At 36.8% G+C, this 72,089-nt stretch overlaps 1 protein-coding gene and 1 long non-coding RNA gene across 2 annotated transcripts in view; one reads left to right on the top strand and one right to left on the bottom strand.

Moving 5' to 3' along the window:
* Positions 1-23,070: 23,070 nt before the first annotated feature.
* On the bottom strand, positions 23,071-53,594 carry LOC145770283 (uncharacterized). The gene is made up of 25 exons (XM_082581884.1): positions 53,461-53,594; positions 52,904-53,146; positions 50,429-50,591; positions 47,640-47,727; positions 42,251-42,482; positions 41,874-42,043; positions 41,384-41,570; positions 40,850-40,979; positions 40,364-40,537; positions 39,850-40,054; positions 37,887-38,045; positions 37,551-37,666; positions 37,050-37,232; positions 36,295-36,527; positions 35,395-35,575; positions 31,952-32,048; positions 29,615-29,858; positions 29,312-29,399; positions 28,727-28,985; positions 28,241-28,330; positions 27,773-28,021; positions 27,174-27,447; positions 26,307-26,524; positions 25,402-25,601; positions 23,071-25,091 (listed from the first exon to the last, which is right to left on the bottom strand). Exons 1-25 carry the CDS (start codon positions 53,532-53,534, stop codon positions 23,829-23,831), a joined length of 5,520 nt encoding a protein of 1,839 aa, XP_082438010.1. The 5' UTR covers positions 53,535-53,594; the 3' UTR covers positions 23,071-23,828.
* An 18,271-nt stretch (positions 53,595-71,865) lies between these two features.
* The window catches only part of LOC145781352 (uncharacterized), an 871-nt gene continuing 647 nt past the window's right edge, over positions 71,866-72,089 (top strand). Inside the window, exon 1 of the long non-coding RNA XR_014290720.1 lies at positions 71,866-72,089. This exon is cut by the window's right edge and continues 166 nt beyond it. This is a non-coding gene — a long non-coding RNA (uncharacterized LOC145781352).

Below are 72,089 nucleotides of genomic sequence, written 5' to 3'. Positions count from 1 at the left end.
ACAATAAGACACAATCAGATTGTATAAATTGCTTTTCTAACCGCTTTATTTTACATAACTATGATTTATTTTCACAAAGATTCACCCGATTTTGCATCGTTGGTAAGCAACCCAGCAAAATTCCACGCTAAGTTATGAAATTACCAAGCTCGCATGAAGCATCAGCACTTCCTTTGAGTGATCTTTGGGCAGGGCAGGATGTACAGGTTTTACATGTGCTTTGGCAAAAAATCCCCATTGTTAAGCTGCCACAGTTCTGCTTCATTATTATACACATGGGCGTTCCGAGGATGTCTTGACAGCCATTTTCTGGAACAAAAGTTAGGCTTGAACGATTGCTTTATTTTGTTTTGGTTTATTTTGATAAAATAACAAAAAGCCACCAAACTGTATAATTTGAGCAGGTATTAGTTGCTAAATTAGACTGGACGTAAAAAAAAAAAAAAAAAAAAAAAAAAAAAACTAAACCAAAAACATACAATTTATTTTGCACCGTTTAAAAGTAATAAAATTTAACTTACGACAAGTGCTCTGAGAGTAAACTTTTTCATTGCAAGCAACAAAAATGGCGACTATTAACAGAGTTTTCATCGTTGCAAGAAGGTTTATTCTCGGTAGTACTTCAAGTCTTGTTCCGTTGGATTAATGTGAAGAAAAACGACAGATCAATTGGCTTATATAAGCATGGTCCGGATATAAACTTGTAATTTTTATATGGTTTTCTTTGTCCGTTCTTTTTTGTTACTTGATTAGGATAACATTAAAAATATCTTTTGAATGAACATATTACGTCGGTGGCACAAAATGTACTTTCATATCCTGCTCTTTTTGGACAGCAACTAACGAAGATGCGCATAAACGTGAGCAAGAGTTTTCGTTTGCTCAAAGTTTTAATTGTTGATAAAAAAACAATCTAGAACATGCACTTGATTTCGGTAGCTCACTGCAAAAGTAATAATGGATTTGCATTTATACAAAATCGATTATACTGTACTTTCTTCTTTCACTGCAGATGAAGAAAATAAATCTTTTTCAATCAAAACGCTAAACATAAATGTTGCCCACGGCGACGCCGAACAGCATCCTTCAACTGCAGCCTAAGCGTGTCATTCGAACATACAGTATTGGGAAAAAGTTGTTGCATGTGAGAGCTAAGTATATTTTGAAACCATTCGGGCATTTCAAACGTTACTAACATACTTTTACTTTGAAGCACAAACAAATGCAGATTAGGCTATTTTCACAGTTTTCTTTCATTTGAGCCTTTGAGAAGTAACATTTTATTATTGCAGGTTGGTCTGTATCTGCCAAAAGTGAACTGAGAGGTTACAAGAGTCACTAGCAATAAGGGTACAGGAAATAATTTTGGAACCGGGCCGAGATGATTTTAGGGGCCCGTAAGCTTTCTAGGGGAGCAGGAACTGAAAGGAACCACCACGTGTGATTCGAATACAGTAACCATTCATTAGAAGTGTCTTGATATGGGGCTCGAGGATCTCATTGGTACTGTGCCCAAATTATACTTTTAACAGTCCTGACAAGAGAGCTAAACTGTAGTTTCATTTATGGGTTGAATTTCTCTTCGGTGAGCTAGAAACGGTACAATGAATCAGCGTGAAAATGAATCGTGCTTATGCGTAAACCGTTTGAAACTGGCTAAACAGTAAAGTTTAAAAAGCATTGGTAGTCTACACGGTCTTGTTTGTTTCGGCTAATCGGCTTGGCACTTACAATATACCTATACAGGTCTTCATTCATCTACATTTTAGCGATACTTTTTGAAAAAGAAATCAAAACTTCTTGAAAAACAAGAAGGGTAGTAACCCACAACCATAGGTGGGCAAAGTTACTTTCAAAAGTAACTGAGTTACAGTTACAGTTACTTGGCCAAAATAGTAACTGAGTTACCGTTACAGTTACCGACTTTAAAAAGTAACTAGTTACCGTTACTAGTTACAGTTACTAGTTACTTTCAGTTACTCACAAATTTGAACATAATATTCTGCACCTGGCCTGCTCTGCATGCAAGTCCAGTTTAACCGCAATGTTTGATATATAGCCTATAGTGTTAGAGCCATCCATGCTAACATAACAGCACAAGTACAAAACCAACAAGGTTTTATTTAAAAAAAATACTCAGTGGCTTACATATTTATTTCCTTTGAGAAATACGAGCATTTCAAAGTGCTCCTCACTCAGTCCTGCCCTTTTGGGCTTTAAAATGTCCTTGCCCAATCGTCGTCGTCGTGTGAGCCTCTAGGGCCGAGAGTCTATCCTTTTACCTCCCCAGATTCACGATGTTCCCAGACTACACTGGAAGGCAGCCAGTCTTTAGTTTCATCATTCATGACACGTAGACCTTCCACTCCGTTAGGTGGCTTGAAGATGTTACACTTACAGTCATTGATGATGTCCGCCCCGATAGTTCAATTGGTTAGCGCGTCACTTCTGGAACGAAGAAGCTTCAAGATCAAGCGGCGCTGGTTCGACTCTCAGGGCATGCGCTTGAGCAACGCACGTTAAGGACTGCTTTCTATTTAGCGGCATCTAATAGATGGAGTAATTTCCAGGCAACAAGACTTCAACAATCGGAAACTTCACTCTGTCAATCTCGGTGACCGGGCCTGCGTCAGTGATTTAAAGTCTTTAGTCTACAAGTATGCGAAACTGCCAGGATTAAGTTCTGCAAGAAGCTTTCCCAGTCCGAGGATAAAGATTTAATCAATCAATGATGTGGTCTGCGGTCTGTTCCTCGGCACCACATTCAGGGGCGCCGGAACGATTTTTGACTGGGGGGGCAAGATTACGAAAAAAGGGCACTTTTGTTTACTAAAAGGCCAATTTTTTTTCAAGTTTTAAGATAAAATATAGCGATAATCCGGTATACAAAGAAGGGCGCCATGCTATGTTATAATGATGTAACCTACTGTCAAGCCTTAAAGCAGCTTGCGGCCATGGCCGCTAAGTAGTGCTTGAATAAACCGCCGGTGCTACCTCCTCAATCGGCCAAGCTTGGCCGCCGGTCTCTTCTAGCCAATTATTTAATTTTGCAATAGAATGATCGTGGATTAACTGAAGAGTGATGCAAAATTAGGTCAGCGAGTCATAATCGCCACTGTTGCATTGTGCGGGGAATACTTGTCATTGATGGAATATATCCAGCTGCGATCGCCAGCGCTGTAAGTCTTGTTTGTAATTCCCGACGTTTATTTTAACAAAGTCTTAATCCGAAGTGCTAATTTACATCGGCTGACAATAGTGTCGTTTTTATGGCGATTCGATGTTGTCGGACATTGAACCGTTGTTAAAAAGGAGAACTAACTTAGTTGACATCAATGGGGAAAACATTTTTTGATCATATTTTGCAAAAATTATGCTTCTTTTAGTAATGTCTTTTAGTAATGTACATCATTGAAATAGCTAAAACCTCAATTGCTAAGGCAACAGGGATCAGATGTCAGTAGATGTAACATAAAAAATATTTCGCACTTGCTAGTGCATCGTCAGTTCTGATAAAGGGCAGTTTAAGCACAGTTTAAGCCTACAAGTAATGTTTTAATCATTGAAATACTTATTTTATTACCTTGCCGTCATCGTCAACACAATCATGTCGAACGTTGTTTTTCGTTGCTAAAAAGAATTCTAGGGGAGTGGCGAACTTCTATAAAATCAGCCACATTGGAGACACTCGTGCGAGTGTCGTTTGAATAGTACTGGATTACAATCCCGATAAAGCAGTTATTGCGTGGTGCAACGATTCTATTGTAGGACGTCGCCCAGGCCCAGACTTCAACAACGCTAAGTGATCATTTTAGCATTGTTGCAAGTTTAATTCTATTTTCTTGTGCTATCGTTATTATCGTTATTTTTATTTTGTATTTTGGCCTCCAAGCACGCAGATTTGGCCGCCGAGAAGGAGCTCCCGGTAGGCCACGATGGCTGCCGAAAAAAAACGAGTTTTAAGGCCTGTAGGCTACTGTGTTGCAAAATTTTGTGTCGTAAATATTCTTTTGAGGCAAAAATGAAAGATTTTAATTAAGCTAAAAGCGAATAACAGAAATTATTATATTGCAAAATGTGCAGTAGCTTACATAACTTTAAAAGGGCTCCATTGCCCCCCCTGCCCCTCCATCTGCAGAAAATTTGAGGGCAGGGGGCGCATTCGCCCCCCCTGCCCCCCGCTTCCGGCGCCCCTGACCACATTCACAAGAAGAGGAAGAAGCCATTTCCGATTGGTGCATGGTTGAGCGGAAAAGCCCAACGCCCGTACGGAGACGGTTGAGGCGCACCCATGCCTGTCTTGGTAGTGTCAGGTAGATGGGGGCGTGTGTCGGCGTCGGGGATGAAGGAATAAAGTCTGGTGATGAACAAGTGCTGCAATGAAAACAATATTTCTACTGCAGCACTTGACGGAATGGGAGTGTTATGTTTTAAAAACAGTGTTTTCATCGGTCCGCTTGTGAATCTGGATCCGCTTAGCTTGGGCTCAGGGTCCGCTTCCAAATAGCCTACTCCTGTAACAGATTCAACGCGCATTGCTTTCTTTTCTTGGTTTTTGCGTAAAGTGGTGCAAAAAGTCCTCCGTGGCTCTACCTACCACCATCCACTTCAGTGTCGCTGCTACTCCCCTCTTCAGCAGAGCAGTTTGCTTCTTCAATTGCTTGAAGCATGTTCTGTTTTATTTTGGTCTTCAGTTCAACAGTGTCGCTTAATGATCAGGCATTAAACACAGATAAGTCTAAATTGTGGGTGGAATGCAGTCTCAAGCTGAAAGTCGCTGTCCTCGAACCAATGACCAAATCTGGTTTGTATTGCTTCCACAAGAACGTCCACCAACGGTAAGCAAACAGCAATGCTGTTGCTGGTTTTAATGTCAGACAATCTTCTTAGAGGCATTGCAAGCGTTACACTAAATGCAATAAATTTCAACTTCTTGAAGGTAACTAACTAACTGACTATAAGCATCAACAAATTGCTTTTAATCGCTGCGTGTTTCTTGATGCTTATAGTCAGTTATAGTTAGTTACGGTACCTTCCAGAAGTTGAAATTTAGTGCATTTTTATAAATATTTTCAGGTTCCAGATGAAGGCTTAAGTTAAACCGAAAACGTTTGACTGTTAAACTCATTTGTAAATATGTAAGTATTATAATGCTCAACCCTGTTGTATTGTTGTGTCTTGCCTGTCTTTGGTACATATTGATTAATCGCCAAAAACAATTAATTTAGCCAAATCAGTTATCAAAAATCGCCAAAAAAGAGCCAAATCATGAATATGAAGCTAAACGTCCTAAAAAATCGCCAGATTTCTGGACTTTGGCGATAAATTCGCCAATATGGCAACCCTTCTCCACCAGACCACAAAACAAAAGTAGACCCGCGCATGCGCCGATACTTCTGCGAGAAAAATGCATTATTGCGCAAAACGCAGCAACCTTGCATTAAGCAAGACACAAACACGTGCAGAGAAATAAACGGCAATTAAAAACTGAAATTTCAATACAAAAGTAACTTGTAACTGTAACTGTTGAAAAAGTGCTAAAATAGGAACTAGTTACCGCGTTTCGTTACTTTTGGAAAATAGTAACGAAGTTACCGTTACAGTTACTCAAAAAGTAACTAGTTACAGTAACTAGTTACTTTTGTAACTAGTTACTGCCCACCTCTGCCCACAACTGACGATAAGAATTACCAAATTCAGTCCACTTTTCGAATGTGTCATATTTTCCTCATATTGCATCACAGTAGGCCTATGCCGCTGCTGTCATTTTATTTGCATGCTAGTTTCAATGCTAATAACTTTGCAGCATTTTCAAGACGTCGGAAACTCCAAAAAATGAACAAATGCAACTTAAATTGCGATGCTCCATAGATATTGTAAACTGCATTCCAAATTAATTTCCGATAGTCTGTAGCAACTTACTTGAAATTGCCTTATTTGTATTTTAAAAGATCGGTATTACAGTACAATAGCCTTCAGTAGACTACACGAGTGGACTTTGTTGCAAAGCATGCTGTAGCTTATTTCATAATTCACATCATGTGGTAAGAAATTTTGGTAAAATTGGCTCCATACACAGGCTAACAAAAACTAAACGAAAGTCGAAACCTCGCTTAATGAGCTTGACTTTCGAACATGCTTGCTTGAAATAGCACATAAAGACGTCATGAATCAATTTGTTTTGTCTTGCTTTCTATGGCTTCACAATTCGTTGCGCTAGCGATCAAGTTCTCAGTTAAACTGCTTTCATCAGAAGCTGTTGTTTGTGTTGTAGTCGCATGCAAGACCGATTTTTCTGTTGATTTTATTCCTCTTTGACATAACTTTTCAAATAACAAGATATAATCGCGCAACCCGAGTTAAACAATATGCACGAAAGGAATATTGTTTTACCGATTGCACGATGGAAACTGCTATTTTTCTGTTATTGCTGTACAATGGTTTAACATGATTCAGAAACTTTTCGCCATAATGCGATCAGCCATCATTATTTGCATATAGCTCAAAGACGAAAATTAGTCCTTTAGTTTGGTAATTTATCCTCGTAATTAAGCTCAAGATTGTCTGTTCCCGAAATGGGCTTGATATCGGGGACAACTATTTCTCCATTGTCAATGGCTCATGAATACCCCACATAGAACAGACTGTCGTAGATAAATAGTAGGCTAACAGCCTTTCCATACAAACTGGCTTTCTATGGTATAGCGTATGTGTGTCTTTAATAGTCGATACTCTACACACATTTTTATTGGACTAAATTCCAATGGAACGGGTTAGTAAGGCCTATGTGACGGCAGCTTTAAACTTCCATGCCAAAGGGGAGTAAGAAAGCAGTTGAGAGCCACAGCATTTCTAAAAGCAATAATTGAGGACTAAAAATCTGAAATATTAACAAATGTCTTTCATTTGTAATTAATTATCACAGGTTAACAAAATTTGAAAAAAATTTTTAATCGAGAATGGGAGTAACTTTTCTTAGACCACAATTTGCTGCTGATTTCAAATCTGGCGCTAGTTTCGCTCTAGCACATCAGGTTTTAAAGTTATTGGTCTGAAAATTTTTGACCAGAAACGTCAATATTGCGTTCAAATAACGATTTTGTCGCTACAATTTTCAAATTTAGATTAGCTTCAGAGAGCAGAGTGTTTCAGATTTGTGCATTGCTTTCACAGATTCAACACTATTTAGTTGCATATGTATGCATACTGGACACTAGAGTGCAAAAAATGCCTCTTAAACCTTGTCTTAGGTACTAAATACTTGAGCTAGCACAATACTGAAGTGTCAGGTTTTTAAGCTCCCTGTATTATATTACAAAAACACAAGAAAAACGTTCAGCATGATACCAAAGATAGTGTTTAAAATGTTGCAATGACACTTAGACATTGCTGCATTAAAATCGCTGGGCATAGCGCATAGGTGTACATGTTGGATCATCGCGATGCAGCATCCAACAGTAATCACCCATCATCCTTTCGTTCCAGAACCCTTGATAGCGTGCTTTCATGCTTTGGATATCTTGGTAAAACCTTTCACCTTGTTCATCACTTACTGCACCAAGGTTCTCAGGGAAAAAGTCCAGGTGGGAATGAAGAAAATGAATCTTGAGGGACATGTGGCAGCCCATGTCATTGTAAGTTGAGAGCAACCTTTCAAGACCTTTTCTGAAGGAAGCAGCCTTGAAATTTCCCAAAAAGTTAAAGCATAACCATTTAAAGGATTGCCATGCTCGACATTCTGATGAAGTGAGTGATTTTTCAAAGTCAGTATCTTTTAAAACTTCTCGAATCTGTGGACCAACAAATATTCCTTCTTTAAGCTATGCATGACTTAGTTTTGGAAATTTCTTACAGAGGTACAGAAAACCGTTTGAATTTGATTTGCCCATTGCTTTCACAAAATTCTTCATCAAGCCGAGTTTGATATGTAACGGCGGCAAAAGAATTTTGTCAGGATTAACTAGCGGGACATTTTGGACACTTTCTCATCCAGGATTGTAGGAGCTTCTTGTTGGCCAATCCTTTTTCTGGTAGTGCTCAGTAGTAGCGCGACTATCCCACAGACACAAGAAACAACAGTACTTTGTAAATCCCCCTTGCATCCCCATTAAGATTCCAATCATTTTCAGGTCTCCACAAATACTCCACTCATAATCCCTGTAATTAATAGCATTGAGAAGAATTTCGATGTTTTCATAAGATTCCTTTAGGTGCACCGAGTGTGCTATGGGAATGGATGGATTTTCATTTCCGTTATGTAAAAGAACAGCTTTCAGGCTTCTTTTCGAGAAATCAATGAAAACTCGCCACTCATGAGGATTGTGAACTTCTCCCAATTTGTGAAAAAGTTCTTCAATATCATGACAAAAGCACAGGGGCCATCAACTTTAAACAAAGCAGCGAGGTCTTTGTTTTGTTTTCCGTAATGGCTCACTGCAACACCTTCCTCAACCAGATTTCGCTCTTTTAATCTTGACGCAAGGATTTCTGACTTTTGCTTTGAAAGGCCAAGGTCTCTAATCAAATCATTGAGGTGCTCCTGGGAAAATAACTGTGGCCTGCCTTCTTCTTCTTCTTGATACTCAGAACTTGTTGATGAGAGTTCGCTTAATGAAGCGACGTCATCACCATCATTTTCAATGGAATCTAGGCCTCCCTGTGGAGGTAAAGGTGGCGACATGGTTTCATCATGAGGAACCGGCCGGCGAGCAGATTCCAAGTTTGGATAAGTTATTTTGTCCCTTTGCTTGATTATGACGTATCATTGTTTTATTGTTTATATCATTGTTTTATTATGACGTCACACTTAATTTGCGAATAAAAAAACTGCTTTACTTGCCTGTAAATGTGGCATGTCTTCAAAATTTTAAAATTAGAATATCTAGAAAACATGATGTGCTAGGAAAAAAGTAAAGACATTTTTGAAATCAGCGCACAAAATGCTTCTAGAATCAATCAATCACGAGCTCGATTAAAATTTGCTGTTGACCAGTGTTATGTTATACTGTAAATAAAGTGACAAAAGATGACGTAATTGCTGAAGACTCGAAGTCAAAACGCCAAATTTAGGTTTTTAATAGACTTTAACAACTATGTAATTACAAGCTAAAACTTTTGTTAAAGAATCTGTTGCTGTAAAATCGCTGATTTACTAATTACAGTGTCGTGTGACAATACATCTCGTTCAGCCAGGCTAAATCAAACCACGTCAAATTTGTGTGCACCTTTGAAGTCGAAAAAAATTCAAATTGTTCTAAAGAGGCAATATAAATTATAACGTCATTACTATCAGTTTTGTCAGCAATAATAAAATACATACTTATTATATAATTATACGCTGAAGTATTAGAAGACCAATGACAACTTGGTTGTATAGGTGCGTCAGTAACATGCTATGCAAAATGGACTCTAATGTGGACTACTTACGTTTTCCTTTTCACATATGTTAAATTATGCTGTTTACAGCCTAGGTAGCTATTAAGTGACAAATATAAAATATAGCCTAATTATGTCATTAAATGAAACAGTTGACTTGACGATAGTCTCGGGATTTGTGGCTTCCAGTCTATTGTGACATTTGTTTGCTTTTTCTTTACAAGTCTTAAACAATACAATTATTCGCTTCGGTAATATTTTTTTGAAAACTTGCAAAACCAATTTCAGTGTTATTTGCTATGATTGGTATTGATTGTATTTAAAGCCATTGAATTTTTGAATTTCTGTAACTTTCACTTGCAAATATCGGCTTCTTGCTTTAGGTGGTTTCCTTGAAAAGATATGTTTTTAATTTTGTAAAATTGGTTCTGTAACTAAATATTTTCAGCGATGAAAACATTAAAATCAAAATTTCGTAATGGCCCAAGAAAATAAATTGCATTTTGCGTTTTCACAATTAGGCTACAACTTCTATTTTCGTAATTTTTCTTACTCCACTGACAATTAATTAATGAACTACCTTGATCGCAGGTAGGCTACCTTCTCATCAAATTTACGTTTAAAAAATGTATCTTTCAAAGTTTTTTAATAATTTCCTAAAAATATGTTTATCAATCTACAGTTAAAAGTCAAAACTATTTACATCCCGTGGCAATTACTGCAATACTACATTTTTTTTTTAAATATCGAAGAGAGCTGTACTCTTGGTGGTAGATCCAAATACCCACCGTGAGTATCATGCCGCAGTTGTCCTCCAAACTCACCTAATTTACTCAGTGCGACATCTTACAACCTCTGACATAACACATTTTAAATTGCTACCTCATAAACGCTACCAGTAAATGGTTTGTTTGGTTTTTGTCTTGTTTAGAGAGGATGGTTCGACCTGGCATCAACATAGGTCCACAAATACTAGCACAGACTTTCTGAGGTAGCTTAAAACACAAAAGTAGACAAAATTGAAATTTATCAGTGCACTATTACTCAAATTCTAACAGCATTGCTTTTGTTGCTGAGAAGATCAACTGGTATTAAATGAAGCAAAATTTGTAGCATGTTTCCTGTTATCCCAACCAGAGTTGAATCGATTAAATTAAACTGAAGTTAATTACAATTGTAATTGATTTTGTAGCTGTATAATTGTAGTTGTATATTCTATTTCAAGTGATGCATTGGTTTGACTACAGTCGGACAGTGGCACACTAATACGAAATATTGAGTCTGTTTTAAGAAAAATGGTCATAGAATTTTACTGTAATTTAAGATACTTTCAAATTTGCTTGGCTGTTTTTAAAATTTCCATACTTTCATCATCATTTTCAGCCTGTGGTAGCCTACTGTTGAGCGAAAGCCTTCCCGTTTTCTTGCCTTATTCTAGTAGCCTATATCAAATTTGTAATGGTTTTGCAATCTCGAAACAACACACCAGGACGTAGCGACATCCAATTTGGAAACTTCTGGAATTGATCAATTACACATGATCGTAAATTTGCCAGCCCGTTTTCACGTGATCTTCCACCTATTTAGGTGTAGACTGTAGAGCTAAGAAATGCCAACTGATAAAAAAAGGGCAATTCCAAGTCTCCATCACGATGAACAACTTCGCTCATCTGAAACGAATGAACGAAGTCATGTTCTAAAACCCCCTCCAACGTGTGCAGAATAATCACTCATTGTCCATTTGATGGCGTTTAATCTAAATGTTTTATTTGCTGATTTTATTTTTATTACTATGCCGTAAAATACTCCTTAAGAAGCAACACCTTTGCCTGAAAAAGATTGGAAAGCTGGTGAGATGTCGTTCTTATTTTGTCACTTGAAGAGAACTTCGAAAGCGAAAAAACTGCATTGATCACAAGCCGCAGTAAGCCTATAAGTTTTATTTTGAACTGCAGTAGCTGCATGAGTCATGCGATCATATTCTATAAAAACGACATTTTTCGGTTAGCGGTTTCTCACTATGATTGAGGTTCCCACAAACAACACTACTCGAAGTCACATCATTCCCAGTAACAAACATTCAAACGGCAGTGGTGTTGCCAAATGATCAGATTAATGGCTGAGTAATATTTCTATATATTTTTTTTTCATTTCTTAATCAAAGGCGGCGTTTGGGCATCTTCAGGTCAGAAGCTTTAATGCGTTTGTTCAAACTCCATATTTTTTACATTTAAGTTTCTTCTAATTGTCCGTTGAAAGAGCAACATTTTTAAATCTTTTTCGCCAGTTCAAGAGTCAAAGTCTTCCTTTTATCACTCTTCAGACAATGACAGGAAAGCATCAGGGCAATCAACGAGCAACTATTGTAGTTTGGTCATCCAACTCAAACCGGTTTGGGGCCAAGTTGATTGTCCATTTGATGTGGTATGAAGTATGTTTCTCTATGTTTAATGTCTGTTTTTATGTAATAGTTTTATGTAATAGTATGTTTCTCTAAGCATTGGAATCTTGTGAGGTTCTTCCACTTTATGTTTTATTGGTGGCGTTAAATTAGCCGCACAAATAGATTGATAGATTGATCTTTAGACCTTTTTTATCAGACGTTGTGAGGTTGATACAAATAGCTATCTCAGTTTGCATCCCCATCACAGTATTACTTATGATGCAAAAATAATTCGTTTTTCATATCATAATAAAAGCAACTTTTATAGTCCAACCTATTTTTCTTTTCAGTAAAATAGCAAAAAGGTTTTTGACGTAGGCCTACCAGCATTTTCTCAACCCTTTACTTATTGTCGCTGCATCAACAAGATACGCTTCTATCAACCAATTATTGCTTGTGCTAAAACAAAACATTAAGAAAGTTTAAGAACTTTGAATATCAAAATACTGTATTAAAAATATACATTCACTGTGTTGCAACCATAAAGAAACTGATTAATCGAAGAGTTGCCGTGTAGTAGTTAATTGAGAAGATTCTGGGTATTGACGCAATAGTTGCAGCTTGCAAAGCGCTTTTAGCTGTCAGTTGATTGGACTTAGATGGAATATCCCATACTTACTCTGCAAAAGCTGGTAAAAAAAACAAACAAAGGTCACTGGTTCTAAAATATTACCAGAAGCGTGACAGTGTTCTCATCCACAGTGCGTTACAGCATGATGGGTTACTATATGGAAATCCCTGAGTGCTCAATGGTTCATACAAAACTCGATAAAAATCTCACCGAAAGTAAAGACAACATGAGGTGAATGCAATTAACGTGACTGGTACACCATCCAACGTCGCTTTTTTAACGATTGTCCATCCAACGTCGTCTCACCAGCCGATGTCGCTTTTTTAATTTTGCAAAGACAGAAAATATTTGTTTAGGTTTAAAGCCAATTTCTGGACAATGTGGAAAAGCACTCTCCCATGCAGGGCCGGATTTAGCTGATGGGGGGCCTGGAGCACTTTTACATCGGGGGACCCCCGGTGCGAAAAACTACTTCTGCGTCTACAGTACCGTTAATCCTGCACTGCACAGCATTTTGTAGAAACTTCAAAGGCTAAAAGAAAAAAATCACACAAAATCACATTTTTCCACGTCGGGGGCCCCCTTCAAAAGGGGGGCCCGGGGCACCTGCACCCTCTGCCCCCCCCCCCCCCTAAATCCGGGCCTGCTCCCATGCATAAGTGATCATAAACAACGTACCAGGTACCATGCAAAGGTTTTTGTCAATTTAATGATTTCTTTCAATGAAGCAACCTTTAATTTTACAAGTGCTAGTGTTGATATAGGCTAAGTAGTACGAACGACAAAACTCTATTTTTTTACCAATAGTGTTCTAACTGCTTTAAAAAACTAAATAAAGTTTTCATGTTAATTTTAGGCAAGCATTTGCCTCACATTAAAAGGTATGTAAAAATAATTATGTGCTGCACATAATGTGCATATTAGACCACGTGCAGCTTAACATCAAATATATTTACACGCAATTAAAGCTACGTTAGTGGTATTATTTTCATACTTTCCCTTATCTCATATGCATCTTTTTATAATTCTTATTTTGCTATTTTGCAACATTCCCTTTTGATGACATGTTTCTTCCCATTGAGTGCCATGATAAGACTAACAATCGCAATTCATTTGATCGTACATCAAAAAGAAAGTGAGGCCGGGTTTATAGGTAATTACCCCGATCAAACGTGCTCTGGGAAGTAATGTAGTCCGAAAGATGTTGCCACATCTGCGCTTAATAAGATTTATAAAACGCATTGTACAAAACTGTTTTGGAAATGCGTGATCGCTTCCTCATTCCCTGCGTAATCCACTTCAAATTTTTAAGCTGCAATCAACTTTTATATAAATCAATTACATGACAACGCAAATAGATTGTGATTCAACTCACATTGGTCATTTTATATATTGCAAGTCACGAAATGTCACCGGAAAATAAAGGATCGTATGTAAATTGCAATTTAGAACCAAATGCAAAACATTTTCTTCTTTGTTTAATCAAAATAAGGTTTTCACTTTTTGTACACCAATGATAAATATCATACCAAATATCTTGGTAATCATGTTCAGACCAGTGGTTCTCAAAGTGGGCGATTTTAGAATTGGTGGAGGTAAAAGTCAAAATGAGTAATTGATATGCGAAAATATTAAACTACTAACTAAATATATTCGGCCCAATTACCATACTAAGATTATGCCAAATCTCTCAAACCTTTGTAAATACCACCAACCTCATGCAACATTGAACCGCTAACCATCCAAGTTCATGTTGATTTTGTCGAATAGCTTATACATTTTGAAAAAGTGGGCGAATGTAATGTTCCCAAAGTCGTCGTCGGCGTATGAGCAGGTCTTTCCAGGCTAGATCGGAAGGCAGAAATTCATCAGCCACTCAACAGTCTCGTCGTCCAGGACCCTCAGACCATGCGCATCGTGTGAAGGCTGGTGGGTTAGGCAGTGATACTGATGAATAACATGGTCTGCGGTTTGTTCTGTATATTGTGTGTGTGTTGTTTGCCATTTATTGACAAGATAAACGTTCTTCTAGGAATAGTGTTGCAAAATGTTTGGTAACACACGTTTTCTGACGCTTTACTTTAAGCACAAATTTCCTGACAAACGTTGCATGAAAATCGAAAACTTCCGTTTTTTTGTTTTTCATGCAGATTCACTTTGAGTTGTTATGTGTTTTGTGTTTTTGTGCTAGGTTACAACAATTAAACTCTTAGGCTACGTTATTTTTCAAATCACTTATATGTTATTCTGCAAAAAAAGCGCATTTGATGGCAATTCTTCCGCAAAGCTATCGACTATTGCAGTTCTCATTTTTGTGTATTTTTATGTTGTTAGTCTCTGCAAAATCAAGTAAAATATTCGAAATTTGAATTGCATTTACATGTCCGATTTTATCAACTTCTCATTTAAACGTAGCCTATACAAAAACTTAAAACTTTTCTTGAATGATTTTACATTTAGTAAAATGCTGCAAATTGAATTTTGCAATTTCAAGACTTTTTGGATTTGCAACTACTTTACATTGGGTTCGTTATGAAATTGCGTCACGATAACAAAGCTATCTCCGCAGTAATTTGGCGTTTTCGTTCCATGCGTGAGAAGAACTTCCTTATAAACTAAGTTCGTGGTTCAATCAAAGGCTGTTGATAATGCGCATGATATAATCAATTAGACTGGAGTTTCAGTTTACATAAGACTACCAAAAGATTAATGATCTTTCACGAACAAAATCAAAGCTCCTGACTTCTGTGTGGAATAAATTTGGCGTTGCAAAAGCGAATGGTATAGTAACTTATTACCAAAAGCAGTCAGTTCAATGTGTCTTTTTTTTGTCTTGTCAGTGAAAGGAGCATTTGCTGATTTTCTGTGACCATTTTGTGAAGAGAAAACTTTTTTTGCTTTTTTTTTTAATTTTTCCTTAAAAACGAAGACATACCTTTACTGTAGAGTCGATACACACTTAGACATGTTACTGGTGACTTTTAAAGGTTGATCACTCTCCCTTGAGTAGCAACAAAATTTTTGCTTTAAACTGCAAAATCCCTTCACTACGTTAGAGTTTCCAATGCTTGATCAGCCAAAATATATGAATTCTTAGTCAAAAGTCAATATATACATTGAGAAAAAAATTGTAATATGTCATTTGTCACGTGACGACTTGCAATAATTGTTGTTTCTTTGTCCAATTTTTTTATTAAAGCTTTTTTTGTTCAATTCACACGTAGTTTGTGTGTGGCCTACTGTGTATGAGAAGTTGGCTCTCCAAGCATAACATTTATCTCACTTATGAGAGTGGCTTGCATTTTCCATAACAACATGGTATAGTGTTACATGACTATTTTTTCTTACTGATTTAACCTTTGTAAAAGTAAAAAAATTTAATACTGTAACTGTGACCCAATATTACTACTGTACATAGCTGACAGTCGAAAGAAACTATTTACAAGTCTGATATGCCTCTATCATCAACAAGATATTGTAAATAAACAAACTTGCATGTATTTGCCTCGAGCTAACCTGAATGGACTGTGTAGACACCGTTTTAATTCAATTTGTAATTGAAAAGCTAAAAAAAAAATTTGTCGTTTTGATTTATGAAGTTGAGACGAACAGTTGCAGAAGTTTTAGAAGCAAACCAGATAGAGCCGCAATAAAACAATTATGGGACTTAAGCTGTTTTCTATGCAGGAGCGGATCCAGCAAGTAACTTTAGGAAGAGGGATTCCAACAAAACACAATGATGTGTACGTTTCTTAAGTTCCAGGATAGGGGATCTCCTGACTACAAAGCAGCAGGCCAGCAACTCTCCATCTAGTATCAATTCAGTATTTTTTATTATTAAAAATGCATGCAGAATCAGCAGAGCCCCATTTATGGCATATGCAACATGCATTTCGCTCTACTACTGTAGAGCATCATTAGTGCCTTATTCAAATAGAATCAAACAAAAATATTTAAATATAATTAATAATAATAAAAAACACAATGACGTGTAGGACTGCAGGTCTACATTAATTCGATCTTGCAAATCTACTGGGAACGTTATTTTCTGTATTTTAGCGGCGATCACCCCGATCGCCTTTCCCTTGGATCCGCCACTGTTTCTATGTATAACTAAGTATCAATCAACAATTCTGCTAATTTTTAAGCTACGAAATAACATTCTCACTAAGCGCACGAGTACATATATCTTTTATTGAGAATTAAATTAAGACAACAAATCGACAGGAGAACGCCGTAATGTTTATTATTTTTTCTAAAGTTTGTTTGATTAACCTGGGAAGGCAATGAAACGTATGCCAGCAGTATCAAGTAATTCAATAATTTCATTTTTGTTCTGAATTTGATGACACGCATCAAGCCATTGAAATGCTGAGGACCTTATAGGAAGTCTATTAAAGCTTTCGTGAACAGTTTGTCAAGTTCTGATGTCACAGCCGGCGCAGTTTTATGTCAAAATGATAGCTCATTTAGCATAAACTGATTGGGAAGGAACAAGAATGTGCTTTCCCCTGCCTGTCAGTTTCTTTTGCTGACGATGCATGTGTAGAACACAAAGTACCTTTTTTAAGCAGTTCTTCGAAACTGTCAATAAATATTGTAATGTAAGAAAATACTAATTTCCGGTGCTTCGGTCAAACCTGCTATAAAAGCGGTGACTGAATAATTTGGTTTACAAATCAGAAACAATATCGGTATTACACGGTTGAAATACCTGTTCAATATCAGATACTAACGGCTCACAATTTAAATGAAAATGAAAGTACTTGCATTTACTATCATCGTTATTCTTTCTGGACACCAAGCAAACTGTCAAGCAGCATGCCGTAAGTTTTTTTCTGCTGAATGAAATTCAGTCAAGTTACAATATTTCGGTGTCAATTTAGATTTTAAACTTTCAATCAGTGGAAATATTTAAATATCTTTTATGTCGTATTTATAATTGACATCTTTTCATCAAAAATTTTAAATATTTAAAATCAATTTATTCCTCAAAAACATTAACGATAATTAATTCTAAATAATAATTAAAATGGTCCAGCTCAACACCTTGCGTACACTTTTGGGTAGGATAACAGTGAAGTTAAGTTTTTTCAAGTTCCTTTTCGAATTAAAATCAATATCAGTGACATGATTTTATTCGTTTATTTTAATGTTTTTAATGTTTAATATTATATTGTATTTACTATTTACAATTTTACATATATTTTTGTGCTTTTCTATTTTATATATTGCTATAAAAATATTGCAATATCGTTAAATCATACTTCCAACAGGAAACGACTGCCGGAACTTATCCGGGTTGACAATGTGCACACTGATGAAAGGAGATTGCAATGACAGACGAATTGCTCTCTTTTGTCAATTAACATGCAATGTATGTAGACCCTGTGCGACTGTGAGATTGTTGTCAGTGGCAGTTGCCACAAGCTGCGAACCTGGTGAGAAAATAGCAAATCGTCCATACTTCATCCCCGTTTCACGTACTGGTCACTTCTGCATGCAGTTTATACTGTTCAACTGTTGGATTAGCATATAGCTGTTTCAACTACAACTTTAGTAAATATTTACTGGTTTCTTTTGCTGACATCACTAAGTTAATTTGTTATTAAATATCTTTTGTAAATCATCATAGTTATGTAACAAATTTTATTATAACAAACATTCTTTTGAGCAATTGTGTATGCATAAAACTTTTTGCCAGCTGAGGTGAGCGCTATGATGCAAAATCAGCAACAGCGAACAAAATAACAAAAAATATTTTTAAGGAACTTGTGTGGATCTACGAAGCCCGCTAGATTGCGCCATAATCAAACAACGCATGAACAACGGTTGCATTGTGTTTGGAAATTCATGCAGAGCGACATGTGGTTTGTGCAGAGGATGCAGTCTCCCACCAACAGAGTTAGTTTGTTCACAAGGTAAGATACAGTACATTCTGTTTACTGCACAAAACACAAATAAACTGAAGATTAAATATGTAGCCTATCTTTATTTTTATCTCATAAGTAGGGCAAGTTTTTGCAACTTTTGTCAATTATTTGCCCAAAATGTAAGGGTGTGATTTAAAAAACATGTAAAAAAACAGTTTCTGGTATGGTTCTATTCTCTTTGATTTACATTGAGTAAATCACTGTCATTTAAATTTGACAGCTCTGCAGGAGCTGACAGCGAAATGCTGTGATGTAGGTTTCAAATCTCAAGAACATAAAAATGTATGTATGATCGATAGCGTACAGAAGTCTTAAGTTGTTGGGTTATACAACAGAATCTTTCGAGTATCTCATACCTAATAACTTTAAAGTACTTGTGCATAAGTGCAACCATGGCCACCTGAAAGGTGGTGGTGGCCATGGTGCAACTCTGGCCATGGTGCAACAATTCAGTGGCCATGGTGCAACAATTAGGTGGCCATGGTGCAACTCTTTACTGCAACTTTTGTTGAAATTAAGTGCCAATTTCTCACGATTTTAATGCAATAAAACCTGCCCTACTCATAACTAAACTATTTTACGAATAGGCTTACGTCAAGTTTGATGTTTCGTCTGTGCAAGGATATTCTTCCATATTGCATTTTACCTTAAAGATTGTAAAGATACCAACAATAAATCATGCCTCTATTGGAAGAAAGAAGGTTACTGTGACGTCACCAAAGGCTTCCCGCATACTCGTATTGCTTGTCCTTTGTCATGTGGGACTTGCAAACTATGTCCGACTGAACCGCTGCCAACAGTTGCAGTTGCAACAGCAAAAACTACTCAAGACTGGTGAGTAAAATGCCATTGAAGCTTTCCAAGTCAAAGACTGTTTTGATGATGTTCTTACTTTTTATAGAAGAATCAATAAATTAAAAGATTAGAAAATTAATTAAAGGTAAAAAGTGAAAGTAAAAGTAAATTTAAAAGCAATATGATCTTTGAGGGCCATGTTAAACTTCAGGTCGAAACTCAAGTTTAAGAAAAAAAATGGAAATAATTTGAATAAAGATCTGGTAATGTCAGTAACTCAATAGTGTACGATAAAATAAAATGTTATATTTTCGAACAAAAACAAGACGATACTGAACAATTAACTTTTTTCAGTGCAAAGTGCAAAGACACCAACCAATTCTGTGCCTATTGGAAGAAAGAAGGTTATTGTGATGTATCCAAAGGCTTGCCGGACACTCGCAAAGCCTGTCCAAAGACATGTGAAGTTTGCAAGCCGTGTTCTGGAACCAGATAAAAAAACAAAAATCCTCAACTGCTGGACTCGATTTGTATATGAACAATTACATTGGCTACCACGAAAACCACGGCAGCCGCAGGGACTACATTTATTTATTCGTTCCCATATTCGATATTTTTTATTTTGGCCATTGTCAAAATTTTATATGCCTCAATTTGCTGTTATCACTGTTTAGCCTTCGTGCTTTAATTTTTTTACACCATAATTTGATGAAAGACATGTGAAAATTATAGGACAAATTTACATGACGTATTAAAATGTTATTCCACACGTAAACATAGATTCAGTTCTTTTGTTTTTTTTTATCATCTATTAACCCTTTCAACTTTCGGTTTTAAAAGCAATCATTTTAAAAGCTCTTGTTTTTAATAAATATTTTTTACATGCGTGAGTTCGACTGGTAAGAAACTATTTAGAAATGAACAGTGACATGTCTAGAATTATGAGCACTAAGGATCTCTAGATGGCAGAATAAAGGTTAGTCTGGTCTGTTGGAAGCCAGCGTGGGGAAATGTGAAGTAAGGAGTAGAATTTTCGTCAGAGTTAAAAAGCTACCTATACGAATCGCTTTGATCGTGATACAAAATTATGTCAACTGTGCTTAGGCCTATGCATAACTGTGACGTCAGGGCTGGAAGGATTTTGACGTGTCCGGAGTGAGCAAAAAGACGACTCCAACTCGGGCTTGGTACAAAACAAAGAACAGTAAATTTTTTGTTTGCAATCTTGTTTCAAATTATTGTGTCTTGTTCGCGCTTTTGTTGAACTCTAAAACAAAAACAGAAAGTTCAAGTATTTGCTTTTGTCAGTTTTTGTCACATAAAGTCGCCGCTGCAATTTTGACCACAACATCCAGAATTAAGTATATTTGAAATCAAAATACAACTCGCCTACGGTGCTTGAAATTTTAATCGCACAATCTTTATAATAATTAAATTCTAAGCTACCTGCACAAAGGTAGATCACACTTGAAGCCAAAACTTTATTACTTTTTTAGGGTTACCAAAGAGTCCTCATTTCGGAAGACATGTTGTTTTTAATAGAAAGTATTTTGTTCTTATATAAGTGACCAATTCTTACCTTTTGCATTTTAAAATCAATTTGTAAAATTAAATCAGAATCATAGTAGCCTACCTGCTGACGAAAATTGGAAAGTGTTAAAATTAGTTTATTGCGCTTTTGTAGCTTTGTCCTTTTGTCATTCTTGCTTGATAATACGTCATCCAAACGAAAACATTTTTTGTTGATGTCCGTGTTAAAGTTATCATAGTCAACCTATAGATTTTATATTCACGTTTTGATCGATGCTGTATTTGAAGTTGTTTGAAACTTGTTTGTTAAACCTTTGCTTGAAGTCTTGAAAACTTTGACACCTGCACAACTAAAAATGTAAATTCATCTATTTAAATTTTTTCCCTCTATTAAATTTTTATGCAAACCCTTAAAAGTTGTGCAGTCTTACTTTGGCATAATTACTCATATAGAAAATGGAGAATGCATTTTTTTTTTTCTTTGTACAGTTACAAAGAAAGAGAAAGACTGGTATTGTTCATCCAAGTGGAGTTAGTTCCATGGTTTTATAAAAGATGATTTTAAATTTTTTGAAAAAATTTAAGAAAAAGCCAAACATTCATGGACGAAATCAGATAAGATTTTTTTCTTGACTGCTAAAACTTCATTTTCACTGAATTTCCCCAATTAATTCAATGCATAAAATTTTGCTGCAACGTTTGTTACCCTGTTGCTCTTTAGTAGCCATTAAGGTAAGGGCAATATGGAACAACAAGCAGGCTGGTTGCTGATAAATTTCAGAAAAATTATCTCGTCCTGGTTATCATAAATATATGATAATCCTATATTACTTTACAGTAGAGCAACGCTAATCCACAACGTTCTCATAAATTTACTTTTTTTATTTTCCACAATTCAAGATAAAATAGAAAATAAGACAGCCCAAAAGCCCAAGTCGAACACTCAGACAGTTAAAAATCGAAAAATCAGAGTCGTATATGTTGTATAAGGCGTTGCTACAAAAATCATCCAATCCAAATATGACTAAATACAACTAAGTGCTAGATGTCGCGAAAGAGATCAATTTTACGGAAGCCACTTTAACAAGAAAAAATTCAGCCATTGCCACTGAAACCTCGAACCAATCAGAAGCTACGTTATCCGTGACTTGAAAAGGGCGAAAAGAAGATGATGCAAAGCAAATCAAGTGAAGGATTCTCTCTTAACTGGTTGGCTTAAGGGTTAGGGCTAGAAAGTTGTCATTTCCATGACATGGGCTCGATACCACCCTTACCATTAGGCTACTGTTTTTTCTTCTGTAACTACCATAAAGCTCAAAACAAGAATTACCTCTCTGGCTGAGTGCTAGAAAGGTCACAATTGGACGGTAGCCTCTTAGAACATGTTCTGATTAGTTCGAGGTTTCAGTGGCAATGGCTGAATTTCTTCATGTTAAAGTGGCTTCCCAATTTTACAGGTTGTAGGCCTAACCTATGACCATGCTTCATTATAAAAAACGTTTTTTTAAGCTGTTAACACAACATTGCAAGACTCCATGTGAAAAAGCTTGTAAGATCCGTCATTTTGGTTTTATATGGTCTATTGGGGTAAAGCTCAAGGTTATGTGAAATTTTTGCTACACGTTGGCAGTTTGAACCCTCACGAAAAATCCCCTGTTTCTAAAAGCAACACCAGACTTTCCAAAAGACGTTGTAGCCTATTTACTGTAGAAGTGGTTTCTTTTCAGAGGAGGCTCGGGTGTTCATTTGTTTCCAGACCCGGCTCTTCCTTCTACTGCTGAGTAAAATTAAAAAAATTACTTGACCTGTCATGTTTGCTCGAGTTCTGTCACTTTTTCTTTGTTATGTTGACAGGTATTGTTTTCACTGTCGTGGTCAGAAATGAAAACAACTGAACTGAACTAAGACTACTTCAACGTTGGTGTGTTTTATTTAATCTTGTTTTTATTTTACTCGGTAGAGATCTAAACACAAATTTGTGAGGGGGCGCTGGAGCTTCAAAGCAGCAAAAAAAACAAGCAAATTAAATTATGAAAAGTTGAGGTACGAAAAAAAAAATATATGGTGAACCTCTTTAGCACTGGATATACTGTAGGTTAGTTAAATCGTTATCTTGTCACTATTTGAACGCTTCAAAATGTTGAACTTTTATTTTCTCTGTTTTTGAGCTGAATAAAATTTTCTACCTTGCACATACACTGCTAAAATCACACTTGCTCTATGCTACTGGTTACGTCAGTAAAATGTAATTGAGCAAAAGAACAACGTTTGCAAGATGCATGTTTTCTTTGATTTTGGGGATAAACGTAACTAAGTGCTCCCCTGAAGCCGCTTATCTGCTGACATGCACTGATGTTCCTGTTTCAACATGAAGGCACAATATTCTCCAATCTCCATGGACAAAGCACCACGATTGGTTATCTTGTTCACAATTTATTCATTTCATGACCAGCACGACAAAAGAACAAGCTTGATAAATTAGCATATGCGATAAAGCAGTTGGCGTAAAATTGGCTTGGCTAAGCTCATGGCAAAGTGGGAAAAGTGAATAATAAAACGGATACAGGTTACAATATAGCGGAGGTGTAGGCAATACGCGGTCTGAGATCATATGTAGAATACCATAGCCTTTTCAATGGACCGAAAACAATTTAAAAAACTGCTACTCTTAAATTTGCTTTCCATTTATCACCTGACAAACTTCCCGGTTTGAGAAACTATGTCATCACCATTTTTCCGCTTTTGGATTTACAGTAGGCTATATATCTGTGGGGAAACTTTTCTTTAGATAAGTTAAAAGCTACAGTCTACCGCTAAACGAGACCATGTCAAAGTGACGTCAGAACCCCATTAATTGCCCACTCCTACAATAAAGTTCCTGCTCACAAAAACTAAGATCGGTGGATCATTTCCATTTTGTTTCATGAAAAAGTATGATTTTTCTAGTTGCTATGAACAACATTTTAATGGACTATAAATCAAACACACTAGGCTACTCTTTAATGACGAGAAGTATTTGTCGGTGTATTGCCACTGAGACCATAAAGATTGTTTTTAAACGTTTGACACGTTGAACAGATGATTGAACTTAAAGACAAAATACAAAAGCATAACTTGCCGAACACCCAGACCAGCTGGAAATAAATATATAAATTTAAAATAACTGCACTGACGACAAATATTACAAGCATTCAAAATAAGAAGAAACGTTTTCGTCTTTAGAAGACTTTATGCACCTTTGTTTCGATTCAGCGAGCGTCCTTGCGCCAAATTCATTGCTAATTTCTCTATTAGCAGCAGCTCTATTTGACCTGGACCGCACATTAAAACTTTTGCGAATGTGAACGTAACCGCCTCTGTTAAAATTGTCTTCGGTTACTTCACGTTGTTTGTAGTCGATTGCATTATCAAGTGCAAGGTTTTTTCGCCTGGTTGGAGGCGGGAAAAGGCCAAACCTGCATTTGAGACGCTCTGAACTTTGAACAATGTTGTTGCCATTTTTTTGCCTGATGTTTACATGCAAAACAATCTGCTCATTGTCAGCAAGACGTATTCCTCCGCATAGATACTCGACGCACGCATATTGAGTTTCCACAGCACTCGCTCCATGAGACAACGGGCGTATGGCTACATGCCTCCAGCCAAGCATTGTCATAGTACTTCTCGAGCCGAATGTCTTGTTGCGAAAAGTCACAACTTCTAATTGAAGTGGACTAGGATATTTAAACGTGGGATGAAGTCGAATTTCCACTTTGACGTGGCAGTACTTGAACAATGGCCGAGACATGCCCTGTCGCTGACTGGGCATGCCGAATGTGAGTATCACGTGATTGTGGTAATTGAATTTGTACTTGTAGCGAGACAAAATACTTCCATCGTGAACATCTATGTTGTCTCGAAAGATGTAAGTTTGCAAGGTCGGGCTGGTGTCACGACACTCTTCCTTGCTGTGAAAGTATGCGTAATGACTAGAAATGTTTGTGGTGTTGTAAACCACGCTCGTATCAACAATCTTTGAGTTGAACTCGTAGGTTGTCTTGTTATCTGCCATTGAGCGAAGATTTTTAACTTTGCCCATTATGCTCGGCGGCATTTCAGGATCCAACAAAACAAGATCACTGCCAATTCTCGAAGCGTGGAGCATCCCGGTGTCATGGCAACCCACAGGGAGACACACGCCATTTGCGTAAGTTCTTGAACTTGTCAAATCTTCAACGTATGATGAAAAGCGCATGGGCCGTTTGTGAGAGTTGGGCGCGGACTCCTTGGCGTTCATCATGGGGTTTGTTTCACGAACGTTGGCCGCAATAAAAGATACTTTAATAGCCGGCACTGTGTGATTTTGTTGGTCAAGCACTCTCGCCCGTAAATAGCAAGGATTCTGACTAATACCCAATGCCCACGCTGTGTTTAGTCGCTTGGTTTTAGCAGTCGCTATGAGTGCCTGTAAAATTTAAACCTTTATTAAAACGATTATTGGATAATTACTGCCATATTGGCTTCAACTCTCCTATTAAGTTGCATGTTTAAACACAGTAGGCATAGGCTACGTCAGTATGACCAATAAGTTACTGATGAGTTTAAAGACAATTTATAGACGATCATGATAATGATAATCATGATCACAAGATCTCGAATTATTAACTCGTCAGGAACATAGTGATTGAAGTGGGCAGAAGAAACCACGGTTAGATGGAATTGACCAATAAGACACGTGAAATAAATATTTATCTCATAATAACTATAATGATTACTTTCTCTCCACGCTTTGTATAATGCGGAACTACATCCAAAGGATCTCCATTCTCTCTCCAATATCCAGTTAAATCATCCAATGTCCACGACTTCATTTTCATCACAATCCCATGTGACGTCATGCTCAACAAAGCATATCTTCCAGGTAGAAGATCCACTGGACGATTATCACGAGTGTACAAAGAAATGCAAAGTATAACTGCAATAACACAAAGAAATGATTCGTGCAATCGCTCTGTAACTTCGAGCTGAATCCAAGTTAGGCCTAACTTTTGTTATGCATTTAATTTTACAGCATGGGTTGGCTATCTGAACAGTGATGACGTCATCAAAATCCAAAGCACATTTTTAAATTATACGAAAAAGAGTCATATTCTGCTGTATTTTATAATGCAGATAGCATTGCTACTTCAAAAGACACTCCAGATACTCCTTATACTTTATGAAAGCCTGTGCAACACGATGAAAGAAAAACTGATGCTTGCGAACAGGATAATGCTCTTTGGTAACAATTTTCCGGGTCGTAAATTTCTGGTTTCTCGTTTAAATAACTGCTCACTTAGACTTGTAAATGGTCGTGCACAATTGAAAAGAAGAAAGATTTGTGTCATTTTAAAAGCTTTTCCTGATGACCTAATATCCATGAAATTGCAATCATGCATGAACCCAGGACCTTTTGATTGTGTTATTTCATCACTTTGAAGCGAAATCAGATTAGTTCATAAAGTTAAATTTAAGTTTTGTTCATAATTTGTACAAATAACTTTTATTCGATTACACTTATTGCTTTGTGACTAAAACGATCCTTTCGAGGATTCTAAACACTACTAGAACAAAACAATTCGTTCCATTCTTTCTTGATTATTATGTTTCAGGTAAAAGTGTTCAAACCTGACTCGTTCACCTGATGGAGAAAGTAATTGCTCGTCGCCAGATAAATTAATAGCAATAGAGCTGCCAGGTAAGCTTTGTCCTTGCTCATGTTTATGGCCGATCCTGTCTTGGTCAATGAGAGAAATGACGGCTCTTACCATTCCTCTGTACGGCTCGACACGACGGCCGTATATCAAAGATTCAGGTGGAATTGTCAGTCTCATTCTATGCTTATAACCTTGTAGAGGTCTGCAAGAACAAATGAAAAGGGTGAGTTAAAAACGCTTTCCAAGCAGACGGTTTGTTTTTAAAGTCAATTCCTTAATCTACTGATACTTAATAAGCGCACTGAACATATCTGGTGATGTTTTTATTTGAGGAATTATCGTAAAAAGGTAACAACTGTAAATTATCCAGTCACTTTCAAGACAACATCAAGGCGCGTTGGTTCGACTTTCGGGGTGTACGCTTGAGCTACGCATTTCAGGACTGCTCTCCATTCAGCGGCACCTAGTGAATGGAATAATTCCCAGGCAACAACACTTCAACAATCGGAAAACTTCACTCTGCCAATCTCGGTAACCGGCCTGCGTCAAGAGCCTCTACATTCTACAAGTATGAGAAACTACCAGAAATAACCAATCAAGGCTTTGTCAGTCCGAGGATAAAGATTCAAAACCAACCAACCAACCACTTCACGAAATTAGCCAAGATTAAATAAAACTTTTTAATACAATTAATTATTACTTCATATTGTTTGGAGGAGGAAAGACATTTCGAGCAATGTTTGTAATCTTTTAAATTGACTGTGTGTTTCTAAAACACAAATATTCATCGAGCTAAATTAAAACCTTTCATAATCTTCACTAAAATACAAAATCTAAAAACTTTACGATACCTGAACACATACTGGAGACCATTGCTGGCATTGAATCGTGTTCTGAATTTGCAAGGATGCATAATAATAGTGTGCAAAGTTGGTTGCCCAGGTAAAACCATCAGATTTTTAATAGTGGTTGAAAATCGCTTGATCATAATGTCAGTCACCGACACCGTAACATGCTTGGTTTCTGCAGGCAAGTTGGGAAATCGAATATGAAACGACCCGGCACTTGACGTGTAGCCAACAGTTCTGCCCTTATGTGAAATCTTGAAATGTTTTAGAGGATCGCCTGCGAGAACATCAATCAAGTTATATTCCCCAAAGCTGAAGACCTCAAACGGCACCAGACACACAGTTTAGATTTTTATGTTTGACCATAAAGGATTGCTCGTGGTTAAATATAAAAACGTATCTTGTACACAAATCTTCATACCAATAAAAAAATCATTATAAGTAAGCTACTACACTGAAGAAATCATATAGAAAACATTTTGTTTTTCAGACACTTAGTATACGACGATGATGTTGAGTTGATGAGTAATTGAAACAATGTATTACCAAACAAACAAAGCAACTTTCAAACTTCAAATGCAACATGACTGAACAGAACCCACCAGAACCGGCCGCCTTTACAACACCTTCCACCAAAGTGATTCTTTCAGAGCAAACGACACAAGAGCATTGTTTGACCACAGTGACAAGGAAAGATGTAGCGTAGGACGCATGACGGCATCGGACTAGAACAGGAACAGTTGTTGAAGGCTGACAACAATATCTTGTTGGATTACACGACAGCTTGTGTTTTTTGTTCGAGGATGTGTAACAAGGCTCACCGCTGCAACGTCCCAAATTAACAACATTCTCTGAAAAAAAAAAGTTTAACATTCGGTTTAGAATTTTTGAAACAATTGGAAGTGAAATTTATGTTTGCATAAAACTGCATAATATTCTCATATTAAGTTTTAAAGTATAATTAAGTTGGAAACGCTTGTTGAACTGTTTGCGGAATTACGTGTTTCATTTATGACTTTTCGTGCTTTTTCAATCTGAAAATAACTCTAGGAAAATTTGCTTAGTCTCACCTGCTGCTCCATTACTTTTTACGTAACACCCCTCAGGTAAATGAACATAGTTAAACGATGGGTTAGGATCACATGACGACATACTTGGATCTGAAAAGGACGTTAGCTTTTAATACTGAAAAACTTCTCTTTACCAACACTCTGAAACATATATTTGCAGTAAAAAGTTTTGCTTTCGGCACCCTTAAAACGCACAAACACAATGAGCACAGACTTATCTTGAAATGTCCACAAGAAATTTGTGATGCGCAAGTTGTGAGTGCTGTAACTCTTGAAACTATACACCAAAAATAATGCGCTTGAAGTTGCAAATGGCCTCTTCATAACGCATTTGTAACCTTATGATAATTTTGGTCATACAAAGCCTATGATCGAAAAAAAAATGTACTTCAGTGAAATATACTTCGTTTTTATATTTGCATTAAATTGTACTCGTATTTCACTTTTACTGTAGACCGCAAGAACCAGACAATGACTCATACATACCGACAACTCTTAGGGAAGCTGGATTGGAATGATGGGAGCCGTGTTCATTAGTTGCTTTGCATGTGTATAATCCAAGATCTTTTTCGGATACATTCGACAGGAAAAGTTTTGAGTTGAGTTCATTTCGGCTGTCGCTTTCATGTTTTCCGTCTTCATCGGTCATATTTATTCTTTTTCCATTGAGGTACCACAGCACCGATGGGATTGGGATTCCAGTTACGCCACAACAAAATAAAACGGAATGGCCATACGGAACAACCTGAACGCAGCAATACTGTACTGTATAGCAAAACACTAACCACATCTTTTTTTAAACTGCTAATTATAACTCTATATCACTCCAAATGCCGAGTGGTGAGAGCCATGGGTCGGCAATCGAAAGGACGCCGGTTCGACACCTCTTAAGAGCATGTGGCTGTGTCTCTGGCAGGACAATTAAAGGCATGCCTGAAGGTGGACACGAAGATTGGATTCCTTGCCTTCCGTCCACTTAATCTAAATCTTCAACCACCGGGTGTAAACCTGGATACGACAAACAAAACATCACTTCAAATAAAAAAAATTTGCTTTAATCACTTTCCGTACCTGAGATTGAGGTCCTCTCACAACTGATGCAGGGTAGTCACATAACATGCTATTGAAGACACAGCGCCACTCTCCACTCAAGCAAGCACTGAAATTGATGGAACATACACAGATCAACTTGCAGCAAATAAAACCTAACACTTTTCACGAGTGCTTTTAAATATATTTTGTGTACGGCAACGGATAAACCGTAAGCGAGGTTTCATATTCAAACAAGTTCTCCTAACACAAGTCATAAAAAATCTTAGGAACACAATTTCAAGAAAGAAATTGAAAATTTAAATCAACAAACGAAATGTTTACCATCTTTGGCAGTTTCTTTCGTGCTTTGAGCCATTCGAAAATATCATTCCATTAAATACACAAGGACACTCAGTAAGCGGGATGCAGACCCCATTGTGTAAAACCTTGTTTGGAGGACAGTAACAGCCTGCCACACAACGCCCATTGGAAAGGCAAATGGACTCATCTCTTATTTTGCTTGGGCAGTAGCGAAGACAGTTTGGTCCACATTCCAAGTAAACCATTCCTCCAGTACAAGCAACCGCTATAACAGAACAAACATTTTCTAATCAATGGATTTTTTAAAGTTATTTTATGGTTTGTATAGATTACAGAAGAACAAAAGATTGTTGTCAGTTTTGAAAAAGTTTTCTAGCCTTGAGCGTCAGAAGCCGCAGAATCTTTAGCTTAAATATTTACTGTTTGAAAAGGTCTTACAGTATAAAAAGAAAGCAGCTAAAGTACCATGCTGATACAAAAATAAGTCCCTGCAGTATAGCTTTTTAAATCTATTTTATGTTACTGTACTCATATAACCAAATCACAAAACTATCTCTTTTTTTTAATTTCAGAAAGAATGCAAATTAAATTTGCTAGCTTATCACAAAACAGAACCATTCATACAAAGAAACACACGTTAAAACGATTTTATCTTTTCAAGCACTTGAGCAAAAGTAAAATCTTAATTAAAAAAAAAAAACACTGATCGAGCACGCAGTGGTTCTAACCTCGGCTTCTTTTTCAAAATGAAATACGATTAAAAATTAAAGAATAAACAAAAAATAGTCCGTTTGCATTAACACTTTGTGGTAAGCAATTATGATTAGTCGGAAAATTACGATTGAGTGAACGGCAGGAAACCAATTTTCACGTTCACTTTTAACCGAATCGTTGAGAATGTCAACACAACACAGCTAGGCGATCCCAATAGGTGCCAAATCGAGTCCTTTCGATTGTCGGGAAAACATTTTCAATATTCGATCACGTGACCGCAATACAATATTAACATCAGTGCGATGTGTGGGCCTAAAATTCAAAGTAGTTTTGCGATGGTAACAACGACTGAAATACGTAATAAAATTGAACAAACTGTATTATTTAACGTAGCCTAATGAAAAAAGGTAAGCCACACAGTCGGGAAGATTTTAAGGAGCATGGATTGGGACCTCTGAACAGTGTAGGCCTATTCTATATACGTTTCAAAAAACGCATTGAATAAGCCTTCAAATAGTAGGCTACTGTAAATATACGAAGTACTGCTTCACAATAATGAATAAAGGAGTTTCATGTCAAAAATCCAGCTACATGCTGTATTGATCCTCTTCATAATCAGGAGGATGACCTGACAAAGCTACGTATGTCATGCAATGGTACTATTACTGTATATTTGATGAGAAAAATCGTCTCTTTGTGAAATCCGCTTAGAATATGTTGAAAAGTAGATTATTTGTTTCCACATCAGACATAGACTTAAAAATTAATTTTAAGTTTAATTCACAGCTTGTTAGGAATTAATATAGCGCAATTCATTACCGGGCGAATGAATGAGTGTGAGTTCAGTGAGATCCATTTCACGCATTGTGTAAAGATTTTTGCTGCTAGGTCATTAGCTAATGATTTAAGCACTCAGAATGAGTGCAAAAATGTAAAAACCTAAAAACGTGAACAGGTGTTAAATGATAATCTTTAGCTAAATGCTAAAAGTAATTTATATCTATGTTCTTCACATATAATCGCGTGAAGTGGCAAGTATTCGCTTGCTTTGCGGGAACACCGAAGCACGTGGGAGAAGATTATAGCATCGCTTCAAGGTTAAATCTGATGCATCCATTTTATAAAGAATTAACATTATCTTGACTAAGTGTGTTGATATGATGATATCTCTAGGCAGCACAATTATTGTCATGGTGCTCATCTTACATCGATTGGAAGTCGATAGGCATATTCAACAAAATACTGATTTTTTTTCTTGAGTGATGACGCCGGAGAATGTGCCTACTGTAGCAAGAAACTTGTGGCAACTTCAACAGAAACCAACAACAAATAGAGAAGTATCAAAAATCGCTCTTGAGAGTTGTGTACAAAATATGAGGAAAGCTTCAAAAGACCCAACGGAAAACCAGTGAGCAGTGAAGCTTAGACAGAAGCAGCCAATTAATCATAAAAATTTAGAAAATCCCATGCTGTTACGACAACGCTTAACGTTCATACAATTCTAGAATTTGAAAGCGGGTGAGATGTTAGAAGACATTTCAACTTGGCAGCTTTATGGTGTGTTTCATTGAAAAGGTTTGTGGAAAATTTGATCACATTGAACATTAAAATAAAAGCAAGTGCAAGAGTACAATAATGACTCACGACATATGTCATCCGTTCTCCAGTCCAAAACCACGTTGTTCCGTAAACATTCTTCCGCGTACGCAGACAAAGCAATGCAAAAATACAAGTTTGTTTTCTGAAAGAAAAAAAGTTTGAATAAGATGATTCATATGTTAAAAATGTAAAAGTTTGTTAATTAAAGTTTGTAAGGACATTTTTTCTGTGGTCACTGATGCTAAGTGATAAATCAGGGTAAAAACACACTTTAGTTACACTACCAAACGTAGGCTACTCCTCAATCACCATTTCGTTGAGTAGTAGATTGCACTTTCAGATCAGCCCGCTTCATGCTTGTCGATTCAATATATTTCACAACCACAGTAGACACGAGAATGTGGAGCAAGCTACCATGTTTTAGAATTTAGACGCGCTATGTTTAGGCACCCCAAGCGCTTTACGGTTTCTGCATACTCGTTCACTTTGTAGGAATTCCGGCGGTGTGTTGCAAGTTTTTATTATACGTAAATGAAGGCCCACATCAAATATAGTTATTGCTTTCTAAAAATTCTACAGCCTGTTTCAGCCTAAAAGGGGGATTATCAAAAGGTTATTATTCAAATAGAATGTCCTTATTCAAGTATAATAACTACATTTGATGTAATTTGCTCTACTAGAATTTTTTGCTTGGCATTGAGCACTTTTTGTAGTACTAATTGTATTTATTGTTTAGATGAAGTCCTACATGATTACCTAACTGCTTTTTTTAATCGACAAGCTTTACCATTAGATACGATGAGTATAAAATATGTATTGCTACCAATATTAAGTTTTATTATGAAAGCAAATTGACAGATAATAATTAATTGATAAAGGGCTTTCGGTGTATGTTCTATCATCGATGCAGCATATCATACTTTCACTGTTTGTAAATTCGCCACAAGTGAAATGTAATGTAAATGGAGTTTTAATGGTTGTGAATGTATCAGAGTGAATTCAAATGAGGGTGCGTTTTCACATGGTTGTTGAATGCCACTGGGTCCAAGACAATTTTTACCTTTTTTATGGCAGAACTCAAACTAGCAACGAAAACGGCCAGGGTCTAGTATAGGAGACCAGCCTACTAAGGTTTTCCTGCTCCAGACCAGGGTGATAGCTCATGTTTTAGAATGCATGCAAGTCCAAACGTCCAGGAAAAAAACAAGCCCAAACGGATACAAAACTGCGTCTGTGTTTCTTATGTCATTAATTTATGGCATTTTACAAAAGCAAGGCTTAAAGCAAGAATGATCTATTTTCCTTGAGTGCAGGTGAGGGACTGTAACAATATAGCAAAGGATTAGATTGAGGTCAAAATGGATTAACTCGCAATAGTTTTCAGTTTCGAATTTCTGGGTTATGTTTATGTATGTATACACAAGGAAAGAATGCATGTAACTGCACATGGATGGACTTCAACTGTAGGCCTACAGTTAGTAGTTTGAACTGTTCAAGACATAAATCCGAAAGTTAGAAAACCTTTTACAAAAAGACCATGTCGAAGCCAGGCCACAGACTCGGACTATAAAAACTGCAGTTATAGCTTGACAACGGTGTGTTGGTAAAAATCGTCTTTTTCGCACCGTTCAAACCGAATACTAAGTGCAGTCGAAGAACGTAATCAATTTGAGACAGTTGACACTGACGACAGGCGTTTCATAAGATGTGACACCACAATTGAAGCAGTCACCAAATTTAGAAAAGTCAGTGAAGTGTAAAATCGTTGGAGTTGTTACCAAAACAAAGTTTGTGTAATTAAGAAATACTTGTTCAGCACCTAGTTACAGTCGGAACGGCTAATGATGAAATACGTTTCACAAATAAATCATTTTGAAACTGTATCAATGTCTAACTGGACATCAAACTAAACAAAAATTAAAGCAAAGTTTTTCACTTTTTGCATTTGAACTTGAAATGGATGACATTGCGTAAGAAGAAACACGTTCTTTATTTCTGCCAGGTGCAAGATTACTAATCAATCATGAATGTTTTGAGTTTGATAGATCTTTCATAAATACAAATGGATCCCAGTGTTGTGATTCTCATACTTTCGCGCTTCGGAACAAATTCTTTAAATTTTTGTTCACCGCCTTCAGCAGTTTCAGTCCTGATCAGACCTTACAAGATGTGAATTGTGTATATTTGGGTGTAAAGGTGAGAAAGATGGCTATCCTGTTTGCCTGCAAGTTTGCCTCGTTTTTTCAAGACACAGTCACATGCTCTCGATGGTCACCACGCTGGCAGACGTTTTGCACAATCCATAAAATTAGCAAATTTACAGTGCAGTACTTTTAAAGGGGATGAATACAAAACGTTTGCTGCAAACTTTTGAAGAATAAGCTAATACAGTACACGTAAAGAACAAAATTGTCAATGCACTTTTCATCAAATCAACATCATACACCGCACTTGGGCAAAGCAAAGATCTCACATATTGCTTTTGTCACATTACAAGTTTATGTTCAAAAGAAGTGATTTTAAAATGTTATGGCTACTTTGTTCACTTGCTAGGTTAAACGAAATAATTACTCTTCGTTGATGAATGACGGATGTAGCACAAATAATTCTTAGGTTTTCAAAATAATCTGCTACTGATCTTATCCAAGTGAAACAAAATGTTTCAGTCCAAAATGTATAAATTGTTTTAACACCAGAAAGTCAATCAGACAAAGTTTAGTATTTCAAAGTTTATCTAATATTATAGAGTTTAAAAACAAAAAGGTGATTCATTATGATCAATTCAAGAAGTCGTAATTTTAAAAGCTTAATTTTAAATTCCGACATCTTATACGATTCATAGCGTTGTTTTATAATCTTTACAATTTGTACAGTGATATTCTTAGAGTATATCCATTCTCATTCTTAGTAAAATAGTTGCCATAAAGGTATGGTAGCCTATGGTAGAAAATAGTTGAATGAATTTAAATTTTGCTGCATTTTTGAGTTGTTAGTGATAACACGTCGCATAAGTGACAAACAATACGAGATCTCGCTGGTTTATTTTTTAAATAATTTTGTTATAAAAGGCGAAAATCCATAAAGTAATAACAAGCTTAAGCCGCTACCTAGACATATTTTGCACTTTGGCTAATGAGAAAATGTAGGAGGATGCGATTATGAGAATTAAGGAAAACATCAAAAACGTTGAATCAGGAGAACATATAATCTAAGGCGAGACACATCTCAGCCAATAAATCAGGTCATTTTTATATTGATTTCACATCTTTAAACGCCAAATCAATCTCAGCAGAAACTTATTTTCTGGCTAGGTTATAGTTTACACTTTAAAAAAGCACTAAACCATTACAAAATATATAATACTAAGAAATTCAGACTTAATGGAACAAACACAATTTCTCAAGTCACAATCAATGAGTTCTTTGTGTGAAAACGCATTTTGACTTTACGGTCTTACCATGAAAACACTCGTATTTCCATCTTATTACCTGAATCGAAGAGCTGCATATGTCAAACATACACGAGGTAATGTAAGGCCCTGGATTAACAGTGGTATGGCAATCCCCGAATCTGCTTTTTTCCAGAAGCAGCAGACAAGCTCCTTTTGCCCTTGCAGCAGTGACATTATCTCTGGAACATGGATGATGTAGAGTGCTTACCGCAGAACAGCTGTAGTAAAATGTCGATTGGATGTTAGCAATTTGTTTACCAATGGTTCTAAAACAAAAATACAGCCAGCCATGAACCAAATCTATCTTATTTTAACCTAAAATTGCTTTTTTTATTAAAGCTTTACAGCGTATGAAACTTTGCAACTTGTGGTATTTACTTACCAACTGCATGTACTTAGGCTATCCATTAGTTAACAGGTATTTTAAAGCTTGTGCTAATTATGTCTTATGCTTCAAACAGCACAAAGCAAACGCTGTCAAAAATCAAACATCACAGCTTCTTAAAACAATGAAAGTGTATAATCTTCAAATGTTAGCAAAGTTATAGCCAGTGCAAAAGGCCAACTCTTTATATAATAATTGTTTTTGTGGTATGGTCAAAGATCTACAGTAGACAAAAAAGCCAAAGAAGCCAACTTTTGTGTCCACGGTCAAACATGTGATTCAGTGTCTTGACAAAGACATGACCGCGTGCTATTGAAAAGTAACAAACTAATGACCATTTGAGCATCAAGTGGAAGCTCTCACCACTCGGCTACACAGCAGACTTGAATTAATAGCTATTATCCATACAATTAAACAACAGAATTTTACATAAGCTCACAATTTAACAATTTTGCAACGCAATTTTGGCAAATCATAACGATTGATGCTTTTAAAAACGTCAACAAAGTGATATTATCAACGTGTAACGATCACCAAATGTTTCAGTATTACCTAAAATTAATATTTCCATCTTTGATAGCCCAGCTCTGGCCAAACTCTACATCAGTGGTAATCGCTCTTCCCCGAGGGGACAAGTTATCATTACCAGCATCGCCATCAAAATTTCCGCACAGGCCTAAAGTTCTGTCTTGGTACTTTCCTGATATTGTGAGGTAAAGTCTGTGTGGAGTAGCCCATCGAATTTCAAGGTTGTTTCCCATTCGCAGCATCAAATAGAGTCCAACCTTAAATATCAAAGAGCAGTAGACTTTATTGAAAGCTTAACTTAATCGACATAATCATTCAAAATGATACACAATGAAAATAGCCATGAAAATACCATTAGCGTTGCCAGTTAAGCGGTAAAGTCTGTCCTTATTTTAACATGAAGTTGGAGTCATAAGAGTCTGAAGATTTTGGCGTGTCAGGAACCAGGGTCAGAATTGCTCTTTAAAAAATTGTGGATTTAAGCCATTTATTTCCGACTCTGGAGCAATTTTCAATCCGACTCTGCAGCTCTGGATTCAACAACTCCATTGCTCTTAAAAGCGTAATTTAATTTCAAAACTCACGCCATGTAAGGTATAAAATAGTTATATTGAATGATATACATAATCTGACTGTAGTCTATAACTTATTTGAAATGAACAATGTGATAAATACTGCTCGACAAAAAAGCTGCATCAGCAAGTTATTTGATTTGAATCAGCTGCATAAAAACAAGACGAGAAGCCCAATCAAAGAAAGCCGCGTGGACTGGAGTATACCTGAGCTATAGACAGGTTTCCAGTTGATGAAAAGAACGGAAGAGCTACTGGAGCACCGTTGAGCAGAACAGTATGGTCTCTTCCAAGATCCACAACGGCGGATAAACTTGGATATGCAAGGATCACTGTGAGTTTGCGAACGCAACTTAATCGTCCGCCACAACCAACGTTGTATTGGATTATCTGTTGATTGAAAGACATTGTCCATATCTCAGTTTAAGATTACATTTATAAAAATTGCATGTTAGTCTGCCAGTGAAGCAAAACTGATGTAGAAATTAATAGTTTTAGGTATTGTATTTCACAGGAAGCAAGATAAGAAAAAAATACAACTATTTTAACTATAGGGATTTCCACAGCCGTCCACAGTAGATTACTTGACATATAAAATATCCAACTGTTACAAAATCAGAAAACCGAAACTCTAGCATGTTTTGATAAAATCTGCTGTTAAAAAACAAATTTTATTCCACGTGAAGTAAATTGCAGTTTTGCTGTCACCTTAAAATCGCTCCCTACGTTATCTTTGGACAAGATATAGCTGCAATCGCCCTGGAAGTTAAACCTCCTTTCATCATATGTTGTATAATGTGGATCACCGTAGCTGGAGCAGATTCCTGTCGAAAACAAAGTTTTATACTGCACGATTTGGCTTCGTACAATTCTTTTAGGTTAGCCTATACAGAAAAAGTTAAAACTGCTTGGCTAATCATATTAGATGCAGGAAAATCAAGGAACGTAAGTAGGCTAATCCCTGGCTGATTGTGTTAAAATATTGTGTAGGCTATCAACTTAAGACAGTTTTCAACCGAATATAAATGCTAGTAGTGATAGTACCTGGGCATGCTTGTAACGTACAACGTTTCCTCAAAATTGATTTCCCATGGCAGGTTTTTTGATTTTGCGGTATTCCGGTACATTTTCTACGTTTCTGCTTCCAACCATTTCCGCAAGACTTACTACAAGACGTCCATGGTGACCAGGGTAACATTCGGCCTAAGGATTGAAAGACAGGTCAAGAGCAGGTAACTCACGTTATTATTTGTTGTTTGTCACATGAGTTTATAAAAATTCTTCTTCCGAACAATGTGTATTTCAGTTTAAATCTTGCAACAAAACGGTCAACTTTAATAGTTGATTCATAGAGTTGTCCTTTGCAAAACCACTGTAACCATCTCTAAATGCGGATAATATAAAATGAAAAAAACGTATTGACGACAATTTAGAGAAAATATGTCTGGTTCAATTCTTGAATACTATTTAAAACAAAAAAGATCGTTGGAGCTGAATGGCTTGTATAGCAAACAAAAACTTAAACGCTTTAAGTTCTAGGCCTACTGTACAAAAATTACAAAAATGTTCTTTATTTTTTTACAATTATAAAGTTTTATTTTTAGTGAAAACTTCGGCAAAGTCTAAGAAACCTTTGGTGTGAACTTTTTCTATTTTTGGTTTCCACAACTTTTAAGACTTGTTGTGTATACCAAAGTTATATTTGACTTGTTGCCCAATTTGTATTGTTTTTTTCACACCGTTAATGATGACAGTCTTTTGGTGGTCCAAGCTTTACAAATTCTTCTTCTGAAAGTGTCACCCACAAAACAAACCAACAAACGTTTTAGTTGCAAATTTGTCTATTTTGTAAATCTTTTAAAAAGATATATTTTTGCAGTGAGCAATGATGGAGGCTATCTACATTGTTGCACCCGCACCAATCAAAGAATAGTGTTAATTTTTCAACATAGCGTTTTGTGTTGTTACTCAATATTGGAATGTTTATGCTGGAAACTAATTAGACTGTTTTCACCTTCCAAAACCGATTCAACAAAATAAGAAAAAAAGTGCAAGTATAGGAGCAAGCATGTGCTATTGAAGAGAAAACGTCTGCTATCAATGCTTGAGTAAGCACCCACCATGCAGCTACGTAGCTTAAAATGCTCCAACAGTCAAAATATCATGCAAGTTCAGCTGAATTTATAGAAAGCTGAGATATAGTTTGTATTGTTTGAGCTTTTCGTTAATCACTAATATTTCTCTCGAGGACAGACTTAATTTCAAGTGAGCAATTGAAGACTGTAATATGAAAATAAACAAAACGTCAAATAAATCAGGTTTTACACGCGTTTTTCAAAAGATAAATTCTTGCTGTGTCAACCCTAATGAGATTGCTTTGATGAACAACCAACCACAAAAATAAATACAACTTTTGGTATGTTTGAAGCTTCGTTATTGTAGTGCATTAAGACAACACTTCCTCGTTTTACATTGTTTAAACATTTGATGGAGTTTAAATAACGTTAACTGGTAACCGTTCCTGGGCATTGGTTTTCTGTCAGCGCGGATGTGTTCAAATATTTTACACTGAAGTTTGAACGCCAGGTGTGAGATCATTAAATTGACAACAATGGCCTGTTGGGAGAGAATGCAGTTCAGAACTGGTTTCAAAAGCCTGCCGATTGGTCGTTATTGTGGCTTTGCTTGTTATAATGCAACTATTGTTTAAGCTTCGTTGGTGGCAGGACAAACTTGCCTAAGCTTTGTTTACGCAAAATTGTCAAATCTGTCCACTAACGTCTTCCTTAACGAGATACATTTAATATAATATCCGGTTAATTATGCGACTATATCTTTTTGAATGCTTACAAAGGAAAATGCTTTTGTGGTTTATAGGCTATGCCTATTGCCTACACATCGGGTAATATTGCATCTATGGAATAAATATATGCGCCGCCCTACGTTGCTGGAACCAAAGTTACGGCTGTTTTCAATGAGTGATTTCCCATAAAAAACACAGTTGTACCTTTCAGCATTAGTTTGGCTGCAGCCCGCATAGGGCTATCATTGTTCGGGCCTGATACCAAACAACTGTAGGTCCCAATATCTTCTTTGGTTACTCTTCGCACTACAAGCTTGTACTTCTTTTTGACAATTCTCTTTCCTTCGAACTCTATCGGTTGACCGTCCTTGAACCATGTAACGTTGGTTTCTGACGTGTGATCAATTATCTGAAAAATATGAAATAAAGTATTTTCATTCAGGTTTTCAGATTGATGGGATTGTAAATTAATTCATTTTTTAAATGCATTGTCTAATTTCTAACGCATTTTTTGCTTGTGCAGTGAATGGATCTCATGTGAACAAAGGTTTGAATGCTTTGCATCCAAGGTCCCTGCATAAAAGAGGCACTTGTAGGCCTACTTGTGCGAATTTACATATCCTATTAACACTTTTTTCAAGTGCAAAAGCATGGTCATCTACAACAATAATTTGCATTCACAAGTGTGTTATGCAGTAAGCTGCATTCATATCATCACCTGGCAGGGAAACACTGCATTGTTCCCGCGCTTTACGCAGCGATCCTGAGGTTGCTTTTTGAATGCAAGGCTGTTTGGAGCTGGAAGCTTCACAAGAAGCTTCACAGAGCGCACTGCTCTTCCTTCACTGTTGATGGCGATGCATCGGTACTCTCCAGCGTGAGATATATTGACCTGAGGCATCGACAAAAGACATAATGAAATGCTGCATCAAACTGCTGTAACATGCAAAAAATTCAATAAGCCTACTTAACTTCAATGTTGCTTCAAATTTATATGAATTTTAAAGAATACTTCGGCAAAATTAATTAACACGTGTAAACAGTAGACTACCTGCACTACCAATTACACGAGGGCATTCAATACAGGTTATTTTGGTGCAAATGCGGAAACAAAAGAGTATTTCTCGCTCTGCTACTCTGATTTTTGGTTGTTTTCATGTAACTAGGAAACTTTGTTTTTACAAGTGAATGTTTAATCATTTACATTTGTGATCTTTAGTCGCAAGACACCAGGAGTGACTGTGAAAAACCGCACGTTCGATCCTTTCTTCACCCATGCCGCTCGAGGTGTTGGGATTCCTGTAATTTTGCAGTCCACCGATGCCACAGGGCTCCTAATTCATCATAATTAAGGTTTATTTCAGCTTACAAAGAATTTGCAAAATTACGCTTGACCCGACTTTACTGGGTTGCTTAGATATTTTTCTGGAAACGCCTATTTTTGCAGAAGAAAAGCTTGTGTTAGATCAACATCTGGAAACGTAAAACTACAGGTGAAGAATGATTTTTGAAAAAAAACTTTTGTTTGCCACCCACGAAACAATACGATTAAGACTATTTGTTTTCGCTTGGTCTCTAATGATATGGAATTTGCACAAATGAAATGCGTGAAAGAGTATCCGATTTCTCACACTTGTACACAAACTCAGCTTAAGTCGAGTAAGGCTTCTGAATTAAAAGTACACAAACTACAAGGCTTTGCAATTTTCTAAGAAGTTCAAGTATAAACCCTGCTTACCCGAGCGTGACTGTGACGGTGGTGGGTAATGACGTAATGGTAGGTACTGAGTTGACGCGAATACGAGCAGAAGCATTTGCTGTCCAGTCATCAATTTGACGAGAGGCTTGACAAACGTATGAGCCAGCATAGTTGAAAGTGACATTTGTAAGGTGAATACGAGATTTTCGTCTTCCGGGCTGGTAATCTAATTCACATCATAATTGTGCATGATTCGTGATTACTTTTATTTGTCACAAAGAAAAACATTAAAACCCTAGGTCTGTTGCAGGAAGTTTGCTTCAGGTCTTCTCATATAATGCCATCAATCAAACCTGTAGAGCTAGCATTGTTTTTCTTGCCTGAATACTTGACCTTCATACGTCACTTATTGATGATCATAATGAGGTTGAACAAATGAGAAAGCCATACGTTAATATTTTCACGAAAGGCGACTTCGCGTAACAATAAAAAATTGCTAATAAATCTATAACGACAACATTTTCCAAACCTATTCTTGCTTTCACTCCATTCGGGATTTTCCAAGAAATTTTCGGTAAAGGATTGCCTGTGACCCCACACATCAAAGTGACAGATTGGCCGATCAACACGGTTTGATTTCGAGGTTTGCTCGTGAAGCTTGCCACGGCAAAGCATTTCCATTTCCCCGTGACACAGGTGCTGGAAATAGAATGAAATGCCGATGTTCACGAAAGCGTGACAAAGCAGACGTTTTGATGATTACAACTTTCACCAATTACTAAATCAAAGTAAACACACTCCTGTTTTTGGTTAATCCAATGTAATCCGGAGTGACGAAAAGCGAACTTTCGAATACGAGAGCTCTTCAAAAGCACAAAATGTCAACATTAATAAAAATAAACTCACCAAATCTCATTATTGATTGTCACATTTGCACCCGCTGAGTACCGCTTTGCGCCGATCAAACATGGGCAACTTTGCGGTGAAATACATCTTCCGCCATGGTAGACCTGACCAGGAGGACAATGGCAACCTCGGAGACATGTGGAGCTGCAGCTGTGCAGAGAAAATAGCTCGCTTTCACACGTTCGTTCGCAGCTTGGCCCGCAGTCCATGAACACTCTCCCTCCCGAGCATTCTGTCAATGGTTACTTTGTGAGAGATGATTTCTCAACACCGTGATATTAAATATCTTCGGCAGACAAATGTGCATATCGAATGATGGTTGGCCTGCTAAAGTGTCTTCTCGTTTAGCAAATCAATCATGAAGATAAAGATAATCTTTGGCGTTTTCTCATGAACAAATGGATAGACAATTTTTTTGAAACGATCTTTCCGGTAGCTACAATATTCAGCTGTGCACACCATGCCATATCTGTTTGCTTTATAAGTGGACACGTTTTATTGTTTGTTGATATCGAGTTTGAGGTATCTTTCAACAGGTTATGCGAAAAAAAAAAAAACAGGTTATGCTAAAAACTCAATGTCACTTTAAACTTGACAGAGCGTTTTAAATTCTTCTAATCTCATTCATTCAATTCAGTTAAGTTCATTTATTAATTAATTGAAACTATTTGAACTTTCAAAATTAAAAACAATACAACACAAATTTTTAAATGTCTTCTGTGGTTTGAAACAACCACCAAACACATTACGAAAGCTACCGCTGTGACTTGTTCAATTTGCTGCATTTTTACTTTGATATTGTTATTGTATTAAATTGCCAACTTCATCGGCCACTCTCAGCAGAACTCAGCATAGTCAAGACAAACGTTGACACCCATACATAATTTTAAAAGATAAACTCTTGGCCCCGGAGCCTCACCGAAAAAAACACAATTAGTAATTTGTGTTATTCCTTGGGTGTCGATTGAAAAGCTAAACATTTGGTCAGTTTTTCCGGCACTGAACGAAAAAAGGGAAATAACTGAAGAATATTTTCACTTGAATCGAAGTTTTAGAAGAGGTAAAAAATGAGATAGTAAAGTTAGAACATTGAAACACACCAAATAGCAAAAGATTTGAGATCTTTCATTAAAACAAACCATGACATTTAAAGATGTAGAGGAAGTTTAATCATCGCGTACATAACCATCGCTGCAAAGGATTAATGAAAATTTTAAACCAGGTCACAAATGTTAAAATTTAATTTAAATGTCTTCTTTCATGTAATCCCAAATATATAGAACAACAGACTTACGCAGCAAAAACCTTTCTCTTTTCATTTTGTGTTTGTAGGCATTACAGTGTTAACAATAGGCTACCACTTCACCTCTTTGCATTCTGCCTTGATGATTTATAGCAGGAACAATGTTCAGAAGTCAAAGTATACCGTTTTTTTGTTTCACTTTTCAACGTCCTTGGCCTTGTATCACTAACATATTTATACTTTTCGAAACGTCATTCATTCTTAGCACCCTACCAATAATAAATCGTTTTAGCGCTTATAAGTGTAACGTAAACAACACCAAAGTTACATAAATAATCTTTTTATTGATGGTACAAGTCTGCGAACCATTTTGTTCTCGTGCTTTGTTTATACTCAAGTAAGAAAATCTATATTTTAGTCTTCGCTTTATATCAATAGGTTGATTAATCTTGATAAATTTATAATATTTCTTTTAACAAACAAGGTTTTTTTAAGGTGTTTTGGGGGACCGAAACGGTCCCCCAAATTTCTCCAGCGGTTTCCCAAAATATGGACTTGCAACTACAGTAGAAAAGTAATGGTTGTTTCTCGCTATGTCTTTTCGATAATACGAATATAGCCTACGATCAATAGTTCACGTCTGGAAAAAAGAATAAGTGAAGGTACAGCTAACAGCTGAATCAAAGAGTTATTCACAAAAGAAGTGCACCTTCGATACTCGTCAATGTTTATTTCTGATTTATGGCGCATAATGATCAGTTTTTACGTGTGGAAACCAGCGCTTCCACTTTTGTGGTAATTACCACAATTGTGGAATTTTCATCATGCTTGTGGTAAAAATGTGGTAATGAAAAATTTGTGGTAAAAATGTGGTAATATGGAAATTTTGTGAGGAAATGTTGCCAAAATGTGGAAATTATAAATTTTGAAAATTTGACATAAAATACTATCAATAAATAAGAGCATTTAAACTGTTGTCCTCCAAAATTGAACAGATACCGGTATGCAAAAAACTACTTATAATAACATGTGACTATAGTATGTTCCGCTGTTTTCGGTTTGATTTTGGAATGCGTCCTGACTTTTGACTTTGAAGGTAGGGTGACCATGTGATCATATTCATAGTCAAGATGTCTTTCAGATTCTAGCTGCGGTGTCAAGTACAGTACTTTGCAGTGGCGTAGCCAGGAGGGGGGTTTGGGGGTTACAACCCCACCTTTGGCATGCATGTGACGTCACGATATTGAGAATGATGCTTTCAGTCTCTATGTCTCTAAAACAAAGTTTGCCTAATTTTAAACGAAACTGCATTAAAGAGCGAGTTTTGCGAATACTAAACATTCAAATATCTCAGCCAGGAATTAGCAACAAGAAAACATAGAGACTTAGCTTTATTACCGAAAAATGCCCAAGAAACCATGATCTTATTCTTTTGCTATGCCACCAGACAGCACCATCTTACAGGATTATTTATACCCACATTTTTGTTGAAAATGCTCTCAGAATGCACCAAATTTAAAGTAATTTTTCAAAATTTTCTGGGGAGGCCCCCCAGACCCCTCGCCGCTGGGTGGCCTTTGGCGAAGAGGCCGGCGGGCGAAGCCCGGCGGCCGTCAAAAACCCCCTTTCAAAATTCCTGGCTAAGCTACTGGTACTTTGCTTTCTTATTTTGGACGTTCTGTTAATAAACTGAGTAGTTGTTTTAGGCCTTATTTTACACTATATAGTGTAAATATAACCAAATAATAGCGTTGCCGGATAAGGAATTCTGTCGTAATTTGAGAAAAGTTTAAAGCTGTTGAAAACAAAAACTTGCATTTTAGAAAATTTTTTAGTTCTGGGTAAAGATCAAAACCCTAACCTTATTCCTAAGTTTTACCTTAAACCCCTTACTAACTTTAATCCTAACTCTGACAACACCTGATAGTAACTATGGCAACAAGTGGGTAAAAATAGCCAGCACTGTGTTAATGTAAAAGTAAGTCGAAATACGATTAAGATCGGGTAAAAAATCACAGTAAAAAATGTGGTAATCTGAGGACAAATGTGGTAATACAAGTGGTAATCTAGCTTTGTAAAAGTGGAAGCACTGGTGGAAACATAACAAGCAGAAGCCAACAAGCACACTTTGTTTGATTGTGCAGCAAACTTGTTTGGCGGCCGTGTTGGGCAGGCTGTTTGGTCGCTGTCACAATCATTTAAGCTGTGCCTTGTCGAATAATTCATTTTATGTTGCGTTGATTGTATGTAGTTACGGCTATTTTTTGACTATTTTTTGGTATTTAAATGAAACACTTGCGGTCTCTTAAAACTAGGCTACTTAGCGGTCACCCAAACCAAACCTTAAAAAAAAACCTAAGCACAACTTGTGTTGCGCCTTGGCCTACCGTGGCATGGGCCTACTAAACAAGATCAACTGCGCTGCAGGTTACGCAGAACAGAAATGTCATTTTCATATTTAAGTAGCGTGGTCAGCGCGTGGTGCATTGAGATATTGTCGCTATAAACGACAAAACAGGTTAATGAATTGCATTTTCAAATTTGTAAAAAAGGAGCCAAAATGTACTGATGACGACAGATTGCGGTTAAATTAGTAAACAAATAGGCCTATAGCCTACTTGATTTGAATGGACTGTAAATATCGTTGATTAAGACTGTGTGGTTAGCGTTGCTCTGACTAGACTCGTTGGGCCGAAAAAACGTCTGTCCACCCCTCACTTTAGTAGACTGGCAATGTATGATCGGAAGTCTTATTAGCTGGCGTCGATGCTACACTAATGTGCTTAGTAATAAGCAAATGACCATGTGATGATTGTCGCCGTTTTATGAGACTCTGTGATTATGAATGTATTCTTTTACCACCTCATGTTGGCGGTGCCTCCCGAGTCCCGGATTACATCCAAAGGCCACAGATCAAGCCGTTTTTGTGTTGTCATCCAAGGCACGCAGACGTTTTGGTCCGTTTGGTGACCGCAAGATGATGCTGTGGTATATGCCTACCGATAAGTTGGTAATACGTCTCTCAACAATAGTTTGATTTATCTAACAAGTTTGCAGTATTTGCACGAAAAGGTTTGTAGAGATTGACCTCGTCAAAAAGTTTCAAATTTGTCATTGAATTAGTTGCGGCTTTTGTCCAATACCAATTCAATATGATTAAAAGAGACAGAAATAGCAATCTCGAAGTTTACGCAAATATTTTATTTATTTATCATCCGTTTCACACCTTGGAACATTTAAGCAAAGATTGAAAATTTGTTTTGAGTTTTAATGTAAAATACCATGACGAAAGACGATAATCCCGTTTTGGTTTCGAAATACAAATATAACCTACAACCAGCAATGTGGCAGCGCCAACCATGACTGCTGTGGAAGGGGAGAAACTCAAAAGTAAACTGGTATGGCTGACACAGTCTCCTGCCACTCCAAGTAGGCTTTGCAATGTTTAAGCAACTTACCTCTTTGGTGAAATTGTTTATGAAGTCACTTTTATATACCCTGAAGTTTTTGAAAACTGTAAAAATGTTTCAACTTTATACTGTGATATTTAGAATTGGTGCTGATTGATACGTATGCTAGTCAGTTTTATTTAATTCAATGTTAACTAGTGACATTAAACATTATGGTAGGCTACACCTACACCAATTTCACTGAGTTTGGGAGAACTACTAACTGCAGTTCAAAGAAAAATTTAGATAAACATGTGAAAAACTAACATTGTGAAAATCGTTTCTGGAGAGCAAATCTATCCCATGTTGAAGCTAAAATGGTGTGTCAATACAATTTACCTTCGTATTGCTGCCGTAGTTTAAAATAAACAATCACGAAAACATGTTTGTGCTGTAAATTAAGCTAATATATCAAAAAGTATTTCCAAACGTGAAAAATTTCCTTTTGCTACAGGCTACTCACTCAGGTGCAAACACACAATTATTTGACTACAGGAACATTTACCAAATCCAAAAATATTTCTTGCACTACTGTATAGCCAGTAGCGAATTTAGAGCTTCACTTAGTCAGATACCCTACTATAAAAAATTATTCGTTTGACGGCGTAAAGTAATGTCAGTACATCTGTTCCTTTTAAATTACGACATGCATATAGAAAGTATCACTACGTAGGCTATATATTATTGACTAATCTACCTTGAATCGATGCATTCGATATTGAAAAACATTGTTGTGGTAATCCCTTTCTACTCCCATCTGTAACAATCACTGACTTGAAAGTTACCTGAAACGCATAAAAAATGTAAGATGAACCATACGACTTTTAAAAAAAAAGTTGGACATATCAGAGAAGCAGTCATCGTAGATGATTAAGTTTTCTTTTGAAGTTTACTATTCCTAACAGAACAAGGAATAATAGGCTAAACGTTGCCGAGTGTTTATCTGCAAATTAAACCCAAACATCGCAAAGCACAATTTAGCTAACCACTGTCACCAAATGCCAACTGTTCTGTTATTGCGATAATATAGCACTTGGTAGGTTATGTATAAGCATTTACAGTAGATTACACTGGGGGTACTTTCGGACCGGGCCTGTGTTGATTTAAGGGGGCTGGAACTTGAATAAACTACATATTATGTTTCGGATATCGTTTACTCTTTTCTTAGGCAAATCGTCTTTTCCTCGTTGCCGTGACTGGTATTTTTATAGAAGCTGCCTTGACTTTCTTAAAAAAATCATCTTGGTTTCTTGTAGGCCTACACGTTTTAAACATTCCTTAAGGTAAGGGTAGCCTAATTATTACAGAAACAAAGAACGTGTTATGTTTTTCTCTTAAAAAAAAACGTTGAAGCTAAATGTAAAACTTCTAATCCTTACATCACATTTTTTCGCGTTCTGGTCAATCAAGAACAGCTTTTTGCATGTCAGACAACATGTCACTGCAAGCTTTTGTCTAAGGATATTTGACCCATGAAACAAGGGTTCAGTGATGTCAAGTTGTTAGTCATAATAATGTATGACGACGCGTGCATAATTATGATCGTATCGATGCTTTGTTCCAGGTTAATCTTGATTTCCGACGAATTAAGTCGACTTGCACGTCTTTATCATTATTCAGCACTTGTATTACAAAAGCCTACTAAACGCGCTTCAAAAAGTTTGGTGTTTTCATATGGTAGTCAATGGTTCAAACTTGCGCGGTTGATCTTATCATCCACTGATGACCAAAGGATTTTTTTCGTGGTTTGTTTATTTCCGTTATTTGCTAATAATTAGCAATGCAGATTCCAAAATTGAAACCTTGTATTACAAAACAAATTGGTGAGTTTAAATTAACATCGTATTGACACAAACCTCTTCAACACTGTGCAAACCAACTGCCAACTACGCATTGTCACAACATGCAAGACGCATTACCAGTGAACTACAGTGAGTAGCTCTGTGAGTAAAAATGTTTTTTTTTATGTATATATATACTGTACTTTAGAAACGTGCTCCGTGCAAAGACATTCACATCTTCGTAAACTGTACATTGTTTTTTGTTTCATTTCACAATCAAAGGTTTAATAGTTCAGTTCAACATCATAAAAACAAGATTTGTGCGGTTATTCTTCAAGTCTTTGCATGTGCTTAAAAAGAGTCATCAAGGCATAAACCAAAACTTTCAAATAAACCCATCTTCAGCAAAAGTTGACTTTTAAATTCTTTAACACTAGTTTTGTGGATATTTTTGTTTTTGTCGAGTCAATGCGTGTTTTTATAGAAACAAAAAAGGATATTGAGATTGTTTGATTGAGGTCTGTCGGGCTTAGTAAATATTCAAAGTTTGCTTGTAATAAATCAAGTTTGTGAGAATTGGGCCTTGGAGCCAAGGCCTATATCGTGTTCAATTTTGACAATGCCAAAGCAATAAAGACAAAAGTTGCCATACAATGGAATCTTCATTCATTACAAACGTGACAACAAAAGTTTTACTCTAAAAACATTTAACCATCTTGCTAACACTAATCAACCAAAATAACGAGCGGATAAAAAGAAAGCTAGCCTACATTGTGATCAACTCCAAGGCGCTTAAATCTTCGTCGTTGAGAAAATAATTTGGGCCCATTACCAAAGAGATTTGCGAGCCCCAAATCAAACCCCTTTTAAAAAAACATTATATCCAAAGAATGCGCATTATATCCAAAGAATGCGCGATGTTTCTTCAAGTTTCCGGGCCACTAAAATCATCCCGGGCCCGGGTCCAAACTACCCCCTGGACTCCCCTGTCAACGCTACTGCGCCTAATGATGCTTGGGGCAGCCTATCATTAGCCTATGCATCGAAAACCTACCTACAGCAATAACCTGTGATATTACGAAATAACCAAGCTATTTACGGCAAGCATGTTAACAGCACTTCATTGTTTCTGTTTATTTTTGTAATAAAAATTGGGGTAGATTTATGGTTTAAGGCGTAAGCTAAACCAACACTACCAGTAAAAAAACAACGGAAAGTGAGAGTTTTATCCATTTCAAACAAAATATTTTGCACTCGCGTGTACCGCGTATGTTCGAAACAACCTATTGTCTGCAAGAAGCGACCTTTATGGTGGTCTGATGAATTATGATCGTATTAGCTTTTGATTGTTGTCGATTGAGATGTTTCCGCTATAGACAGCATTGTTAATATGCTCTAGGGCACAAGCAGTCTCAATCAAGCCAGGAAAAGTTTAGAATACAATGTGTCCACTTTCTCACGTCATGATTGCCATCGGTGTACAGCTTGTTAGTAAATCTCATCCGACGTCTTGCTAGCAAAGTTTATTTGTACGAAAGAATGTATTTGCCACCTTCCGACCATTGTTTAAAACTGCGGTTATTTAGAGTGACAGTATGTGTTTAAAAGTCGCTGTGCAGAAACAGTAGAGTATTGTACAATGAATGGCTCATTCATAAAAGTAACAAAAGTGTACCTGTGACAATTACATCTCAGCAACACTTACCTGGACTGGCATTTTAGTTTTGTAGCGATGATGTAGCAACCTGTAAACACTGAAGTATGTGCTCGGAAAGCTTCTATTCCGGCCAATGTGAATGGAATTGGCGTGGCTGCAGTTCACCCAGTAATCTATTGTGTTTTGGTCGAAATCGATTTGCAGAGTTAATCTAAAGCGGAAACCGATTAGGCGATACATAATAAGCAATAAAGGAGATATAAAATTGACACCAAGAATGATAGATTAATTGCGAGGGATAAGTGTACTAAACCTCTTCCTTCATATAATTAGAGAATAGGCTTAAAGAATGAAGATTTATTTTGACTGATCAACTGGCATTTGTTTCCTGTTGAGATACATGGATCAAGCTCTTAGCTTGCAGTTTATTCTTCAGATTTCATAAAAAGATGTTTTTATCGACCAATTAAACTAATCGGTTTATCATCGGCCTGATTCTTGTTATCATCTCAAGCATTCTGTAGCTTAAGTCAACAAACCCATTGGCAAAGAAATGTGGTAGAGGCCCAAATATAGCCGACTAAGAAATGACGTGCATCTGTTTACTTGTGTCATATTTTTTACTTTTATTTTTTTCATAACAAAATTTCATAAAAAAAACTACAGAGCATCTGTCATAAACTCATAATCGAATAAAAACTACAAAAATATAATGAAAGAAACTATTTTCTGTTTGGGGCTTTAACTCTATCAGAGGAACAAGTAGTTAACTTGTACCATTTTATCAAAAATATTTTGATTACCAGAACTCTCTGACAAGACAAATGATGCGAAGGCCAACAAAAAAGCACTGATAGATTAATTCACTGATGAAAAAGAAACATAATCTTTCCAAAACATATGACCTAATCAGGATAGATGAAAACTTTAGACTCAGAAGAATAACTTAAAATTTGGTTGAGAACATGACAGAAATTCACGTTGATTTTACATTGCGAAACACATTGACCTCAAAGTTTAGAATCTAAATTCTAGACCCTTGTAGTCGAAAGATCCACTGCAGATGTTGTGATGCAATTATATCTCGTAAAGTTGTGTGCTTGTATTAATCACTTGGACATTTGTTGCATTATTTTATCGTTGAGGAAGTTATTAAAATTTTATACTTCAAACAAAATTAATGAAAGTTTACTTTTTCAAACAAAAGCATTGTGAGAAGATAGTAGGCCCTACATGACAATAAAGATATTTCCATTTTGTTTGGAAAGCAAAATGTTTTTTATTTGATGAATAAAACTATGATTTGTAACATTACGTCATTGCACAAATCATGTGCCTGTACTACATTTGCATGGTCGTTAAATTTACAACTTCACATTATCAAAGCCATAAAGTGCTATTACTTTATAGAAGTGAGTCATTTACTATAAAACAAAAGCGCATTCACGAGCCAATACGTTTTTACGTACAACGTTTGCAGTAGCCTCCTGCAACGCTGTTATGCTCTTGCTTTGCTTTGTCAAATAAATAATGACGGAAATTTTTTTTAAAAAATTATGAAAAAAGAGAACTAAGTTTCACTTCATATCTGTGCAAAACACCGTTTCCTGCCGTCAATGGCACTTTATGTAGTAGTCTAGTTAAAACTTCGACAAAGTTGATCCGATTTTGAGAATATATGTTTATACCAAATGATGAACACAAATTTTTATACAATCTTTTTGATAAATGCAATTTCTAAGCTTTTCTTTCACACTTCTCAATTTATCAACCAACCTGGTGGTCCCTTCAAGAAAGCAACAAAAAAAAGATAGTTGGTTGCCGATCGCATTAGAAAATACGAATTTTGTTACATTGATTCAATGCTTAACTACAAAGATTTCAAAGATGTTTTGTTCAATACACTATCCCATTTCCACGACGTTTGTAATTGAAACATTAGCTCAAACAAAATCGAATATTATTTGAAATGTATGTGGAACAGGTGGTCTCAAATCAACCGAATGCGCTGGAACAGCTAGACCTGTTCTTAGGAGGTGCGAAGTTTCGAAGTCATTATAGGGTCAGTTGCAAATTGTCTTAAAAAGTTGTAACTTGTTTATCAGAACTATTAAAACACATTCTGTGTTGTAGGTAATTGTTTCTTTTCCACCTTTCAACAGTAGCCTACAATGGGATCGCGAAAACCGGTTGCTGATCCCAGAGTGGCGACATCAGGGAAAAAGAAAGTAATGATAGTTGCAAATGCTAATCAGGTGATAACAACTGCAATTGACGTTTAAGACGCAATTCACGTATAAATTTCAAATTGAAATGCTAGCAGTAAAGCATCTATTTGAAGAAGGTATACACAAGCAAAAATAGTGTTTTGAAACTAAACATAAGTTTGATAATAAATGAACTAGTCCTTTTACGTTTGATACAACCAATAGCTGAAATTTTTTGTTACAAAACAACCAACCGATGTAGGAAACGTAGTTTCAATTATGAATCAAATCATGCAAGTGAACGACTGCAACATACTTATGCCATTGGCCGGTATAAAATCCAGGGTAGTCCAACGGAACTAAAAACTTTTTCTTTGACCGAAGGGCAACATTGCGATATTCAAGACGAAGGCTAAATTGATTTCTTTCAATTCTGCAAAACAATCCGAACCAGGAGGATGACAAGTCTTCCCTTGTTGATCTTCTTCGATTTGATCGACTACCAACCTCTTTAATAAATTCCTTGCCTCCATTTAGTGATCTACCAGTCACCAGATAACTGCAAAAGAACATCAATTGTATGCCACAGATTATAGGAAAGTTGGAAGTATCTTTTATAAATTGTATTGATTAATATTTCAGATGCATTGAAATTCATGCAGAACGCAAACCGTGATACAAATTTATGGATGTTTATCAAATTAAAAAAAAGAAAATCGAAATTACGAAGTCAAACAAAAATGGCTTGGAATTACCAAAGCTACAAAAACTGCTCCTGTTTAAAGTGGTCGTGTTTTGGTTGAAAAACGTTATTACAATGTAAAAGGAAGCAATTTTGTTGGCTGGAAAGTAAGTCGTTTATGTGTTTCTTACCCATTTCCAGATGTATTTTCAACGCGAAATTCCATCTCGAACCCAATATGTTTCCCAGAGATCATTTTTTTCATCTCGACAGTTCGATTTCTCTGCAACCTTTGATATCTCAAAATCCGTTTGGGAAGTAGCGAGTGCAACGGAAGCCCGTGTCGGAGTAACCTCCTGGAGTGGGCTGCTCCTGAGTGGTATCTTCCAGATCTAGTTTGCTCATGAAATCTGGATGAAATCAGCCACAAAAGATTGAAGCCATCGGGAACCGGTCGAGAAGTTGAAGTTGGATTTCGTGATGTCACAATGGGCACCAGGTTCGGTTCCTTATTTTGATTTCTTGATGCTCGAAAGGTTTTCACACGACTCGGAGAGACGTACACCACTCTTCCGCTACCGGAATTATATCCTACAAACAATCTGAGATCAGCAAATAGCGTCACAGAGAATATCCAAAAAAAAGATTTGTAATTAAACGCAAATTTGAAGCAAAAATATTTAACCAAAAACAGTCAAATTGTCTCCAAACTTATGGAAAGTGCTACAACCTAATATAGCGTACTGATTCACAATTTCTTTTTCTCAATCACTATCAGACTTGTAATTTTTTATCGATAAAGAAAATGCAATCAGCTAAACATTTGTAAACATTCGTTTATTTGAACTAGAGAAGATAAATGTTTCAGTGTTGTTGCCTCACAATAAAATCAAAACTCTTCGACTTTCTTTAAAAGATGATATTCATGCAGTTTCAGTGAAGAAAGGACAGCGAATGTGATCATTGATCAAGCAAATGACTATTACATAACAGTTTACTACACCACACAGTATATGCAAAAAAAATTGTCGTCTTTTGATTACATCAAATCTTGGTGGGCAGTGGAAGACAAGCATTGCGTCACAAATTTATGTACACAAAAACACTGCGATGTGCCTTTTCTAACATTAAACTTACGTGATATTGATCCTTGTACGAGAGTTAGACAGACACTGCATATCACAATTGACAAGTATTTCATTTTTGTCTTCGTTTTTGTATGTCAGACTTTCGAAAAGTAAACTAAATTCACTCAAAACCCCGTGCTCACTAAAGCAGTTTTCATTACAACCTATAGGTTTTCTAAGTTAAAACATTTTTTTATGAAAACATTTACTAGCATAAGCTGAAAAAGATTTTTTTAATAACCTACTCCCTTTCGAAAATAGCTATTCATCTCCAGCAAAGCTCAGTATCATCATAGTGGTGATGGTACCACAAAATTGCTTTTGTCAATGTTCCAAAACTCCTAGATCAGGGTTACTCAACTAATCTTAACAAAGGTCCAGTTTGAAAGATTGAATATTTGTAGCGTTTCGGTAAATAAGTTATTTCCCACGCAACTACGAAAGTTAAATTATCTTTACCAAACCACTATTTTAGGTAAAACGTAACTCGAATTGGATTTCTGAGAAAGTGTCTGGGAGTCGAAGCCCCCCAGCAACTAGGATAATCACAGTAAAAGTTGATTCCTCCCGGTAGAAATCTGTAGAAACACTGAAACGTGGTAATGAGGTTATTCTTCCAAAAGCTCAAAGTCCACCATCAACACCCAGAAGGTCCAGATTCGGACCGCGGTCCGCCAGTTGAGTAGCCCTGTCCTAGATATTTAAATCATAAATATAAAAGTTTCTCAAGTGACGTGTAGAAAGCATGTTAACCAGTGATTTATTGGCAAAGTTTAACCTAACATGCTTTATACAAGCAAGGTCTACATTCAATAACCCACGCAGAACGTAGGTAGGACTTAGGGGGGGGGGGCTTGGAATATTGCTTTAGATAAGACAAAGTTAGCACTAGCATATCAACCCGTTGTTCTTAAATACGTCATAAGGCTGCATCTTACGTCGTACGCAACTACATATTATCGTTTTCAACCACAAGGATGAAAGAGAATTTAAATTTTTCTTGTATAAAGTTTCATCCATAAGTTCCTTCCTCTCAAAGAGGTTGTTTTTTTTTTGATTAATCTTTCTGTTTCAGTTAGTTGACACCATCGATAGTTGAAAACTACCCCAGAGTAAAATTTCTCTGCATGAGTAAATAGTTGTGCTAAAATTTAAGAACGTCTCCAGTTATTATTCAAATACAGTATAATCAAATCAGTTCATCGGTTAACATCATCGAGCCTGTGCGTTTTCAGCACCAAGATTTCATTAGAATTTAATAAACCACCTCTTTAATTTGGTGATGACAGTTTTAAAGTAGACAAACCTTGGCTGGATATCGTTTTCTGTCGTCAGAAACTCCCAAATTAAACAGTTTTTTTTCATAAGCGATTGCTTTAGTTTTCTCGAAATGTGCTCGATTCTCAACCCACCTGCGAGAACTCCATTGTTGTAAGTAAAACCGTGCTCTGATGTGGGGAGTTTGTGGCAACAATAACCACTTCCTTTCCAAAGAAGAGTTATGCACCTGTGCCACAAAAATCATTCAAAAAATTCTAAACCTAAAATTCTAAAACCGGATGACTGCGAGAGTCAAAAGCTCGTTACCGATGGTTTCATTATTTGCTGAGATAATTACGACATGCCTGTTCAAGAATAACTATCTCTATTGTTCTTCTGTACTTGGTTTCTGTCTTCAATGTTTTTAACTTCTGCTTAGTTATCAGTCGTCATCCTTTCGAAGCCTTTGTCTTTGCCGCAAGGTTAACATAATTTACTACTCCTTCGCTGACAAGCGCAAAGACAATTGAAAATGTACAAGACCACCATGCGAGCGAGAGTATAGTGAAAAAAAATCAAGATTCGACGTTCCGGCAAATAATTGTAGGTTGGCGTTTGATCCATTTCTCACAACTACACCATAAAACTATGTCGAAAAATGATCTAAAATCATTAAACTCTCGGCTTGAGAGAACACTTTTCAAACGAAATTAAGTAGTGAATTAATCTTCTACAATCTACATCATTCTACTTGCCTTTCAAACTTCTCACTGCTGCACAACATTATCCCTCTTGTAACGCCTATTTATTTGAGATTAGCAGTGAAAATATGCACCATCTTTAGTTACATTTTTATGACTTGTTTTACGGTTAAGGGATTGTCTCTCTTTAACTTAGTATGTGTTATAAGCATTAAAGTTAATCTTGAAATATTATAAAACTGCAGAGTGACTGCAATATTTTGCCAAGCAAAGGTGAAGTATTCGGTTGAATGAGCGCAGTAATTTTGCTATCACAAGTCGTACTCCTTCATTGCAAATCGTCGTAATCTGGTAAAAACGTTCTTCTTCATTGAACGTCACTGAAAACCCAGCTGGACGGCAACTGTCACCTGAAACCAATTGTATTTGCATAATTTTCGCTCAATCAATGCTTGTAGCTGTTTCGCTTTATGTTTCATCATTGTGGTGTTGACTTTCAACTGAAATTAAGTCATCAAAAACTGAATTCAACTTCAATTGTTTGCTTGGCAAGGTTAAATGATAGGCCTACAGCCTCTTAGAGACTTAGAACACACCTCGCTCCTCATAACTTTCAAAGATGAGACTTTTAAAATGCTCGTTTTTGGATCTGATTTAACAGACGCGGGACTTGGACGATTCCTTCGCTTCGGGCAAACTGCAGCCAGGTTTGTTTATTGATTTAGATGGGGATCAAGCTGATAGTCGCATTAACTTAGCCATTGAACTTCACTTGAGGAAGTGATGTCATTGTTTGACGAAGGCTTTTTGTCGTTGTCTACATTTTTGCGAATCCGACAAACATTCAACTCTACGTCATCAAAAATATTTTTAAACACAAATAAATATAAGCTATGTTTGAACTCTACGCAAAAGTAGCTTGTACTATACTCGTGAAGCGCCTTCTTTCAAATAATATAGGCTAAAGCTCTGAAATCTCACAACCTCATTCCTGCTGCAATGCAGTATGACATTCTGAATGAAATGAGTAACTCTTTGCCTTGCCACCAAGCCAAGTTTCAGACAAAAATGTATAATTGTATCAATCATACTTATTCATGACATTGATACTTAAAGCCGTGTTTCTTTGCAAACAAATGACAAATACGCTTTTCATTAATCTGTAAGAATGTTTTCTCGCGTGACTATTGAAGACACTGTTTCTTGACGGTTTCCTGGGCCAAAATGAAGTGTTATTGGTTGAAGGTCTTTGCAGCTCTCAAATGTTTTGACGTTAAATAAGTCGCAGAAGGGCGTAATTCGTCAAGCGGTGAAATTGTATCAATGGTATGTCACAGCAGGAAGCTTTAATGGTGATAGATTTGCTGTTTATTTGAAAAAGTTACAAATAGTATTCTTTTCAGCAAGAAAAGTATTAGAAACAATGCAGACTTACCGGTGTGACTTTAGCCCACGTGACCGTTTCATATTGTTAACGCACATAACAGCATTATGTTCTATTCTATATGGATGATTGCTATATGTTTGCACTGATTATGTTTGGAAACGTTGGCTTGCTTTCACCTTAACTTGCATAAAATTTACTCATGTTTGTTTTTATTAATCAATTAGTGAAATCTTTCTGTAAACCCAATCGGCCTAACTTTTAGACATACAACGCGGTTGCGTTATGGTTCTGATAATAATCTATTGCTGGTTGTCTCCAGAAGTTAAAAACTGCAGCAGCATGAGAAAGTCGTTTCCGATAAAACAAAATAGGCTGACTAAAAATGTTATTTATTGTAGGAGCTGCTTACGAAATTCCCTCAACCTGCCACAAATCTACTTCATATTTTGCACATGAAACTAATCAATGGAGCAGGGTATTTCTTTGCAAGAGCAAATAGTATTCTACAAATCTGTGGCCTACTGATAGTGTTAAATGATAGAACATGATAGCGTTAATTCAATGTTTAAGCCTAATCCTAGTATTAGCCTAATGCTGTAATTACACACCTACACTACTGCACTAGCAATTAGGCTAATACTAATCTAATATTTTAACTGCGGTATTAATGCTGCAAATAGCCTACAAAGTAGACTACACACTACACAGGTATTATTGCAGAATTATTATGTAAACTATGCTGTATTATTGAGGTTAAGAATAATTAATTAGATCAATCAATCGAGAAATATAAGTAATTTGCTTTACCAAGACTTCACTTCCATGTCAACTACAGGTATTTTTACGAAAACAACACCTGGCTGTGTTCTATTTAGACCTAAAGTTAGACTTTATTTAGATTTTACAGTTACACTGCTATTTATATACCGGTTGCTTTAAGTTTTTTTTTTCTTGTTATAGTTTATCAAAGCTCACACTGTCGTTATTTTTTTTTTTCCGGTTTCCAGTTATCTTGCACTAATTACTCTCAAAGATGGTTGTGTCTGCTTCAATTGATAAACACAGCGACGCTAATGACTGTTAAACTTGATGTAAAAGGCGTAAAAATCGTTTGATATTTTTTACTAATTTTAAAAGAAGATTAAAACTTTTTTTAAATTTAATTCTCTTCAAGGTACCAACTGCACACGATAATACAAGGTAGTGCTTCAATGAAGCCTTTGATATGGGCTAACTAAAGACAAAGGTAGACCAGTTTGATTCACAGCACACAAGTATGAAATATGTGATTTGATAACTAATGGACATTAATAGGTAAACCTGAGTGATGTTAATTCATCGATTTTGTAAATATTTCACCTTGAGCGTAAAAACTCTCAAAGTTGAATAAACACGAGCTGACACTTCATGCGTCTAGTTAACAATTTTGATCAGACTTAACGAGTTTTGGGTATTTTTGAAAAAAAATCTCATCTTGCTTTTATGTGTCTCAGCGGAAGTTAACGTTATACAGAGGCAGTGCGGGTAGTAGCCTACAAACTATTAAGATAATCCGCATTCTTTTTCAACAGATATCTTTAGTAAACTAACGCAGCATTAACATTTGATAGTGGAATTAATGAAAAAATATTTAGACTTCTTGGTATCCGGTGTTTTCTTCAAACAACCTTAAACCATTAACCTTAATCAAGATTCAACGTCGTACAATCATATTCTAACATTGTAAACTGTTTCACAGCGGACGATAGTAACCCACTTTAAGTTAAATTTTTTTCCACAATGCGAAGTTGTAATGTAAGACGGTTTGAAATAAATCTCAAAATAACAAAATGCGTATGTGGAAGGTCACCACAGTCAAAAGCATAACAATGGATCTGCGTTTCTTTTGTGATTAAAGTACTTTCTAATTAAATTAAATATAAGCTTCACAATACTATCTGCAGCGCATTTTGTTCTGTCACAGTAAATCGACATTTAAGACGATTTAAATCGGTCTGATTGATCGATCACGTTTTGTATCTTCATCGGTTTTATTAAGTAAATAAAAACTAATAAATGTGACTCATTGCTTGGCCATCTGAACGACCGTCGCTTCAGCTATTGCAGCTAAAAAGCAGACACTCATCAAATACTGTATTCTTTCATTTTTTATCATTTCTAAGCTTACACCAGATGGTTTAAACATCGTTGACAAAGTGAACGGAACGACTAGAAAGCAAACCTTTGTATCCACGTTCAAACACATTCTTGAGCAAAGGCTTTTGCTGAGACTCAGCCACATGTTCTGAAAGATCTCGAGTTAGACAACTGCATGATTTTTCTGTCCCTTCGCGGTCTACCGTGATCACATTTTTATAGCCTGATAAAATGTGGGTACCAATCGTGTGTTTAATTCCGCTACGTTTGGCTCTTGTGTTGGTGAAGTTGTTTATTTGAGTTGATTTTATGCCGACAATAAGCTTGATTGATTGACTGTCTTCGATGAGCATGATGCGGTCGTACAATTCTACCACTCTATGAAATATTCAGCCTATTCATGATTGCAATCTTTTGATAAATTTTTGGCCACTTTGTGAGTAAGATTGCATTTTAACGCAAGTATAGTAGGCCTATAGGTGGTGCTTTGAATATTTGAAACTAATAGTAATCGTATAATAAAAGCAATGAATAGGTCTTTTGATTGTTTTATTGTTTCTCATTTCTTTTTACTCCAATTCATCAGAAAAACAATGTTGTGCAGCTTAATAGCGCCCACTTTTGATAGTTGTTTGTGCTAGTTCTGTTTTCACATTGGAAATGCTGGAGCTATAATCGTGTCAAAAGTGTTTCAATGAGAAGCTGATAACGCTAGCTTTGATGACGTACACTCACTGACGTACTGAGAAAAACTGTATTTTTTAAATGCAATACATTGTTTCTTTTTGCTCAATAGCTTGCCTAAATGAACTTACAGTAACTCGGCAATACAAAGACAAATAGGCCTGTAGCATTGCTCAGGTGGAGCACTCAATGAAGTACATAGCCTACCTTTTAGAGACTTCTGTTTGCCTTACTACGTCAAGTTGGCAATTAAATAAACCTACAGTAGGCTACACCAGGGATATAAGATAGACTCACCAGTTAGAGGTGAAGATTATCCAAGGCTATATTAGCAAGTAAATAAGGAAAAGAATTTTCTAATAAAGGTTGCATCTTTAAAATAGGCCAGTTGTCACAAGAACATTATGGTTTTCGATAGTCCAGTATAAACTTTTCCCATTTATCTCAACTTTATAAACCATTACAGTATTCTCTTGCTGTGGTTCTCAAAACCTTTGAATTATGTGGCCTGAGTTAATAAAAAGAACTAAGCAAGCAGACCGCCCCCGTCGTCTAAGGAATGGCATTCCACAAAAATCTTGCTTAGCACTCATATTATTCAATATTTACATTAGCGATATTCCACAGACAAACTCCACACAGTACAGCTATGCAGACGATTTGGCCCTACGCCCTACTATATACAAACAAAAACTGGAATAAAGTAGAGGATGATGTCCTCACCAAGGATATGAAGCTGATCTCACAATAGGCCTACTTAAAGATTTGGAGACTAAAACTCAGCACTTCTAAAATTACCATCACACCTTTCCGTCTCAACAACAAGGAAGCTGGCCGTCAGTTACAAGACCCTCTGGATGAAATCCTTATTCGACACGACTCCTAATACCCTCCAAAGCATCAGGAAGAAACAATCTTCTCAGATGCCTATAGGCTACAGTATGTAGTTGAGTCGACTTTGGGATTCAAAACCAATGCGCACTAATGCCTTTGAGCTTGTATACAGTGCTGCCGAATATGCTTCTCCAGTCTGGTACCGCAGCACACATGCAGGAAAAGTAGATATCGCCTTTAACGACACCAGGCGCATGAACACTGGATGCCTGCGTCCAACCCCCACAGGCTCATTAGGCCTATAAGTGCTTTCAAGTATTTACCACTAAAACTACACAAAGAGAACTTCACCATACGGTTCGCATTAGGCAGAGGTCAATGATCGCCATTTGCTCCACACTGTAGTCCTTAGAATATGTCTACACAGCAGCTCACACGTAAACGCATGCCTTCCAGCAGGCACCCTTTTTCCCGACACGTTGTGGCGCTTCAAGATGATCACTTCGACCTTATGCAGTCATGGAGAGACTGCTGAGAAACCATCTCACACCAGACAATAAGGTAGCCTACCACCTGGCTCAAACCTGCCAAGAAAAGAATGGGTGACTTAGAATCGCCTCCGTGCTGGTGTTGGTTGCTCAAAAGACAACATGTTTTCCTGGGGTTTGTGCAACTCGATCACCAGCCTGTGTTTGCGGTGAACCTCAAATAGCACATCACATCATAAATTATTGTCCAGTGTTTTGACCTGCCGAGCATGGGGATCTTATAGACCCTGATGTGAAAACATTGCACTGGCTGCAGCTATTTGGAGATGTTGCATGAATTACTGCCTGCCAGAAGAAGAAGAAAAAGCAAGCAGAACTGCAGTCTTTTCCAAAGCAGCAAATAAAGTAACAAATGCTCTTGGTGGTAGGCTATAGAAATGGTTCTTCCACGGTTGATAACTAAACAGAAAACAAAGAAATTTCAGCAAGGATTTGCGTAGAATATTACAACGGGTAATTATTTTATTTGCAGACTTCCGATAACCAGCTTGCATTTCTATTTTTTGCCCTAGATTGCTCGGCTATCCGATGATCTTAATAGTCCTCCCCGTTAGGTCAGTGGTTACACGCCCAGCTCAAAATCACTCGGCGCAGGTTCGACTCTCGGGGTGTGCGCTTGAGCAACGCATTTCAGGACTGCTCTCCATTCGGCTGCACCTAGTAAATGGAATAATTTTCCGGCAACAGTAGGCCTACTTCAACAATCGGAAAACTTCACTCTGCCAATCTCGGTAACCGGCCTTGCGTCAAGAGCCTCTACATCTGCAAGTATGCGAAACTACCAGGAATAACCTATCAAGGCTTTGTCAGTCCGAGGATAAAGATTCAAAACCATCCAACCAAATAGAACTGGATGCTGGATGGTGTTAATAACAAATATAATTGAAATGAAGAAAGATCTGTACATCGCTTTCATTAATTATAAGAAAGCTTTCGACCCAGTAAAACATACCAACTTACTGGAGATGCTAGATAATATTGGAATTGACGATAAGGATCTACGTATTATTCAAAACCTTTACTTTGATCAAATTGCAGCAATAAAGATCAATCACAACATCAGCGATTGGATATCAATCAAGAGAGGCGTTAGACAGGGATGCGTGCTCTCTCCAAGCCTTTTTTCATTATATAGTGAGATTGTCCTCCGATGTCTTGATGATGAAGCTGGCGTAAATGTTGGGGGAACTAAGTTTAATAACCTGAGGTATGCTGATGACACTGTCTTGGTGGCTGATTCGGAAGCAAAACTACAAAATTTGTTGAACAAAGTAAATGAAAGAAGTAAAGAATTGGGAATGGAAATGAATGAAAAGAAAACGGAAACGATGGTAATCACAAAGAAAAAAGAAAGTGAAATTCCAACCTGTCAAATTAAAATGAATAGAACAACTATAAAACAAGTAAAAAGTTTTCGATATCTTGGAACAACAATAAACTGGGATGCCAAAGATGATAAGGAGTTCAACATACGTATTGCTCAAGCAAAAGCCTCTTTCCAGCAAATGAAAACAAATTATGCAACAAGAATATGTCTTTCGCAACCAGATTCAGAGTATTGAAGTGTTACATTTATCCAATTTTTAAATATAATTCAGAAACCTGGACAATTACCAAATCAATTAATAAAAGAATAAATGGGTTTGAAATGTGGGCATTTCGAAAAATGCAGAGGATTTCCTGGACTGACAGAAAAAGCAATCAAACTGTTTTAAATCAAGTCAAACAAACAAACAATCTACTAAAAAATATCAAAGAAAAACAACTTCAATTTTTAGGACACGTGCTGCGAAAAGGAAAGTTAGAACATCTCTCTCTCACAGGCAAAATTGAAGGGAAGCGTGCCCAAGGCAGACAAAGATTAATCTACTTAAACCAACAAACCGACAAAACTAACACCAACATACACCTAATACACAAAGCAAACAACAGAGAATCTTGGAAACTTTTCATACAAGAGGCAGTCAATGCTTGGAATCAAGTGCGACAATAAAAGAAGAAGATAATAGCAGAATACAAACACAGTTAGCCTACTTTCGTATATTTACGAATACATGTGTATTCTTGAAATCGGTTAGGCTACAGCAGGGTTTCCCAAACTTTTTTGGGCCATGGACCACTATTTGTGAATCTGTTTATTCGCGGACCCCCAATACAAAGGTAAAAATGAATGAAACCAAATTTTGTTTATTTAAAAAAGTGACAACATCAATGGGATGGATGGGATTGCTTCTTATTGCATAAGTCATCAATTCTGGGAGTTATTTGTGAAAGGCAAACTCGTAAGTCAGGGTCCACAGAAAGTGTGGACCTGTATTTTGTCTTCATGTTGGTAAGAGCTGAAAATGCTGTCTCACACATGTAGGTGGTGGCAAAAGGCAATAAAATTTTAGTTGCCTTTTGCGATAGCAATGGGTATTCCTCCACAGCATTCAACCAGAAAGATGCAATTAGCTGTTTGATTGAAACTAGGCATTAAAGTAGGGTTGGGCACATAGACTTTTTCTCTGTTATCCCATTAAAAGGAGTGTTTTTTATGGCCATTTTTCACGCTGATCACGAATCCGTTGAAATTTCTGATCTATGATGATGTTTTAGGTTGGTAAAATGTAAAAATTCAAAATGGCCGCCAAATTTACGCATTTTTCAGATAAAATTTGATAATTATGTCTTACTAGGTCATGTAATATGTCAATTTTTATGTTTTCAGGGTCACTGATATCGATAATCATGTTTTTAAACTCGCTCAGGTAAACTGGACCGCTCCAGATACATATTGCAATAAAATCTGCACAGAAATGTGAGGAAAATTAAGATATAAATTTCCATAAGCTACTTTAATTTTCACTTCAACATCTGGGTACCAGCATCTCAACAACTTTGTTTCTACAAGAGTCCTTTGAATTTCAAAGAACTTTTTTCAGCAAGATATCGACGTCAACAGAAACATTGTCTTCTGGCTTGATAGCATTTCTGATGGATGTTTTCAGTTCGTCTACACTGAACTTCTCAAACGTGAATGTTTTCATACCGTCGGCACATTTAACTCTACGCTTTCGGCGTATATATATCGGGGGCCACTGTCGATCTAAGGTAACCAATTTCCTTGAGCAGTTGTGATTCATTAAGTCTATCAAGAGAGTCAAGGGCATTTGGAGTCGCCGAACCTCCATGCTTCTTACACTTCTCAAGTACCTGTAGCACTTTGGACATTTTCTTCTTCTTCGCTTCTTGCTTCTTCAGAAGCGCAAGTTCTTGACTTGTTTTTAACTTAACAATAAAGTCTTGTTGAAGATTTTTCGCCTGGGTAACTTCTTCTGAGCTCCTTGCCCATTTCCATTTCTTCAACTCTCATCTTCACTGAGATCTGTAAACGACGAATCCATGAGAAATTTATCCGTTGAAACTACATTCTTCCTTGAATGAGTTCTCACTGTCGTCGATCTACCACTGAAAGTTATACGGTTATCAAGTTTGGTGAATTCGGATTCGCATCCTAAATTTGTCAATGGTGCATGTTTCAATTTGACGTCGTCACTACTTTGACCTGCAAAAAAGTTCATCTCGGACAAATGTCTGTCCATTGCATCTAGAACTTCATTCAGTACAGCACCATACAATCGGACTTGACTCCTCTCCGCGTTCATGCACTCCTCTTGCTTGGCTCTAATTGCTGGTGTTTTCTTATCGAAAAACGACCTGACACCTTCCCAAGTTCTCTCACCACCCGTGTCATCTTCACGTTTATCAATACCAAGCAGTCCCATCAGAGGCATAATCAGCTCATCACCAAGCATTCGGTAAACTTCAGCACAACACAAGAACCAATCTTTTTGGATGTACGTGGAAACTGCGAGTACTAGTTTGTTGGCATTAGGATCAACAATAGCGTCGAAGAAATCTAATATTGACTGACGGCGACTCAAGTATTTCCTGGCTATTTTCGCGATACGTCCAAAATGATTTCCAGTAAAGCCTTTGCAGCCGTCGTGTTTAATCCCCTGAGCATCCATCCAATTTTTATAATCATTATAAAGTGATATTGAATGTGCAGCGTGGCTAGGCGACAACAATTTGGCGATTGCTATCTGGGCCAAAGTATGGACGCTGGTGCTGGGAGATGTGAATACTTTCTCACCAGCAGATACGTGTAGTAATTTCTGAACACCAATCTTTTGCTCTATATTACGAAAAACCTTATCGCAAGCTTGGTCAATTCCCAAAATTACATGGGTACAGCATTTTATCATCTTCTCCGCTTCAATACTAGATGTTGCAAGAGCGTGGTACAGTCACCTGCCCTATCGGACATCCAAAAATCAATGGCACCCTTGATTTCATCAACGGTTGAATTTGACAATGCTGCCAAGCATTTAAGCTTGTACTCGTATGCTGCGGCGCCATCTGCTCCTGCGTGACTTAGATTCTCTTGTAACCAGTAGTCATGTTACTTCTGTCTCGACTGGGTCCCGATATTGTAATGTGGTCGGCCTTTACATCATACAATCGATGGCCGGCCGCTTTAGTAGTGTCATCGAGGCCGACAGTACAACACTATCTCCTTTCTCTAGAAGTATATTAGCGACCATCTCTAAATTCATATGTGAGGCATCCTTCAAATACCTGTTGAAAGTTCTCCTACTCGGGAAAACGAAGGTCATATCTTTGGTACATTTTCGTCGTTTTTGTGCAGGTGTCTCGGCTTCGGAGCTTCCGCTTGGAAGCGAAGAGATTAGTTCTTGGCTTTCAGAATCCGATTCATCATCACCTTCTTCATTTTCTTCAGTGCTCAACTCCCAGTTTTGATTAAATATCAAGTTAGCAGTTTGTACCGGCTAAATCTGCAGCACTCACTTTATAATCCGAAAAACATTGCACTGTACATCGCACTATTTTTTCTGGCTTTATTCTGGTTGAGTATTGCAACTTTCTCTGACCTTGACTTTTGGGAAACGATCACTGTAGAAGTCAAAGAATATGAAGACGTACGAACGTTCAGATTATTTATCTTTGCAAAGTTCAGTTGCAACTATTTTGCTGCTATCTACTAGTGTCAGTTGTTTTTGTCCTTTCTTTGTTTTGCTAACATTTAACATGCGACCGAGGATTCCATCGGGTAATTTACTTGGCAGTGAAAGTGTTTTAATCAACTCAAAAATGATTCCGAAGTTAAAAATTAAGTATTTTTCAATAAAAAATACACAGTTTTAGCTATAACTGTATAAAGCCATTATGTATCACTGTTTTGACCTCATATTCGATATCAGTGACCCCTGAAAACATAAAAATTGACATATTACATGACCTAGTAAGACATAATTATCAAATTTTATCTGAAAAATGCGTAAATTTGGCGGCCATTTTGAATTTTTGCATTTTACCAACCTAAAACATCATCATAGATCAAAAATTTCAACGGATTCGTGATCAGCGTGAAAAATGGCTATAAAAAACACTCCTTGTGAAAAAAGTAATGTTGTTTGCCCAACCCTAATTAAAGTTCGATCAGATGATAATTTGGCTAATTCTTCTTCTTCCCGTCCTGACAGACCAGTCTTTGTAACAACAAAAGGGTTTAAAATCCAGTCAAAATTCTCATATTTCTCTTTTAAAAAGTACTTCTTGAAATGTGCAGAAAGCAATTCCAAATTTTGTGTAACGCCAGAGAAAATCAACTCTGTGTTAATTAAGAACTGCGGCAACTATCTTTGACAGGGTACGTACTGTACAACGTATCAGTGTGACTTTTTAATTTCTTGTCATATCGCCACGGACCACCTGTGCAATCGTTGCGGACAGGGGCGCCGGAAGCGGGAAGGCAGGGGGGCGATCGCCCCCCCTGCCCTCATTTTTTCTTTGGATGGGGGGGCAAGGGGGGCAATGGTGCCCTTTTAAGGTCATGTGAGCTACTGCACATTTTTCAATATAACAATTTCTGCTATTCGCTTTTAGCTTAATTACAATCTTTTATTTTTGGCTCAAAATAATATTCACATATAAAATTCTATATCACACTAGGTTAGGCCTACATGATGCCATTGTACTTTGTATACCGGTATGTATAGTTGTTGTATCATTACTCGATAATGAGCTATTGTGTAGGTCACAAACATAATTTATTGAAATTCTACCACTCTTGTGCTTCTTCAAAGATGGTTTTGTCACAACCGTGTTTGATGTTAACAAACTGTTATTTTAAACTGTTGTTTGATGTTAACATAATCTACAAGTAGCCTAAGCGAAACTACCAAGGAATAACCTATCAAGGCTTTGTCAGTCCGAAGATAAAGGTTCAAAACCAACCAACCAACCATGGTAGGCCTATGTTTGAGTTTGTAACGATAAAGGTTCAATAACTTTTAGACAAAAACGATAACAACAAAAGTACTGGTAGTTCTTTGTTAGACTAGGTTGATTCTGTTTAGGCGATCTTTGCATGATTATGCAATGTGTGTAGCTTGCGGTGTTTTCGCTTTGTATATGTATAATTGTAGGGGAGATGTTCCACCAACGGACAGGGTGCGACCAACGGACCACCCTTCTATTTCTTAAATTAAAACTTGGAAGCACGAAAAATGTTATTGTGGTATCAAGATTAGCCTTTTTGGTATTGAAAATCTTCCTTGCGGGGACCTGTGATTTTTTTTTATATTGTTATGAAGGAAAGTATGGTTTACAAGGTAGAAAGTAAATTTTGAAAATTTTTCTTCTACGATTTTTTTCACCCATCGGTTTATTTTTTCAAGACTATTTTTTGTTTGCTGATTGCTTATTCATTGATTAATGAAATTGCAATGAGTTAAATGTTTAAATTTCATCCATCATTAAACTAGGCCATAAAATCCAAGAACTATCGTGTATCTGACCAACGGACCACCCACCTGTTTGACCAGTGGGTCACTAGCTAATGGTTCAACAATGTCTTCTATTATGTATTCAGACTAAAGATGTCAGAAATTAAAACAACTAGCAATAAAACAGGGTTGTTTAGTTCTGAAAATTTCAACAAAGCTGTCGAAGATGTTTTGAAACAAAATATTTTTGTTCGAAACTCGGCGAAAAAATATGATATAGCCTATATAGGTAGCCTAGGTTACCACGAACAACGTTGGCTCGTTATGTTAATGAATGAATCAATGGATAGTGAGAAAACTACTGCACCAACATCCGTGGCATTTACAAAACACCTGTCTGGTATCTTAAAGTTTTTTGCAACTTTAGAAAAATATGAGATTTGAAAAGAGTAAAATAAACACCAAAAACACCTGAATCTCATATTATGAAATTGAATTGAATATGAAAATATGAAATGAAATTTCATAATAAAAGTATATTTCTAGCGCTTGTTGCTTATGTTGTTGTGTTGTTTGTATGTTGTTCGTGTATTAAATAGTCCAAAATAAGCACCAGTGCATCAGCTTTTTGCCAAGTAGAAGTGACCCGTTGGTCGAATAGCAGTGGCCCGTTGGTCGTATAGGGGTTTGACCAACGGGGCACTTTTTATTATCATTTAAAAGTTATTTTTCGGCAGTTAGTAGTTGGAAAATTAAAAAACTTTTTTGGCTGAATATACCAGGGTATGTGACCTACTGTTATGCCAAAAAAGAAGGACGCATGACCTTTGTATGGACAGAATATAACAAATATGTGAAAAATGACCCGTTGGTGACACATCTCCCCTACAACTTGGCCTGATGCAATCTCATTACGCTAAATCAATATTTTGCTTTGATTTCTTGGTTTGTGCTTGTAGGCGGCTATCGCAGGCTACATACTTGTAGAGGTTTCTAAATGTAAAGTAGTGTTAGATTGGGCCAGCGTGAGTGATTTCTATGGAGAAGAAGCTTAACCTTTCAATAAAAATCTGGTTAAAAGTTTTATTGGATTTGACAGCAAACCATCTCGTATGATGGGAGCTTACAAGCGTTTATGCTACATTGGCTTGACTGAGTTCTTTGTTTTCAATCAGGATATTGAAGCGTGTCAACTTTCAGTTCTTTTCTAATGAAAGATAAGGGAAACTTTCTTGCTTTGTCATTTCGCTGGATTTGCACAAAGTCAAAAGGTCTCGTGGCCTTTTGCATCACTGTGAAACTGAGAAACTTGATGAGAATAAAGGAAGAGACAAAAGGAATGCTTTCTAAACTTAACTCTGCTAATATGTATAATAAAGACAATGATGACATAACTATGATGATGTTATGAATCTTAATATGAACATGAAACACACTTAGTGACGTGCGGTAAGGTTCCTAGATGGTGAGGCACTAATTTTTTCAAGTCACTTTTACAATAAAATTTTTTAACAACAACAAAAACGGTATCATAGTCATACTAATCAACAAAATCAGCAGCATGCTTTCACATTTATTAAAAATAAAATTCATGCGCCTATCCTTTTAAAACATCTGTCTAAAACATCTGTGACTTTGTTGTAGAAACCCTTCTTTAGTCCAAACATTATCACTAGATATTCATTCATTCATTCATTCATAGCTTGTCACGCCAGTGTCGGAGCCAGGTAAGAGCATTGTTTGTGATGTTTTTGAGGTCGTTGTCATCACATGAAGGGCTAAGGAAGCAGTTGGTGAGGATGTTCTTCATCGTCTGATTGTCTAGGCCGCAATCACACGTTGGGTCAGGAGTCATCTTCCATCGAAAAAGATCGCTTTTATTTCTCCCGACTCCGCAGCGGGCTCTATTTAGGCAGTACCACTCTCTTCTCTCAAGGGTGGGAATTTGTTGGAGACTTTCGGAAGGACTTGAGTTGGCAGGATGTTGTGTCCTATCGGGCTCAGAGGTCCACATTTCTAATCGTGCAGCTGCCGCACTTGTGTGTTCCAATGGGCCGACTTTGATGAAGCTCTGCGTGACTTGAGTCTTGTTGGAATACGTTTGTGTTCATAGAGAGGGTGGCGTTGGTCGGATATTTGTTTTACTCTTTCCTTTTTTGTAGCAACTTCTCTTCGGATATGAGGTGGAGCTATAGTTGCTAAGTTATAGAGGTCGGAGATTAGTGTTGGACGGAGTGTGCCATTTATGATTCTAGATGTTTGGTTTAATTCGGAGTCAATTACTTTAGTGTGGCTTGACCTAGCCCATACTGGAGAGCAGTAGCCTATTCAGCGGTCAAATAACAAAGAGCCAGTGGTGTTTGCTTCAGTGTGTGCTCATCTGCTCAAGATATACAGGAAAGAGGGTATATTGTAATGCAGTGTTTTCCCAATTGATGATAAGTTTTTGGCTAGCCTTATGATTGTTCAAGTGAAACCATGTTACTTGGATTTTGGAAGGGTTTGCATTTAAGCTCCAGTACTTGTAATAGGCGGGGATTCTCGGAGAGTGCTCCTATTAAGGTCTTTTTTATCACCGAGAAATCTTTTGATTGGGTAGCTAGGCAGAGGTCGTCGGCATAAATAAAACGACGTACGTTGGGGGGTTTTGGTTGGTCATTGGTGTATATGTTAAATAAGATAGGTGCTAGGACAGAGCCTTGCGGCAAGCCATTACGTTGGATTCTCCAGCGGCTTTTGCCACCATTCATTTCAACAAAAAATCGTCTATTTGTAAGAAGTGATTGAATAACTAGAAGTGGTTCCCAACCATTTAGACCTTGCGGCACCCTATCAAAGAGATAAATAGTTTGCGGCACACTGGCAAAACTGGATCAATTCTATGAGGTTTCTATATTTCAAATAACTGTATGAAATAACACAGAATGAGTTGTACAGTATAGCGCGCGTAAACAAATGTTGAGTGTGAAATTTGGGCATGACTTCTTGCACAAAGTCCCTTAATATGTGGGGGCACATTCGATAAAGCCACCCGCATTTCTTCCTCGACTATAAGCAGTCGTTTTCGTTTTTTAGTTCGTTACGGAAAATCCACTTTCACATAGGTAGGCTATTGTTACGTCGTATTTGTCCGCCTCCTTTTCTATGTTTAAAAACTAAATTCGGATTCCCTAAGTAGCACCTGGCAACCCCTGCTGTCTCACCTCGAGGTGTGATCGTTACGTCATAATTACATTTGCGCCTTTGCGTTCGTTACTACGTTTCTTTGTGCTTTGAGTTTTGTTAAGTGGCAGTAGGCTACATGTAAAGATCAGCTTAACGTTTACAGCAACTATAGTTAGCGACTGGT

Source organism: Aplidium turbinatum, chromosome 1 (genome assembly GCF_918807975.1).
Source record: "Aplidium turbinatum chromosome 1, kaAplTurb1.1, whole genome shotgun sequence".
NCBI lineage: Eukaryota > Metazoa > Chordata > Ascidiacea > Aplousobranchia > Polyclinidae > Aplidium > Aplidium turbinatum.
The sequence above is the reverse complement of the archived record's forward strand: the minus strand, read 5'-3'. Positions and strand labels throughout refer to the sequence as shown.

Bases quoted from the DNA above. Each gene is read 5' to 3' on its own strand.
- LOC145770283 (XM_082581884.1), bottom strand. From the start codon at position 53,534: ATGAAAAAAATGATCTCTGGGAAACATATTGGGTTCGAGATGGAATTT. The intron at 50,592-52,903 runs GTATGTTGCAGT...TTTCCGCTTTAG, and splicing joins TATACCGGCCAATGGCATAA to ATTAACTCTGCAAATCGATT. The intron at 35,576-36,294 runs GTAATACTGAAA...ATTTTACTACAG, and splicing joins GATGGAAATATTAATTTTAG to CTGTTCTGCGGTAAGCACTC.